Source organism: Chenopodium quinoa, unplaced genomic scaffold (assembly GCF_001683475.1).
Source record: "Chenopodium quinoa cultivar QQ74 unplaced genomic scaffold, ASM168347v1, whole genome shotgun sequence".
Lineage (NCBI taxonomy): Eukaryota > Viridiplantae > Streptophyta > Magnoliopsida > Caryophyllales > Amaranthaceae > Chenopodium > Chenopodium quinoa.
In genome coordinates this window covers 500,778-572,866 of record NW_018744113.1, presented here as the reverse complement: position 1 = coordinate 572,866, position 72,089 = coordinate 500,778, and the positions used below count along the sequence as shown (strand labels likewise).

At 35.8% G+C, this 72,089-nt stretch overlaps 3 protein-coding genes and 1 long non-coding RNA gene across 16 annotated transcripts; all 4 read right to left on the bottom strand.

Moving 5' to 3' along the window:
- Window positions 1–16,358: 16,358 nt before the first annotated feature.
- Window positions 16,359–20,879, bottom strand: LOC110692469 (receptor-like protein kinase 2). The gene is made up of 2 exons (XM_021869477.1): window positions 17,280–20,879; window positions 16,359–17,192 (listed from the first exon to the last, which is right to left on the bottom strand). The coding sequence occupies exons 1-2, from the start codon at window positions 20,191–20,193 to the stop codon at window positions 16,660–16,662; spliced, it is 3,447 nt and encodes a 1,148-aa protein (XP_021725169.1). The 5' UTR covers window positions 20,194–20,879; the 3' UTR covers window positions 16,359–16,659.
- A 5,691-nt stretch (window positions 20,880–26,570) lies between these two features.
- Window positions 26,571–30,994, bottom strand: LOC110692468 (histone-lysine N-methyltransferase, H3 lysine-9 specific SUVH4-like). Of its 13 annotated transcripts, XM_021869472.1 has the most exons (8): window positions 30,345–30,948; window positions 28,793–28,824; window positions 28,290–28,382; window positions 27,667–27,744; window positions 27,441–27,495; window positions 27,240–27,349; window positions 27,070–27,128; window positions 26,571–26,965 (listed from the first exon to the last, which is right to left on the bottom strand). In XM_021869472.1, exons 5-8 carry the CDS (start codon window positions 27,493–27,495, stop codon window positions 26,674–26,676), a joined length of 516 nt encoding a protein of 171 aa, XP_021725164.1. In that variant the 5' UTR covers window positions 27,667–27,744; window positions 28,290–28,382; window positions 28,793–28,824; window positions 30,345–30,948; the 3' UTR covers window positions 26,571–26,673. The 13 variants fall into 13 exon arrangements, 12 of the variants coding, with proteins under 12 accessions (XP_021725164.1, XP_021725163.1, XP_021725158.1 ...); XM_021869471.1 differs by having other exon boundaries at window positions 28,285–28,824; XM_021869466.1 differs by having other exon boundaries at window positions 27,667–28,382.
- Window positions 30,995–31,345: 351 nt separating this feature from the next.
- On the bottom strand, window positions 31,346–33,761 carry LOC110692465. The gene is made up of 6 exons (XM_021869463.1): window positions 33,575–33,761; window positions 33,245–33,459; window positions 32,695–32,787; window positions 32,508–32,609; window positions 31,979–32,419; window positions 31,346–31,643 (listed from the first exon to the last, which is right to left on the bottom strand). Exons 1-6 carry the CDS (start codon window positions 33,582–33,584, stop codon window positions 31,593–31,595), a joined length of 912 nt encoding a protein of 303 aa, XP_021725155.1. The 5' UTR covers window positions 33,585–33,761; the 3' UTR covers window positions 31,346–31,592.
- Window positions 33,762–34,811: 1,050 nt separating this feature from the next.
- LOC110692466 lies at window positions 34,812–40,576 on the bottom strand. Its single transcript, XR_002505470.1, has 4 exons — window positions 40,361–40,576; window positions 40,147–40,170; window positions 39,136–39,207; window positions 34,812–35,564 (listed from the first exon to the last, which is right to left on the bottom strand). It is a non-coding gene; the product is annotated as an uncharacterized LOC110692466 (long non-coding RNA).
- Between the last annotated feature and the right edge of the window lie 31,513 nt (window positions 40,577–72,089).

The window sequence follows — 72,089 nt, the reverse complement described above, 5'->3', positions numbered from 1 at the left end:
TTTAATTGTTTTATTAATACTATGATATAGAAATCATGCTTAGATTGTTATTTTGGTTCCTAATATCATGTTAGGATGTTTTATTGCTTCCTAGTATCATGTTTAGGGTAAAAAATAAGTTCCTTAAATCAAGTATGATTGTTATGATGCTTCCTATTTTCTTTCCTAATAGCATGTTAGTATCATGTTAGGGCTAAAGATTTTTAATGTTTAGTGACATGCTAGGGTTTGTTATTAATCTTGTTAGTATCATGCCTAGGATCTTGCTATTATTATGCTTTATTATTAACATGATTATTTTTATGATTATAATTATTATGTTTATTATGATTTATATTATGTTGCTTGATTATGTTTATTGTTATTGCTTGATCACGCCTTTTATGCATGTTTAAAGGGAATTTTGGTACTTGTAATCACGCTTAGTAAGATAATTAATAATTTTGTTTAGGGTTAATTTGATTATAATTCAAGTGATCGCCAATAATAGTTTTGTTTGTGCATTAATATGCAACCAACATAGATAAACAGGTTTAGGGTAAACCTATAATTCAATTGATCTCCAATAATAGGTTAGGTTTGTGCATTATACTTTAGTGTATGATCACAGTGGGGTTCAATCTAGGGATAACGCTTGAAATATTCCCTACACTATCGGTAGCTAAATGGGTAAGAGCGAGGTATGAAGAGCTTTTATTCCTTGATGAACGACGATTAAGAGTTTTGCATCATGTACAAGAAATTAAAATTGTCCGCAACACTAGACTTTCCACACTTTCGCTTCATTCGATTATGATTCGACGTGAAAGGTACTCATCACCGGGTTCGGTTTTGGGGAGACACAAATGGGTGTCTACGGGTATATTGGTATTCCATCCTCCGGCAAGAATTAAGATCTATAAATGAGTAGATAAATATTTCCTTATCCTTAAAAAAATGAGTAAATAAGTATATATTAGTGTGAAAAATAAAATTATCCAAGAGACCTGTTGTCTGTGACAACCGGTGTCTTTAGTAAGAAAAAGGATAGCAGAGCCGAGTAGATTTCGGCATTACTACTACTAGTCTACTACTAATATTACTACTACTTTTCGTTGGGCTCTAAAAGGTTTCTTCGTAACATCCGTTTTAAATCATTTAATTTTCTATTAGTCATCTATTTTATATTCTATAAAAATTAGGCACTAGGTAACATACTACAATTGACCTTTTTCTTTTCTTTTTTTTTCATTTTTATTTTTTGGTATTTAAAGAGTCATAAGGAAGGGGTTGAGAATCGACCCCAAGATCTCCTGCAAACCGGGAGGAATGCTCTTACTAGTTGAGTTATTCCTCATTCTCATTTTCTCGTAGTATATCATCTGAGTAACATCTATCAAAAGATGTTTGATTCATATGATATCCTTTGCATAAAATGATAAATTAAAGAAAGATATTAAAGTTGACCGGACATTCAAGAGCATAAGTTGTAGGTTGCTAAACTGTTTAATTTATTATTGACCGCGATTAGCAAGAGAATCATTTGAGTAATAGAGTACGATTAATTGTTACGTGATTAGGACTCAGACATTTAAGAGAATGAGTTGTAAGTTGACTAGACGGTTTATAATTGACCGTGTTTGCATGGAAATAACTTTTTGGATTTTTCTAAGCTATGCCCCAAGGTTATTTAGTTTCTAAGGTGTATCCTTAGTTTTTTGAAATTACAAGATATCCCCTCCAACTTAAAGTGTTTATTCAATCGTACCCTATAACATTAATCCAATTAAAGTAGTTGTGTTAACGGTTCATTACCACACTTTGGAGAGAAATTTCACGCCCAGATTGGATTAGAGTTATATAAGTAGGTTAACATTAACATTTTTTTTCCAAATTTTCTCATCTGCTTTTCCTTCTTTCTTCTAAAAGCAACCATTGATATGTCAAGCTCTCGGTGTATTTCTTATTCTTTTTTCTCATCCGCTTCTTATTACTTCCTATTTATTTACAATTCTAACACCGAGTTTACGTCAGAGGGTACGGTTGATTAAAAAACTTAAGTTGGAGGGCACAACTTGTAATTTTGAAAAAGCATGGACACACCTGAGAAACTCAACAACCTTGAGGGCATAGCTTAGAAAAACCCTAAATTTTTATTTCTTTTAATTATTATTATTATTATGAAACTTGCTAACGAACGCCTTTAGGACTTTGAAGAAATATTTGAAATATTTCTTAAATTGGTATTAATTTGTCGGTGTATATCAAAATCACCGTCGATCGGCGTAATTAATGATCATTTTAATCTGATAATTATATATTTATTTAATTTATCCAACACCCCTGGGATGTTCATTATCTTTTGTCATTTTCAATAACTATGTATATATATGTATAAATCACCAATCAATCAATAACTTATTATTAAAACAGACACCGGAAGTGGCACATAGATGTCACTATCTGGTGCTATTTTTTCCCTCCAAAATCACTATTTTGATTTTTTTTTTCTTTAATTTTTTTCATTTTACATGACATTTACTATTTCAACATTGATTACACAAGATTCAGAATATATTTAGCAAAAAATTGATTTTGGTAAATGTAAGTTAGTACGAGTAAAAAATAAAATGAACATTGTAAAATTTTCAATTTACATTTAGTCGACGCCTCTTGCATTTTTAAAAAATGGAAAGAATATAAAATTTTATATCATGTTAGCCATAATATACATATCTCCTATACAAGTTAAGATATTTTCATAAATAATAATTAAAAAAAATAGTTATATACTAAAATAAATATAGAAATTATGACAATTTAAAAATCCTAGCCTCCTCTCTTTGACTCTCGATTCTCTCTCATAAACTTTAGCCTCCATTGTCAATTTTGAAGAGGCTTCCATCGGATTTCGCCGGTGGCCTGGAAAGCCCCAATCTTTATTTCTTTTAAGCTTTTTGTTTCTTAGGTTACAATAATGTCTCCCTCGAAAGAAAGAGTTTATCTCCTTCAAAAGACAAGATTTTTCAGGCTCCTTTGAAAGACAAGGTTTTATTCATGTTTAATTTGTTCTCCGATTGTGCGGGGTTACGATTGATTATGACTCGAATTCAGGTTACGGAATCAGCACAAGAATTTACTTTCTCACAAAATTGCGAAGCGAAGACGAACCCACTCAAAAAGTTGTATGAGACAACGAATCAGAAATGTGCCGAATTGTTATATTTATGTATTTGGATTCTTAGCCCTTCCCCGATTAATTCTTGTTTGATTTTGTTAAATTCATTTTCATTATCGTTAATTGTCAATTGTAGATGTCATATGGCTATAATTAATGAAATTTAGTGTCCTTTAGGACTTTTTTCAAAAAAATTATAGAAATGATGACACGTGATTTATAAAAAGTAAAGGATGGTTCACATTAACTGAAATGAGCTGAAGTAAACTGAACTAATTGGAGCTGAATTAAACTGAACTAAACTAATTGAAACTGAACTGAACTGACTGATTGGAGCTTAATTGAATTGAACTACACTGAACTAAACTGAATACAGCTGAAATGAATATTTTATGAGAGAATGAAATTAGGAGCTAAACTGAATTGAATTGATTGGAGCTGAACTGAACTGATTGGAGCTGAAATGAACTGAACTGAACTTAACTGAGCTAAAATTAAGCTGAAGTGAACATGCCCTAAAAATTAAATTTTCATTCAAATCAATAACTATATAATAAAAGACACACCAAAAATGATACGTGTGTCCATATATATATATATATATATATATATATATATATATATATATATATATATATATATATTATCAAAAGTTATCTTTCTTATTATAAAATCCTTATATCTTAACTTTGAGTAATGTTTTTGTTAACTAAAATATACTTTGTATTAATTTTCACTTTAAATATATATATATTTGAAAAAAAAATTAGTTTAGATAGTATTTTCTTTTTCAAAAATAAAATAAAAATTACTCCTTTGTTATGACTCATGAGAGTTATGGCGCAAGATTAAATATCTTATATTTAAAAAAAATATATTAACAATATCATTTATTATTGAGCAAGTGTTACTTCAATTGTGATTTTGAATTGCCAAATTTTTGTTTCTAAATATAGTCAAAATAACATATAAATGTGATTATTATTATGTACATATGTTAATGGATTGGTCAATGTATATGTTCATAATAATTGCTTCAAAAAAAATGTTCATAATAATAATTTCTATGTTATTTACTTATGAATTTAACAGATATTAATGGTCAGAACTGTGTATTGCATATGTGGCAGTTCAAAGTGATCTGATATTCTGATGCACTTAAAGAATGAAGAGAGTTGTGTTTTTATATGTTATTTTAACTAATTAAAAAACCATGCATGGCACGGAACCTAAACTAGTAGTCTCATAAATAGCAACCGCTTTATGCTGAATAATAAAGACCTTGAATTAAATTAATTAATCTTCTTCCTCTGTACTTATATACCTATTACATGAAAATACAAACTATATACACCACATGTCCTCCTCTCCTTCACCATTTGAATTTATTTTATTATAGTTTTTTCATAAGAGAGCTTTCATAATTTATTCTGCCTTTACACCCTATCGTTCCCATTACAACATTATTGCTACGACTGTATTATTTATTTCTCTACTCAATATGCAAAAATTGCAACATTATTTAAAAATATTCATTGATTTTCCAATGGACAAAAATTAAATTTGCTACGACTTTTCTTTTTTAAGTTTCCTATACATAACCTGTGTATGGCAAGGGCCAAAAGGCTAGTCTACAATTATGGTTAAGTTAAGTAAAAATGGTGATTTTCTTCAACAAAAAAAAATAAAAAATAAATAAAAATGGCAATAATAGTCATTTTAGGCAAATTATAATTTAGACATAATAAAATATTGAAGTTGACATAAAAAAAAAAAAAAAAAAAAAAAAAAAAAAAAAAAAAAATTAAAAAAAAAACTCTTTGTCTAGAAATAAAAATCTCATTTCTCTCAAAAACTTTGTCTCACAATAAAATACTTATTTTATCCGTAGTAATTACCTAATATCCAATATACAAACAACAAAAAAAAAAATACTACTCATATAGTAAGCAAGCTGGTCAATTTTTCTCTCAATATTTTGAGTCGGTGCCTAGGGTTTCCCTTGTTCTTGAAGTTCATCAACTTCCTCCAACGGTTTTTCAACCAATTGTGTCCTTTTCTAGTGGATTCTTTAGTCCTTTGCTGCCTTCAAGCTGTTTTATCCCTCCAATTAGGTTTTTTTTAAGTTTTTTTAGTCTAAGGTGTTTTCTTAAGCAAGCCGTAGTGCCCAAGAACTGTTGTTTTACTCACTACTCCAGCTTGTGGCACTCTTTGCTCCCTTTAACTACACGTGGAGGGCATGCAAACTTGATTGGTGTCTCTTTCCTTTGAGGATTAATTCCTTTGGGTAATTTTCAATCCTGCGAATTACATTTATTGCTACCTTTCTCTAAATTCTTTGTTCTATACTCTGTTCTTATTCTCCCTTTAACTCTCCTCTCCTTTATTACTATCCTTGTTGTCATCTTAATTATGGCAAATTTCAATTATTGAACTGTTTATCGTATGGGGGTGTATCTCACGGAGCCTTTGGAGAATTATATTACCAACATCGAATGGAACAAAGCGGTAATTGGTCGGTTCTTTAGGCCCAATTATCCTAGCCGCACGATCGTTCAACAGATGGTAGATACTCAATGGCTCACTCGAGGTAATATCGTTGTTCATCGTACTGGTTGTTATTTTATTTTTTCATGCGAACACTCAACGGACGTAGAGGCTTTACTTGAGCAAAACACCTTCGTTTTAGATGGTAGAATTTGCAATGTTCGAAGGTGTAATCGTTACACTGTGCCTGCAAATGTTAATTTTGATTCTACTAGGTTGTGGATTAGAGTTTATGGGCTGCCTCTAGGGTTCCTCGATCCGGAGTGGGCTGTCAAAACACTTGAACTTGTAGGGTTGGCCTGGTGGAAACTCTAGATTATGATGGGGATGGTTTGCCGGAGGAGCCGGAGTTTCGTGGACAGTTTATGGTTAGGGATGGCAACGAGTTGGATATGGACCGGGTCCGGATGGACCCGGATCCAGATCCGTTTTTGTATATAGGATCCAAATCCGACCCGAATCCGTCGGCTCTAGAAAATGAAGACCCGAATCCGTCGGGTCTAGAAAATGAAGACCCGGATCCGGATCCGTCTGGTCCAATGGGTCCGGTTCCGGATCCGGGTCCAAAACGGGTCCAATATATTTTGCCTAATTTTTTGCAATAAATGTAATGTTCGGGTCAAAAAAATTTATTTCAAACTTACGTTGTTGGTTATTAAGTTCAACCCCAAATTAACCAACTTATACACTCATATTTTGAATTAAAATTATAAACAACAAAAAAAATACGATGTTACATATGAGCTAGTGAAAAAACAACGATGATGTATATAATATGAGCATCCAAAATTCATCTCTTAAAAGGGTTAATCTTTATCATTACTAACATTATCAACATTTTTAATTTAGAAACAAACAATTTTAGTTTTTTTTAATAGGAAAAATAAAAAAAACGGGTCCATGGATCTGGATCCGGGTCTAGGGCACAGACCCGGATCCAGATCCGTTTTTGTCAACAGGACCCGGATCCGACCCGGATCCGTCGGGTCCAAAATTTGAAGACCCGGATCCATGAAAAACGGATCTGGATCCACGGATCCGGGTCGGGTCCAGATCCATTGCCATCCCTAGTTATGGTGGACCTTTCTAAACCTCTCATTCCGGGGTGTTATATTCCTGGGGAATTTGGACCTATTTGGATTTTCTTTAGGTATGAAGGGGTGTTTAGGTTTTGCAAAAAGTGTGGTTGTGTTGGGCATCTCAGAGAATTTTGTAAATACTCGGATTATGTGGCTGCTCGTCGTATTCATGCTAGGATGGAGGCCTTGAGGCTCAAGGGAGGACGGTGCTTTATGATCCGAGTGATCGAACCTTTTATTCGAATATGGTGGAAGGGTCTCTAGAGAATTTCAATACTCGCAACACTAGGGTCAATTTGCTTGCATTAGCTCAGGACTTTGAGTTTTCTGATGAGAACTCGGGTGATTCGCGTAATAATGATGATGATGAGCCTAATAATAATGATGAAATGGATAATGACAATAATAATGATGGTGATGATCATGGAAATGATGAGGATGATGAGCCCCCTGATAATAATCAAGATGATGATGATAATTCAAATGGTGAGTCGGGTTCTTCTGACTTGGATTCATCGGGATCAGGGGTAACAATTTACCGAATGGTAATGTTCATGGTGCTGCTGCTAACAGGGATAATCATGATACAAATGATAATGTTGAGCCGGAATATATTCCTATCAATGGAGTGTATCAAAATGGGTTTATGGAGCACTCTAATGTGGTTGTTGTGTCTTCATCACCGACTCATTCTACTTCAAATCAGGGGCATGAAAGCAACTCCTCGTCTGAGACTGATCTTACCACACCAGATTCGTATCACAACCCGCACACAACAAGGTTTAGAGATGAAAATAGGGCTGAAATGATGGCTGGAGACCCTTATGCTCCCTTTACGGCTACTCAATGTGCTTCTTCTTCTTCTCTTGGTGGAATTCTGTTTGCTGCAGCAACACAGGAGCGCTACTTCGCTGATTCCTCACTCTCTAATTCGTCAGGTGCTGGGGAAACTGGGTCGAAGACAGGTGCTTCTCGTGCTGGGATTTATGAGGAAAAATCTTCTTCTTCGCATAGCTCTGCTTATCAGCCTCTGATCAGGGGAGTGACAAGTTTACTTTGTTCGAACTCAATTTGTTGCAGGTGGGGGTTTTTGAATTTCATCTTCCCTCGAAGAAATCTTTCTTACAGACGATAGCTCTGACTCGGAGGAGTTTAGGTTGCCTCCTGTAATTACTTCTAATGAGGTTGATGTTACACCTCAAATGCTTGCGAATCTGTCTCTAGAAGACAATTCGGGCGCTCACATTCTAGAAAATGGGCCACCTGAGTTTCCAAAGCGGCCTACTTGTTCGAACTCTGAAGCTAGGCCATGAGCTACACCAAAAAAAGGAGTTCCCAAAACCCTTTTACTAGGTGCAGATCGTATGAGTAGGAGCCTTTTTTTGGTTATCAAGGATCGACGTGGTCTCAAAAACATCGTAAAATAAGGTCTCTTCATGTGAAATCTAAGGGAGTGTTTACCTTGCCTGCTAATGACTCGAGGACGGTTGTTGCAAAGGCTTTCTCAGATGTATCCATTGCACACCACTTGGGGTTTGATGCTGCTGATCATGCTCACCATAGTGACACCTCTACGGGTTGTTCTTCTAACTCTTTCATGGGTTTATCAGGTGGTAAAAGAAAGGTTGAAGAGGCTGCCACCGCTTCTCCTTGCAAATCACAAAAATTGTCGGTTCATGGGTTTGCTTCAAAGGCCTTTTGTGATGGAACAAGTGCTTCTTCTGCTCACTTGTCTTCTGCTTTCTTGGACAACTTTGGTAAGGTAGCTGGCCCTTCACAGCTCCCCAAGGTTTTATGAAGATTACATCATGGAATTGTCGGGGACTAAACGACCTTAATTCGCCTAAGCTTCCTTATGTGTTTTGGTTGTTGCACTCTTTTGCTCCTACTTTTCTGTTTTTGTGTGAAACTAAAGTGTCAGTGTCTCATGTGAATAGCTTCCTTAGTTGTACTAGTCCTACGTCGGTGTTTGGGGTTGATTCCGTAGGTGCTAGCGGGGGTTTAGTGGTTTTTGGTTATGGTTCGGAGGAGGTTTCTTGTGTTTTTTGTTGTTCAAACGTTGTACTCTGTAATATAAAACTTACTAATGGAAATAGTAAATGTGTGATGTTTGTTTATGGTGCTCCTGTTCTTGAGGATAGACCCCAAGTTTGGGGTTTAATTTTGGATTTACTTGCTATAGCTCCTAATTGCTTGATTATTGGAGATATTAATCAAATTGAGCATCATTATGATAGGTTGGGTGGGTCTTTTGTCATTAAGGGTTGGGATTCCTTTATTGATTTTAGAATTCAGTCTAGTTTACTTGCAACTCCTTTCAAGGGTCCCCCCTATACGTGGACGAACAATAGGGATGAGGACCAACTCATTTTGCAGCGACTGGATCGAGCCTACATGACCTCTGGTTGGTTTCATAATTACCCTGATAGTCGAGTTCTTCATCAACCGATCCTAATCTCTGACCATGCTGCCATTTGTTTTGATGACTCCCAGTTCTAGAGGCACTCAAACCGTCCATATCAATTGGACAACTGGTGTCTAAACTTTCAGGAAATTCATGACATTGTTCTTACTACTTGGCAACGCCAGTTCTCTGGCTCACCTATGTTTATTCTCTCAAAGAATCTGGAACATGTTAAATCATTGGTCAGGAATAGGTGTCTCAATAATAAGAAATTCTGGGGTGTAGATTGGAAAAAATTCTCGACGGACCTTTCCGTTGAGGGAGAGTCTCTTCATTCGGTGACAGATGCCTCGCTTTACCTGACTAATATAGGTTCGTCAAAGGAAAATATCCTCGTCCAGCTACAATACTAGCGACAACGGTGCAAGAAAAACTGGATCCTGAAAGGCGATTGCTCGTCTAAACTTCTATTCTCAAAGGTTAAAGCTCGTCAGAAAAAAAATGAGATCTCATCGTTATTTGATGAGCTGGGAGTGCTCCAACATGGTCAGACTGATGTTCAGAGAGTTGTTGTGCAGTCGCTGAAAAAAACCTTTAAAGCAGAAAGTGTCCCTCCTTATGATCCTGAAATTGATGTTGTTATACGCGAATTAGATCTTCCTCGGTTTAATTCCTCTCAACTCGCAAATTTGGAACGGCCTTTCTCTTCATCTGAGATCAGAACTGCAATGTTTTCCTTAGGGAATTGTAAGTCTCCGGGGCCGGATGGAATCACTGTCGAATTCTTCAAAACTCTCTGGGACGTACTGGGCGATTTGGTTATTTCTGGTATTCAAAGTTTTTTCCAAACAGGTTACCTGCTCAAAGAGTGGAATCAATCTCTCCTTGTCATGATTCCTAAGATTGGTACCCCAACAGAGATGGGACATTTGCGACCAATTAGTCTTTGCAATACGGTGTACAAATGCGCCTCTAAGTGCTTAGTGGGAAGGCTTCGCCAGTATCTTCCCTTTATAATCTCAGATTCTCAGCATGCCTTTATTCAAGGACGGGTTATGACAGACAATATTTTGATGAGCCATGAATTAATAGAGAAAATCAATTGTTCTAAATCTGGATCTAATTGGCTTGCGTCAATCAAAATTGATATGAGTAAAGCTTATGATAGAGTTCACTGGAGTTTTCTTCTGCGGGTCTTAAAATCCTATGGGTTTCCGGCACGTTGGCTACAGATGATCCAACAATGCCTTGCCACGGTTTCCTACAAATCATTGATCAATGGTTCAACCTCAGATACCTTTAAACCACATTGTGGTCTTCGGCAGGGTGATCCCATCTCTCCTTATCTTTTTCTGTTCTGCATGGATATTTTCTCTCGTATGTTGCACCAGGGCCTGGATATGAAGCTTTTTCACGGAATTAAGCTTTCTAGATCGAGTCCTACCATCTCGGACTTATTCTTTACGGATGACGCGCTCATCTTTTTCCGGGCAACCTCTATTTCCTGTACTAATATCATGCAGATCATTCAGCGGTTTACGAAGATTTCGGGAGAAGAGCTAAATTTGTCCAAGTCCTTGATTAAATTTAGCCCGAATATCCCTTCCTCCGCTCAGGCCGGTTTCAAATCGATATTTCAAATGAAGCTTGTTAGGGTGTTTGATCATCATCTAGGGCTTCTATAGATTTCGTGGGAAAAAAGAAGGACCACTTCCAATTCATTATTGACAAAATCACCGGTCGGATTAATTGTTTAAACGCTATCCTGTTGTCACAATCGCAAAAGTTAATTTCTATTAACTCTATCCTTGTTGCTATGGCCTCCCATGTACTCTCTTGCTATGACTTGCCTGTCTCGGTGACCGGAAAAATTGATTCCTTGCTCATGCGATTCTTCTGGGCACATTCGGGAACTAAGGGAATGCACTAGGTTAATAAGGAGACTATGCATCTTCCTCGTGGCTTGGGTGGCCTAGGCATTCGTTGTATGTCTTCCTTGAACAAGGCGTTGCTTATGAAACAGGTTTGGAGACTTGTTTCTAACCCACAGTTGCTAGTTTCCAAAGTTTTCGGAGCGCAGACAACCTTTCTGTCCAACAATCCTCATACCCGGAGTTCCTTTTCTGGACGTCATTCGTATGGCCTACGGGGGTTACTTAAGGTGGAGACTCTTTTGAAGCAGGGTTGTAATTGGAAGATTGGTAATGGTCTCTTAACCCTGGCAGGTTCAGCCAGGTGGGTCAATGGCTGTGTTCCGGAGTTCAAACCAGGAATTCCTTTGTCTTCCTCTGCTGCGCAAACGGTTAGTTTTTTTATTCATCCTCAGACAAGGTTGTGGGACACTGCTAAAGTAGTTGACTGGTTTGTTCCACCTGCCGTCGCTACAATTCTCGCAATGGAGGAACCGGATACGACTCAGGCAGATTTTCGTTTCTGGGCTAGCACTCAATCTAGAACGTACTCGGTGAAAACAGGTTACGCAATACTTCAACAACAACTTTCTCCCGTTCCCACTCCTTCCAGTCTTGATTCATTCTGGAAAGTGTTGTGGTCTCTTCAGATACAACCAAAATGGAAGTTGTTCTTATGGAAAATGCTACACCAGGCTCTTGCAGTTAAGGTTCAGCTCCTTCACATAGGTGTTCCGATTCAAGATGTGTTATGTGACCTCTGTCGTTCAGAACCAGAGGATATGCAACATCTTTTCAGAATGTGCACTACGGCACGTTTAGTTTGGAGGGGTGGATGCCTTGGTATCCGCTCAGAATTTAATGGAGACCTTTCTCTCTCAGATTGGATCCTAGATTATATCCGACTTTTTATTAGTCAGGATGGGCCTTCAAGTACTCGCTTAGGTACCTTTGTCGGTAATCTTTGGAGTTTGTGGCTATGTCGGAATTCCAAAGTCTTTAAGGATTCGTCTGTGTTACGACCGTTTGACTCACAGTTCGCCGACGTCACGGAATCGCATTCAGTTTTTGTAGCTTCGGATGCCTTTGTTGTTTCCCTAAATGATGTGTCCCCTCTTCCGCCGGGGTTTTTTGTAGCTCAGCTTGGTCTGAATTCTCAGGGGACTGCTTTACTGTCTATGCAAATAGATGGGTCCTGGTTCAAAGATTCTCAACAAGCAGGTATGGGGTGGTGCTTGGATAATGAAGACCCGTTGGATGATCGTATCATTGGTGGTAGTAATTTCGGGGTCTGTTCATCAGCGCTACATGCGGAGGCTCTGTCTTGCTTGTATGGGTTACAGTGGGCTTTTGATAGTGGGTATCATTCACTCACAGTGTTTACTGACTCTTGTAATCTTGTGTCCCTCCTAAGGGGGGAAGGCCAGGGTAACATAGCATACCTTTGGCTCATCCGTAAGATTCAGCATCTTGGCTCAACCTTTCAGTTATGTAGTGTTCATAAGGCGGATCGCCAGCGCGTTCAACGAGCTCATCTTATTGCCGGAGAAGCAGCGATCAACTTTATAAGCTTTAGTATTAATATGTAACCTGTTTGTATCCTTTGTCAAAAAAAAAAAAAAAAGTAATTACCTTAATTATTTTTAATCTATTAAACTCTACTATTTTATCATTCACATATTTTGAATCAACAAAATTCACTATTTTTCTTTTTTTTTTAAACAAAATTTACTACTCCCTCCGTCCCCGATTGATAGTCACTTTTGCCATTTTTGGTGACTCAATATGTTAGTCACATTTGCTTTTTTCAAGTACTATTGATATTATTTTTTTTACCAAAATTCTCTAACATTTGCAAACATATTTGTGTAAATTTAAATTTTCCATGTAAATTTTACTTTCCTATATACTTTAATTACTTTCTCTCTCTACTTTTTGCATACCCAATGTAAATTTACTTTTTCAATGTACTTTCTTTAACTCTCCTTAGTTCCCGTGATTTTTCTTCAAAAGTGGCTATCAATCAGGGACGGAGGGTAGGGATGACAATTCTAAATGGATATCCGTAAATCCGATCCACCCGATATAAATAAATGGACGAAAATCCACGTTAAACGGATGAAGGGCGGGTGACGGATGAAGCGGGTAACGGATCGTATCGGATTCGGGTGGGGCTCCGTTTCATCCGTCACCCGATCCGTCATCCATTTATCACCCGAATCCACCCGAATATATATATAAATAAATTTTTTTCAGAAATTTTTAAAATCTTATATTCTATAATCTATACAATGTTTATATATTTCAGATTATTTTTAAGATTATCAATTTTTATTTTAAAAAAATATAAAGGTTCCCCCTAATTTTAAAAACCCTAACCCAAAATCCCAAATGCTCACTGTGTCTTAACGCCACCCTCTCCATCCCTCTTACTAAAACTCACTCTCATTCAGTCCCTCACAATCTCTCCTCTCTGAAACTCCACTGAAACTCACTGATACTCCATTAAAACCATATACCTCCACATTCCTCCGTCCTCACCGGTGAGTTTGGGACACTCCTCACTGGCAAGTGGCGCCACTCCTCATCACCTCCCTCTAATTTCTTTTACTTAAGATAATTTTGTAATAAACCCTGTCTTTGTTCAAATTTCTGAGTTTTCTTTATCCTATTTTAAATTCAAAAAAGGGAAAAGGTTAGGAACTTAGGATGTAAGTTTTGTTGGCTAAAGAATAATGTTAGGATTATATGATGAAATATGTTTTGTTCATGATTTTGTATTCTAATTATTGTTGTAATTATGATTTTTTTTAACCGGTTTAATTATGATTTTCAATTGTGATTATTAGTGCTATAATATTTGATAATTATGATTTTTATTAAACATTGTAATTATCACCCGTTAAGCATCCGATCCACCCGTTTCACCCGTGGTTGACGGATGAATCGGATGCGGGTGATGAGTTTTGCGGGTGACGGGTGGATCGGGTAGAGCGGATGGTAAATTCGGGTGGATGCGGGTGAAGCTCCATCCGACCCGAATTCGATCCGTTGCCATTCCTAACGGAGGGAGTATGTTTCTTACGAGTATTATATATTACTCCCTCCATTTCATAATATTAGTCTCATATGGAATCAATCGTATAAAATAAGAAAAGAAATATATTTGAAATCTAATATTAAAATACAACAAAATTCATAATTAGTTTACCTTATTTAACTTTTTAAATTTTTTATTAGAAAAGTACAAGTCATAATTGCATAATTTAAGGTAAAAAAAATTTCTTACTTAGAGTCATATCATTAATACACAACCAATAAATTAAAAAAAAATCAAGTTATAAATGAAATATATTCAATATGGATAAATCTTTTTGAAACGCCTAAAATAGTATATGGGACTAACATTATGAAGCGGTGGGAGTAACATTTCATCAATCAAACTCTACTATCTTACTTTATATATCTGGAAAATTTAACAGGAATAATCCAACCTTTTACCCATTCTCCCAAAATAATTCAACATTTTGATTAACCCTGAATAATCCCAACTTTGCATATTATTCTCCCACACTACCCCTAGCAAGTCACCCAACCCCTTACAACCGGTTGCCATGCCACGTGACACTTTTTTATTGTTTTATTTAAAAAAAAAAAAAACTTCATAAAAAAATATATTTTAAAAAACTTTTAAAAAATCCTTCAATTTATGACAGCCACCTCCCCTACCTTGACTTCCTCCATTATCACCATCATCCACCAATCACAAACCTCCGGCCACTAGCACAAACCTTAAGCCACCACGTAGCACTACCACCCACACCCGCCACATACCCACACCCATTTTATTTTCCTTTCCTTCTTCGCCTAGAAACAACAACCACCGCGGCTCCGCCGCCATAACCATTGTCTACCCAGCCGCCGATGCCATGTCCACCCAAGCCCCACCGCCCAGTCAACCCACCACATACCATGCTTTGTTTCTCCTCTTCCTCTTTCCCGTATTTCTTTCTCTCTCCCCCGCTTAGCCACCGTACCACCACCACCCCAGAATCACCACCCTTGCACCTGCCTCCTCTTCGAAACCCCAAACACACCACAGATCACCACCACCATAACTAATACCTCACCCATACCACCCTCACCCACCACGTACCCACACCACCCTAACCCATCACGAATCACCACCACCATCACTAAAACCCCCACCCATACCACTTTCACCCACCACACAATCAACCACTTTCCCGCCACCACCGCGAAAAATTTGAACCATGACCCACAAATTAAATTTTCAATTATGAATTTTTTGATCAAATTTAACCATAAAAACGATAAGAGAGATGGAGAATGAAGAAGGAAGGGGAAGAAGGAAGGAGGTAGGAAAGGGAAGAAGGGGGAAGGAGATTTGAAGTTTTTTATTTATTTATTATCTTTTTTATGTTAATTTAATATATATGTAATTATAAAAAAAAAAATTACCGGTTGAATAAGTTGCCGGTCAAATAGGTTCGGTATGGGAGAATAATATGCAAAGGTGAGATTATTCAGAGTTAATCAAAAGATTGGATTATTTTAGGAGAATGGATGAAAGGTCGGATTATTCATGTTAAATTTTCCTATAAATCTAGCTAGTTGCAAAATGTTTGTAAAAGATAGAGGATTGTAATCAATTAAATATATACAGTATAGTTCATTATGTTCATGTAATTTCTGGTTCATTTATTTTTTTGACAGAATCAAATTACAACCAGAAAGGTGTAATTAAACAAGTGAACAAATTTTCCTACTAAAAAAACAACTGAACAAATGAATTAAAAAATCCCATAAAATATGGAAAAGGGTAACAACTTGGGATCTTTCCGCGCTGCAAAACGGCCTCCTACTTGCTTTCATATTTTGACTTCAATTGAAAAGGTTTTGAATTATGCATGTCTATTTTTTGCCCCTTTTTTCAGGGATTCTGTGCAAGTCTGTTTCAAAGCATGACCAAATAATATGGATGTTTCCTAAATTAATGATTTTTGCTGTTACAATTGAAGGAATTGTATATAAGAATTTTAACTTGAAGTGAACAAGTTCTAAGATTGAAACGGGCGTGGGTTGTCCACACCTCCGTTCCAACCTGCTTCCTCGAGACAATACGTGTGCATAATGCACGCGTCACTAATCTCAAATGCACCATAAAATGGTAGAGATGTCATGGACTCGCTTGTTTTTCTGTTGGCCTTTTGTTGTTTTTTTTTAATGTTTCTGTTGGGGTTGGTTGTGTTACATTCCCGCTATATTTTGTACTAAAAGCTAACAATTGCACCTCAAAATCTGGAAACAAGAAGAAAGTAGAAGACAAATTGTAATCCACTTTGGTTTAAACTAACATCAACTTTTTCTTCTTTATACAGAAAATATGGCATGGCCCAGGAAATGAACAAGATTAAGAAAAATTAATAAATGAAAATTATTAACCCACTAAACGAGACACGTAATTAAGCTAAGTAGCTAATTAACAAATACAATGACCAAGTTCTAGTCGAAAATGTTGAATGTATAACCTTTTTTTACTTAACTCAAGTTGCTCAACCTAGGACTAGAGGATGAGTAAAGCAATGAGGATGCAGAAAAGCTTGTGTTATTGCTTTCTGGGTAGAAGTTTTCTACATCAGTTAACCTTGATGTTGATGTTCCGACTCTTAATTCGCTTGTTCGAGGGCTCTTATTTCCTTGATCATTTCTTGTTGTAGGTGATCCCTTAAGCAACATATCAACTTTAGCATGTTCTTCCTTTTCATCCTTTATCTCCTTGAGCATTGCAGCCACGTCTTTCATTGTCGGTCTCTCATCCGGTGAGGAGTTTACACATAGTAACGCGATACCTAATGCTTGCACCATCTCTTCAATCTCGGTTTCAGGTCTAGACAATAAGCTCGGATCAAGGACTTCAATCCCTCCCCTCTTCTGCCTCACCCAATCTACAACGTGCATCCCTCCGGGGATTGTGGGATCCACGGGCTGCTTTCCTGTTAGAACTTCCAACATTACTACTCCGTAGCTATACACATCACTCTTCTCCGTTATTTTCATCATGAAACCATATTCTGCAACAAGTAAAATCAGCATTTAGAATTCATCAACCTTTAAATAGAACAAATTGTAGGATATGAAAATGTCATAATTATACTTACCAGGAGCTATATATCCGTAAGAGCCAGCAACTGTGTTGGAGGAACGATTGAAATCGCCATCATCAACAAGTTTTGCTAAGCCAAAATCTGCAATATAAGGCTCAAACTCAAGGCCAATGAGGATATTGTTTGCCTTGATGTCTCGATGAAATATCGGTGGAGTACAATCATGATGTAAATACGCAAGACCTTGAGCACCACCAAGTAGGATTCGGTACCTAAGGCCCCATTCCAAGGCATTTCCTGAACTCTCATGCAAGAGACTCCCCAAGCTCCCATTCGGCATGTAATCATACATAAGCAACCTTGTATTTCGGTTCCAACAGCACCCTAGGAATCGGACAATGTTCTTGTGGCGAATTGACCCAAGGGTCTTAACCTCAGCAGAGAATGAGTCTCGTACACCACCCTTTTCCTCCTCACCCTTTGATGCAGGGCTTGCAGTTGGCCAAAGCTTTTTTACAGCAATGACCTCGCCATTAGCCATATCAGCTCGATAAACCATTCCTGAACAACCTTTACCAATGATATTTGAATCCACGAGACATTTAAGCACTTGATCAACTGAGAAATTAAGCTTCTGGAAAGGAGTGAAATGCCAAGGCCATGAATCACCCAACTCTGAATCCTGCTCATCTTTCACAGTTTTTCGTGCTCGAAGCATAGCGACAACCCCCATTATAACCATTGCAATTGTCAGGATAATAAGGAAAGCAATGGATATTTTGAGAATCCTAGCTTTTTTTACATCATCCTTGGAACCTGATGCATTGAGGTGGCTCGAGAAGCACGAGTCTTTTCCAACAGAACACAGCTCTTCATTTCCCTCCAAAGATTCTGAAGGAAGCTGCCGGAAGAGCTTGTTATCAGGGAGGAAACCACTGAAGTTGTTGTACGAAATATTAAGGGAAACAAGGTTATCGAGCCCAACAAGTGGACTTAAAACTCCACTGAGCTTGTTATGTGAAAGGTCTAATATTGAGAGCTTGTTTAATGATGATAGCTGAGATGGGATTGGACCAGAAAGCATGTTTTTACTCAGATTGAGAGCGATTCCAAGAGACTCAATATCGCACAATTCACTTGGAATCTCTCCATAAAGCTTATTGCTGCCAAGATCAAGCAACTGAAGACTCGAACATAGGCCTAAAGATGATGGAATTAATCCAGTGATCATATTTTTGTTCAAAACCAGCTTATTCAGTGACACAAGACGGCCAAAACTAGCTGGGATTTCACCCGTAAATCCATTGGATGAAACATCCAATACTTGGAGAGAAGAGAGGGATGACAATGTAGAAGGTAGCGAACCCCTCAAGTTGTTACCGCTAAGGTCTAGCATTTGCAACTCACTACAACTCCCAATCTCATCAGGAACAACTCCAGAAAAGTGGTTACTAGAGAAATCAAGGAAGTTTAACATTGTAAGACCCCCAATTTCTCGAGGGATTTCCCCAGCTATCCGGTTATGTCCAAGTCGAAGCCTAATTAATGAGGTGCAATTACCAATCTCCGGAGGGAGGGTACCAGATATCTCATTAGAAAGAAGCAGAAGTTTAGTGAGATTTTTTATCTGAAACAACCCTGGAGGAATGCTACCAGTGAGAGAGTTATGAGACAGATCAAGAGATTCGAGGTTACTACAACTAGCCAAACTCGAAGGAATGCTACCTTCAAGCTGGTTAGCCCAAGCAAAGAACACAGTCAGCTTCGAAAGTGAGCCGAGTTGTGGTGGGATCAGACCAGACATCTGATTAGTATCCAACTGTAACTGAACCAAATTACTACAGTTTGATAAAACAGCAGGAATTGAACCAGTCACATTGTTATTACTAAGCATTAATTCCTCAAGATTAGACAAACCCCCAATTGACAATGGAATCAAACCCGAAATCGAGTTCAAAGAAACATCAATACTCCTCAAACTAGTACAATTCCCAATCTCACTTGGGATAGAACCCACAAGAGAATTCTGCCAAAGTAGCAATTTCTCAAGCTTTTTCAACTTCCCAATTTCAGGTGGGACTGACCCAGATAAACTATTCTCATACAAATAAATATTAACAAGCTCAGAACAATTACCCAAATCAGCAGGAATTACACCAGAAATAGAAGTTGTATAAATAGAAAGTGTTTCAAGCTTTGAAAGCTTACCCAAATTAGAAGGTAATGACCCAGAAATTCCAGTATCAGCAAGACCAAGAACAGTAAGATTACTCAAATCACCAAAATTTTCAGGAATTTTACCTTCAATGTCTTTATTACCCCCAATTCTCATCACCTCAAGACTGCTAATTTCCCCTAATTCAGAGGGTAAAATACCTCCAATCTGATTATCAAACAACAACAAATTCTTCAAACTCGAGCAATTACCAAGTTGAGGTGGGATTGGCCCAGTAAGTTGATTTGAGTTCAAGATTAAATCTTGCAGATTTTCAAGCATTCCAACAGAATCTGGGATTGACCCAGATAATGAATTTGAACTAACATCAATGGAGATTAAAGAAGAAATCTTTCCAACCTCATTTGGAATAGACCCAGTTAAATTACACCCAGAAATAGTAAGTTTTTGCAAAGATTTAAAAGAGGAAAGATTAGAAGGAAAAGGAAGTTGAAGAGGAAGTGACTGAATATTAATTTCAGTAACAAAGTTTTGTGATGAACATTTTATTGAACTCCATTTGCACGGAGTGGGGTCAACAATATTCCAATGAGATAACTCCACTGGCAGCGGTTGGTCGCCACCGTGGAGCCATGAATATAATACGGCGGCTTCATTAGAAGCCGCCACGGCGGTGGCAATGGAAGGAGATATACATAGAAGATGTAAATGAAACAGGCAAAAGAGAAAATGAAATGAGAATGAAAAATGGAGGTGTTTTTGGCTTGAATTAAACATTATAGTTAAAAACATTTGCCTCAAATTCCAAACTTTTTCTTCATTGGGTTGTGTTTAGCTTAAAAAAATTTAATCTTTGGGTTTCTAATTTTCTTTCCTCTGTTTCTGTGTTTTGTGTGTCTTGCTTGGTATGAACTCAAAAACCTCAAAAACCCAACCAAAAACAGAGTAGAAACAAATTTTTGTAAGAAAGAATTGAAATTAAAATAAAAATTAACAAAAGGAAATAAAAAAGAAAAAGAAAAACAAGTGGGTGAAGGAAGGAATACCTAGAAATTAGCAAGGTTTGCACATTGAATGCCTCTGTTTCTGTGAAATGGGAGTGGGGAAGTGTATATTTTAAAGCAGAGGAAGTGAAGGCAGGGAAGAAGACAACTACATTTGTTTTTTCAGTTTTTTTAATTTTAAATTATTACAGTAATATTTTTTTATTTAATTTTGAATTTAATTAAATAATTATATCAGGACATAGAGATGACGTTAAAGTCATTAATAAATTTTATTAGTAGTAGTGTAGTTGGAATTGGCTCGTTATTCAATTCTATGGTTTTTTTTACGTCATCTTTCTTAAATTTTGAATTTTACACAAAATTTATATTTACAAAATTCTACAGTACGTAAATTCTGTCACAAAATTATATTTCTTGTTTTCCTTTTTTCATACTACCTGTTATAACAACTTGTCAGCTTAGCAAGAGAGCTTCCACAAAAAAAAAAAATAAAAAAAAAAAAATAAAAAAAAAACCTAGCAAGAGAACTTCCAATAAGAGGAAAAAAAACCTTGCAAGAGAGCTTAAATGACTTTTTGATTTTTTTTTTCTTATGAGTTTTTTTTTTTTTTTTTTTTTAAGCGAGCAAGCCTACTGCGTAATTGTGTAAATGTACGGAACATCAAATTATTGGTGTAAGTTCTTTTTCTTCTTAACCATTTGTTGATGTTATGTACTTATGTTTTAAGTTTGAGTGATAGAATTTGTCAATTTGAGGATTATAGTTTAGTATGATTTGGTCTTGAAGAAAATTTTGTGACCCAAATTTGAAAATTTTAGTACGGATTACATTTGTTTGATTAAATGATATTACGTGAAATTTAAAGTAAAATAAAACTTCAACTATAAAAACTGTTAATTTTACTCTGCAATAATGATTTTTTGCTGAATTTATTTATACATCATTTGAATGGTACTGTTTAAGAAATTTGGTTATGAATGACTATTTTTAAAAATTTTGTAATTTTCCAACATATGTTGCACTTGTATATATCTTGCTAACCTAATCCAACCTAATCACTTAGGAATAACTTCTTCTAAACAATTAAGTAAAATTAAACAATTATTTTCTCATGTTTTGATGATAAGATATAATGGGTTTGTGAATTTATTATTATAACTTACCGTCATGTAATTAAATTCTCATCAGGTCCGGCCCGAAGGGGTAGGCCTCGAGTGCGACCGCTAGGGCCCACGTCAGAAAGGGGCCCAAAATAAAAAAAAAATTCAATTTGCATAGTTGTAGAATTTTACTCTATAGTTTTAAAAAAAGCTACTTTTTAAAAAGATAATTACTGCATTTAGTTAGCAATTAACATTAAATTACTTAGATGTCAATTAGGTGGAGATAACAATGCAATTTAACCTCTTCACTTCTTCTAATCTTCCGGTTTTTATGAGCACCTGTTTCAAAATATTAATCTTTTCAATTACATCGTTTCATATTTATTCAATTAACGAAATATTATGCAAAGTTATTACTCCAGTATTGTGTATGGAGACTTATTATTCAAATAATATAAGCTATTTTCATTGTTTTATACTCCGTATTTAAAACTATTTTCATTGTCTTATATTTAAGGAAATTGCTATACATAGCCTTTAGGGATACATATAAGCATTAAAAATACTCTTGAAAACTGTTTAAATTTAGAAAATCATGACAAATTCACACTAATTACACTGATATACAAGTGTTTTTTTTTATCATGAATTCCTAATTTTATACAATTTTCAAGAGTGTTTTTAATGCTTATATATAGCCCTAAGGGCTATGTATAGCATTACCCTTATTTAAAACTATTGCGTGTAAAAATTTTTGTTTACGTAAGAGGCCCTTTTCTTACATTATGCCTAGGGCCTATTAATTTCCAGGAACGGGGCTGATTCTCATAGTTGGTTTTGGAGCTTAGGTTTCCTTTCTTCCTTCCCTTCCCTCCCCTCCCCATTGAGTATATGGGAGACTAGGATGATATCAAGCCACCATCAAAGTTATTATAACATTTGATTTCGAGTTGATCAATCTTTTTGAGCTCAAATATTATTATTTGATTTATTATTCAGTACACAAAAATAAATTTCACTCACAAGTGAGTAAGTTACGGCCTTAGTAAATTCGGACTTATGCAATTTAAATTTTTTTTAACAAAGCAAATAGGTTTAGATATAAAATTTACTTGTTTTATAGACTTATAGTATACATCTCAAAATTAAAACCGCCGCTTTATATCTGAGACCTGAAAGAGTTGTAAACCCTTATTATGGTACAACCAATGTAATACATACATATCGTACTTGTTATTAAACCATCGTAATACTCCATACATCTATTAATGCTTATACGCAACTTTGAAAATTTTTATATCTCATAAATAATATCCCAAAGTTGCAGATAACCATTAACGGAGTTATTACAATGGTTTAATAACAAGCATGGTATGTATTACATTGGTTGTATTCAGAGGATAATATTATCATAGTTATAATATCTATCAATACTGATGTATACTTGTATTATCAACTTATCAGGTAAAAAAATAATAAATAAAAAAAATATATAGGTAAACACTACTAATGATTGTGCATGTTGCATGTGTATGGCTTTCAAATTATACCAAAAATTTCTGTTCTTCAGACTACACTGAAGATTGAAGAAGATAATCTTTATAAGGCTACAAAAAAAATGATGAAGGATTGAAAAATCCGCTAACTTGTGTTAATCACAAAATACTTCATGCCTCCAACAAGCGTGATATACAAGTATATATATATACATAAACGTACATTAAGTATTAGTAAATATAGTAATGCTACATTATGTATTAATCGCGTGATATTCGATGCATAACTAAGGTTAATAGAGCATACATTATGTCCTAAAATGTTTTTCAACTGACAGAGCACAAGAGCATCCATTGAAGTTAGCAAATTTGTACGAGATCCAATGTTATTTCTGCATATACTTTTTCTTAACTCTAACTATTCTACTGCTACTGCTACTGCTACAACATTATTATTATAATTAAGTATTAATATAAGGTTTAAGTTAACTACTAGTTATGCTACACACCTACTTAAGAAAAAAAGGAAAAGAGAAAAGAAATAGAGAGTTGTAATGAGTTAGTCACACTACTTCTGAATACTTTGAAAAGGAATCAAAATGAGCTGCAAATTTCGTATTGTTTTTCATTTTCTATGCATAATACACCTTTTGTTCCTACCTAACCTCGTCTTAGTGTAATAGTCTATCGTGGCAAATATATATATTATGGTACAAAACCCTAAGTTAAGTTGAGTTTAAAAATAATTAAAACCAAAAAGAGAAAAATAAAAAGTAAAGTTTTTTTAATTAATATTTATCTCCATTTTTCTATTTTATCACATTAGTGAATTGTCAATATTGCCGTATATGTTCACATAGCACTATACTATGTGTTTGTGTTTATAGAGAAGGTAATAGAGTAGCAGACTATATTGCTTTGCTAGGCTATTTTATGCAAGCTCGCCAAGATAATATTTAAGCTATTTTATTTATTCTGATAAGTTAGGGTATAATATTGATAGGAGACTATCCTAACTTCTTGTTTTCCTTAAAAAAAAAAAATCCTTGTTTTCCTTTCCTTATAATAAAAATAAAATTTAAATTTTAAAAAAGGCTCTACTCTCTCCATTTTGTACCGATCATAACACATCACATTATAGGGTAAGGACCAAACAAAATTTTATAACATAAAGTACATAGTTAGACTCAGTTCTTTTGAGCTTCTGGGCAATCAGCGCATATTTCAATAGATTAGTGCAAGTTTTAGCAGAGCAAAGCAAATTGAATCAGCAGATTTCAGAAGAGTAAAGTAGAGCAGAACATAGCAAAGTAGAGCAGGACCTTTTTGAGGAATGAGGAATGAGGAATGAGGAATGAGGATGCATAATAATAATAATAATAATAATAATAATAATAATAATAATAATAGGTTGCTAAGCTCGATGATCCCCAGTGTGAGCTGTTGTTGCTTAGGGCAGTATCGGAGTTTTTAAACTCTACTTTGCTTTGCGTACTTGTCCTCCTAGTACTTTTGAGGTAGCTCAGCGCACTTTCGACGAGGCTCTTTGTTCTTCCTTCGAGCGTATCGTTACCGCTTCGAGGCCTGGGTTTGGCGATTGGCAGTGGCAGCTTGCCACCTTACCATTTGCGTTTGACGGACTTGGTGTTTATTCCGCAGGTGATGTTCGTCATTATGCTTTTCTTGCATCTCGGTTACAGTCTGCTGGTGTAGACACCCATTTGTGTCTCCCCAAAACCAAACTCAGTGATGAATATCTTTTGCGTCAAATCATAATCGAATGAAGTGAAAGTGTGAAAAGTCTAATGTTGCGTTTAGTTTTTATTACAAATCTTTCTTTCTGTTTTCAAAAACCTGCTTTATTTTATGAAAATATCCAGTCCAGTTTAGTTTGGTCCATGAAAAGAATGGTGTAGTTGGATAGGGCTCAAAAAGTGCTTTCTAACGATATATTATAAGCCCAATTCCGATGAATTATGAGGAAGTTATGACAAAAATACTAAACTGGGCTCGATTTGGTTCTTACATACGACCCAATGATCTAGAGGAGGGCCTATTATTAATTATCATACCTAAAGCTACTAGGATTGATTATAGTCTTCTAGAATACTCTAGAAGGTTCTCTTCATTCCTAATGGAGTTAGGATTAATAATTATGTTTCAAAGAGTTTAAAATTGAACAAAACTACTCCTTTTGAGAATCCTTGTTTTGTACGAAATGGAATATATTCAAATATTATTTTTGTGCCTCATAATCTTTATCCAAATTTTATATGGTTGGATAGATCTTGAAATTATTTTTCCGATGATATATTATAATATGAATTTCGAGCTATAAATAAAAAGATATGAAAGGAATACGAAACTCTATCCAAAACTGACATCCTTCCACTATTTCGACCATATCATTTTATCTACAAAATATTTTAATCGGATTCTAATTGGGTTGGAAATTAAACTTCAAGATCTTTCCAACGACATATTATATGACTTATTTGAACTTCTGGATCAAAAGATATGATAAAAACAAAATCCGTAAAAACTGTCTTAGCACCGCCTGACGACAAGTTCGTCGCCTGGGGCTGCAGTGCAGCGCCTGGCGATGCACTTCATCGCCTGGCGACAAGATCTGTCACAGGAGACAAGATGAGTTTTATTCCGACTCGAATTCTAACTCTTTTCTATTGGTTTTCGGACTATTTTCTTATAAATAGGGTCCCTGGACCTCCGTTTTCAATCATCAACTCTCATCAAGAATTTCTTGATTTTCTCTCTCTCTCTCTTTCTAAACCAACCCCTTTACAAACACAATTCTGCATTCGCAAGATCTAGACACACCTAGCCAAGTTTGAATATGCTTTCGCCCTAGACGTGAAAGGTTGATAATTTCTGAGGGTTTGGTCCCAAATCTCTTTTTCAATTATTTAATTTAATTGGTTTGTTTTGATATTTTCCTTGAAGTTACTAACGTGTGTATTTTGTTATTAAAAAGAGCTACGAGGCATCGAAGTAAGTAATTTAATTGTTTTATTGATATTTTGATATAGAAATCGTGTTTAGATTGTGTTATTAATTCCTAATATCATGTTAGGATATTATTTATTGCTTTCTAGTATCATGTTTAGGGTGCTTACTCTTTCTAATAGCATGTTAGTCGAGAAATTCGCAAAATTCTTTTTCGACGCTTCTAAAAAGCGTCGAAAAAACGTGAGTCGAAAATTTTGCTAGGTACAAAAAAGCGTCGCGAATTTTGACGCTTTATTGTGTCCAAATTTTTATACGAAGCATCGCAATATGCCCAATTGGTGCACTTTCTTAACTTTGGCGACGCTTTTTCACGTCAAGAATCTAAAAATTGGTGAATCTTTTCTATGTCCAAGTTTTCATACATTTGCTATTTAACATTTTGACAACGCTTTTTCCTGTCCATATTTTCTAATTTGGGACGCTTTTTCTTGTCCAATTTTTTTTTAATAAAATGTCTAGAATACCAAAATAAAATATTTTATTCACTAATAATTATTTCTAATATATTAATATTACAAACAAAAAAAAATACATATACAACAAATTTATGCCAAATTTTTTTATTACATATAAATATATTATAGCATATGTACAATATCTCATTGTAATGGGTTTTCTATTACAAGTACAATTCCAACTTATGCTTTATTCATGACTAGTTGTAGTGGAACAAATTCGGAATCACTAATTGAAATCTTTAAATAGCACAATTCTCTCATGTCCCAGCTGCTTTGCTGCTTTGCCATCTGCACACCCATTCTAGCCGCTGCCACCTCAGCTTGTTCAACACCCCACCGAGCCTTCAACCTTTTAACAGCCGCAGCCACAGCGCACCCTGCATCGTCCCTTAACACGACGCCCAACCCAATCTGGTTTCCTGCAGCCATATTAGCATCAGGATTTATTCTGATCGCACCTGAAGATGACAGCCTCCAATCACAAAAAACAAATTAAATACCAAAAACAAATTATTAGAGGTGGACCAACTTTGATAGCATCTACTTTAAGTGGAAAGAATTAAATAAGAGGCAAACCTTCCAACATGATGAGAATATATATGGTGCATTAACGATGTAATAAGTATCAGTGTTCTCTGGATAGTTCAAGTCATCGATAGTTGTTATTACAGTCAGCAGCTGCAAATGAACATAAGCAATAAAATTATGACCAATCTATCCATCAAATATCATCTTAACTAACTCACCTTTTTGCCTTTAGATTGTCTAATATAATCAATCCCATTAAGCCAATGACTATGAAATCCATCCGCAGTCATCTCAGCTCGAGAATAAAACTGATACCCCACATCAATTCCTGTACATTCCACAAACAACAGAATCCAGTTAGTTTCAGGATTGAGATAATAAGAAATTCATTTTGCTCGGGTTACAATGCAAGCACCAACCAGGAAGAGAACCAATTGTCTTCTCAGGACACAATATTTCATTCTTCCCCCTCATCTGTCACCAAAACATTATAAACAAGTCAACAGTGAATGTAAGTACAACTAGTAATGATTTCACAGCAGGAAGAGTCTAGAAAATGCATGGACAACAATCATATGTGCTTCACAACAACAGCACCACAATATATTTTGCAATGTATGAGTGATAAAGCAGAAGGTAGTTTACCTCTTTTGAGTAGCCTGAAAGTCCTACAAGCTGAGAGTCACGCACTTTTCAATACAGATCCGCAGGAACTATTGGTTTCTAGGCAAATGAAATTACTAGATTAGAATGTTAGATCATTCATACATACAGGCTCCTCATGATAATCCACCCCACATATAAAGACTCAAACCTCCTAAAAGACAGTATTGAATAGTGAATTAGTGATACAAAAGAGAAATTTTAAGAAATCACACAAAAAAAAAAAAAAAAATTGAAAGAAGAGAGAAGGAAGTCAAGAGACATGCAAATCCAATAGTAAATTCAGAGCAAGAGATCGATTTTAACCTTATTAATTAATATTTAAATTTAGATATCCATTTTCAAATACTAGATTTGAATAGTTGGACTTTGATTCAAAAAAAAAAATGAGTTTAGGGTTAATAACAAACCTAATTTCATGTAAAGAAAGCGAATACTGAAAGAGATGAAGCAAATCAAGAATAAAAAACTACCAATCTGCACCAACTCAGCCGATTAAACACTATCTAAACCCAAAATCATACAGATGTAAACAAGAATAAACAAAAAAATCTCTAATTTTAAAAAATATACGGAGTATAAATTGAATAATAAAATCACCTAACCTTCTCCAATACCCCAGACTTCTGAAAAATCGGCAATAGAAGGTCTCGCCATGGATCTCAACTTCGTAACTCCAAGGTTTTTCACTAATCCTTCTGCACAAAATAATCGAGCAATTTGGGGATCTAAGAGTTTATTAGTAAAATCCAAGTAATGAAAAGGAGTGATCTACTTCTTAGTAGTCAGCTCTCTAAGTAGTAATCTGTGATATATAGGAAAGGAGGGAAGTAGAGAAGGGTAGGCCTTTTGATGTTTAGATTTTGGGTGGAGTTTGGTAACCTCAAGTTACCCATGAGATTGATAGCCTAAAGCTATTCATTATCATTGTAATCCTTTGACTACTTTCAATCAAACACCTCAACCTTTCCTTTAAATATTGATTCAATTATCCAAATTAATATCCAAGTTAAAACAACACATAGGTTGTCGACACCATTTAGAGTATAGTTGTTGGCTTCAACCATTAAGAATCGAGTTTCAAATAGAATGTCTCCTCCATAATTACCCATTATCTGAGTCATCCACGATAGCTTGAACCTGAATACACACATAAAACACATCCCCTTACACGCATAAAATATACAATTACTAAATCAACAAACTTTCAAGCTTTCTCTACAAGCAATAATTGAATTGAATATGAACAAATCGAGTTGTATATCTATAAAGTAAATTTGTATTGAATTAAGAAAACCGAATCTAGTAATATTGAATAGATCAACAAAAAACCAAAAAAAGAGAATTATGGAGAAAACAAACAAGAGATAAATAATATACCCAAGAGAGAGATGGTAGAGAAGAGCCTAGACAGCAGCAAAAATAAAACACTCAAACCAGTCATATCAAAGTCAGAACTTTTTATACAAAATAAGAATTATGATCATGAACTGATTCACAAACGAGCCAAGATAGACAGATATCCTTCTTTATTATCCGTTATTATAATAAAGAATCTAAATTATCACAAAATAGACTGACATTCATGATATTTCATATAGACAAGCGCTAAGACAAGGCCCTCACAAAATTGTTTCAGCAAACACCTCTAGCAAAATATCTTACGATTCAGTTGAAAAGGGAAAATCTCAGAGTTAATAACTAAATGCCCACCAGATCGAGAAAATAAAAATGGAATATCTCCTATAGTAGTTAAGTTACAAAGAACACAAAAGCAAAGGATCAGACTAATCAGCTAAACCCAGAACAATTATGAGACAACTAAAATGATAAATTTAGAGTTCTGATCTCATTCATCATCTCTCAGCTGTACAAATTACAGTCATTTGGACTACACAAAATGAGTGCAAAAATGTAACAAGTATTAGGCTGAAACAAGATAGCTAGAAACCATAGACTAATGAGACTTCGTTTGTGAATACTAATGAACTAGCAGCAGTTATAATTAAATCAATCAAATTTGTAATGTGTTCCTTCATTAATGCCCATGTATTTAATTTTGACTGCTCATTAGGCAAAGAAAATTATATAAGATCAGAAAAAAAAAAAAAAAAAAAAAAATATTAGCAATTAACAACTTATATAAAACATAACTTTAGAAACATAGATATGTAATGGACCCTAATTTGGGGTTTCCATGTTGTACAAGAGAAGGGGGAAGGTGTAGGGGCAGAATAGGCCAAGCATATCAAGTCTCCAAAAGTCTCTAGGGGATAGTAGCAGTAGCCTAAAGTTATCAACGCACCTTGTAAGCAATCTGCTGTTATATATCAATCAAAATACTCAAGCTTTATCTCTCAAACCACTTTGTTCATTGATACAAAGTATTATTAACTAAAAATCCTAGTCTATTACAAGTACAAATATTGCATCAGCTTCTGCTTCCAGTAAATTTATATCGGAATGTATAGCAAATGCACAACACACACTTTCATAAAGCATTCAATTTCCTATGTTGCTAGATGTATCAGACATCCTAATTAAGTCATCCAAAGTTCTATAATTCGTTGCAACTAAAATTAAAAAGTTCATGAACAATTGAACAATAAAATTCTATAGAATGATCAAAACAGTAACAAAAAAAGAATAATAGAACTTACCTTGTTTAAGTCGACTATAGAAATTTCCCAAAACAGAGCCAAAATATCTTGAATTGAGGAGCATAAACCCTATTTTGCTTTGAGTTGTGCGACATAAATATTTAGCAATTAAGGAACCCTAAGTTCAAAAATGAAACACAAAAATCAGTAATTCTATCAATCGTGCAAAAATTAACAAGAAAAAAGTAAAATTCACCAGATCTAGAGACTAAATGCAAGAGAATCGAGTTTAAACCCTAACTACTATATAGGCCGACGAATTGAATCGAATTTTAGTGCTTATTGGTCGAATTTGCTAGAATTTTTTGTATAAATTTTGTTGGGTATCACTGTAAATTGAAGAAATTAACAGGGAGAAGAGAGGAGAGGAAGAAATTAACAAGGATACTAACAATTAGATTAAATTTCTTTGAAATGCTGAGATCTAAGAGAGAGAGAGAGAACGAGAGAAAGGGTTTCTTATGCGTGTCAGTGTGTGGGTACAAGGCTATTTCTGCTTTTTTTTTTTTTTAAATGATCCTTATAGACCGTTTTTGGGTTGCCTTGAGTCACGTGCTGAAATTGTCGACGCTTTTTCTTGTCAAGAAGATAATTCGACACATAAAAGCGTCGAAAAAATGCGAAAATATATTTTTCCACTGACGCCCCACTCACTATGTCGAACAAATAGCGTCCAAAAACCAAGGGATTTGTAGTAGTGATATTCAAGCGCCACCACCAAATTTCTATACGCGTTTTCCCGTCCATATTGTCGACGGTGTTTTTAGTCATAAAATCAATTGAGACGCCTTTTGTTGTCCACACAAAAATAATGGCGGAAAATTTTGAAACTGATTTAAGCAAAATTTCTTGACAAGAAAAAGCGTCTAGACATTTTTTGACTGTTTTTTTATATTAGTTTAAATAAATTTTTTTTTTCAAATATAATATATGTTTATATATATATATATATATATATATATATATATATATATATATATATATATATATATATATAAAACATACATAAAAGCAACGATAAAACATATATATTGCTATCAAAATTAACAAAGAGTTGAAAATTTGAAATCTAATCCCTACTACATACTTTCACCGATGGATGTTCAAAAAAACCTATTGATGTCCAAAATATCATCATTATTGTTACATATATCAACTGCATGCCAACTAAATTAAAAAGTTAGATTAAAACCTACATAAGCTAACTACTATCTAAGTAACTTTAAACAAATGAAGGTGCATAGTAGGCTAATTTCCAGCTTCAGTAGGTTTCCTTTGTCTTTCTGTTGCATCCATAACCTTCAAAAAAAAAAAAATTAAGTATATAATATTTAATTGCTAGAAGAAATAAAGGGGTAATTGTTTATCATGAACCAACCACATCATTTTCACGACTGTAAGTACAATTACACCTACATAGACAACTACCAACAAATATAAACACTATAGTAGCCTCATAGCACAATATACAAAACCCGTACACAACCCACACTCCCACACATATGTTAGATCCTTAATTAGTCCAAACAATAGTACAACATGATCTTCCATTATATGATATCTTTCTTTAATCACGCCATCACCTGTATGCTACTAAAAAAAAGTTCTTGAATTTTATTAGAATAGATAATTACCTGTTCGTTTGTCACTCCCAAGACTGATTTTGCACAGGTTAGAAGTTCTATTGAACTCTTTCCATCATGAACTCCACCAACAATGTGAGAAAACTGTCCGTTAAGGGTTTTAAGAAGAGTATTATTCTCTTGTACTTGGTCTTTTAGCTTTTCATTTTCCTTCTCAAGTACTTCATTTTTTTTGTGCAAAACAGACATTTCTTCTTTCACATTATTATCCATTACCACAGTCCTTTGATAATTTTTTCTAGGCCCTTCCTTCTTTAGCAAAGCATGCACCCCGTAAATGTTGCTCTTTCGAACCCCAAGTCCGTAACCTGTAGGACGATCAAGGATCTCTCCACCATGCATGGTCAGCTCAAAGGCTTCATCTTCAAGTTCCCGTTGGGACTTAGAAGGGTTTGTCAATCTCAACTCTTCAACTTTAGCTTTCGCATCATTCTGCAAAAGACTTCAAATAATAATATAATATAAGAATATCATTTCCACATTAAAAAAATAAGCTTTAAAACACATTTAAAACTTTTACCACAAAATCTTCGGTCACTGTGCCTGGTAGAAACCCATCCTTGCCAGTATGTGCTTTTATCCAGAGAGCTAATAAGCTCATCTTTTCTCCATGCTCATCTTCCTATATATTAGTAATGTAAGAAGTATATATAAATGAGAATTTGAACAAGATTCATATGATGGTCGTTTATACGAATTGTTCATACATGGTCAGCTTGTTTGTTTGCAAAACTGTTAGAACCGCATCTATGTAATTGATTTAGAGAGGCCCGTGCTGCTTTACCACATCCTGATAGTGACTGCACTCGTATTCAAAGTCATAATTAAAATAAATTAGTCGTACTAAATTAGATTAAAACTTATTCGATGTATTCCACAACAATAGACATGTAATAGTTAATCAAATAACAAGACAGAGAATTGAAAACTTGCACTATTCTGTTTTGTTATATAACTAATTAAAAGTATGACGTCTAATATCGCATATTTATTATCTAACAGATTTTAATGAAAATGGTCAGCATTTGATACATGACTGAAAATAATTAGCATTCTTCAATACAATTAAGGACATACATTTATGCCAAACAACCAGAGTTAATACTATATGAGTGCTATGTTAAATTACTATCAGAGTTGCAATCTGAGAAGTTAGGCGAGAATTTTAATTTTACTATGTAATTTTCATTAAGACCAAAATTAACTATAGTTAGAAAGCAAGATGTCTGATATCTCAATAGGAAGAAATGTACTTACTATTCCTTTCTCTGAATCCCAATACTTAAGTAGCTTTATCCAATTTTGACTACTAATCCCATGTGGCGGCGTCCCGCTACACATCTCTTCTAAACTTTTCTCTGTTGGTTTGTAGTAATCCTTCTTAATTTTAAACTTATATTGCCTCCAACTTTTATTAACACGCATGAGGGATGCTTTGTCATATAGCTCACCTTTGGAATCACAAAGCGATCCTTATACATGAATAACAAGTAATTTAAGTAAGAGTATTTATAGGTTAGTAAAAATAAATAAATTCTTGAATAAAAAAGTAGTTTCTCATGACAAGTAATAGAAAAAAGGTGATACCTACTCTCATCTCAAGAATTATCTTCTTTTTAAAATGCCCATCAACAGCATGCCAGTCCTCTTCTCCAAGTGGACAATATGTCTCTATCGTTGCAATGTTACCAAGAAAATGGATCAAAATATGTCCACCTTTTCGAATGGGCTGGTACAGGTCATTGAATTCAACATAGAATTTGACACCGTTATTACTCTAAACATCAATAGGCTGAATAGAACCACTCAAGTATACAATGTTACCATTAGCATCTGCACAAAAGCAAGAGACTTAAAAATTAAATAAAACTGCAAATTTAATTGAATGAAACATCAAAACTATCAACCAAAATTGAGGTCAATAATATATTCATTAATACGTCAAAACTATCAACCAAAAAAAGAAAATAGAATTAAGAATATGAAGAAAAAAACATCAAAAAGAAAACATACCCATGGTCAAAAACTCTTCTTTGTCATCAAAATCATCTACATTCATAGGCCAATCAGGTTGTGACTTTGTTCGTAGAGACTTCACTAGTTTTGAGCTTTTTTTTGTTTCATCACAATTCTTTTCCTCTGTTTGAATATTTTGAGAATCTTATGATTTTGTTTCATTATGAACATATTCTTTTCTTCTTTTCTCATTTGAATTGAGTATGTTTAAGGAGGGCTAATCAGAATTTGCAGAGGATGTAGAAGGATATTTGAGTGAATTTGATGTAATAGAAGGTAGGATGTTAGGTAAGCTCATGGATGAAATTGTAGGTGGGTTTTCTTTATCATAACCTGATTGTTTTTCAGCCACCTTTTGAGAACTTAAAGCTGGAGCCTTAAGATTGCCAGGTGCCTTAGGTAAGGTTGATGATGCTGGTACCTTAAGTGAAGGTGCTTTATTTGAGTTGTTAGTTGATGCTGGTGCTTTTGGTGAACTTGATGATGATCCAGTTGGTGGGTTTTTCCATATAGCTCCAGCTTTGTTATCTTTCATAGGATTTTGTGCATTTGTTAATGTGTAAGTTGGTGGTAAAACCTTTGTTATAATGGCAATTGGTGGAGAAAACGGTCCCCATTTAACAGTCGTTGTTGGGACTTGGGACGTTGTTCGCTCATTAGCTTGTTTTTTGGTTGGTTGTGATGCATCTCCACTCATATATGCACGGGGGGGGGGGGGGGGGGTGGGAGGCAATAGATGTAGCCCTTTCTCTTTTCACCCGATAAGTCATCACCTACATGACCACATTATAATAGTTAGTAAGTGCAGATTAAGTTGACCTCTTATGTGTCAGTAATATTTAAAAAAAGGTTGTCGATAGCAAGATCAAAGGCATATCAAGCGAGTATGGCAGCATTAATTTACAAGCTATAGATAAGAATTTGGCTTACGTAGAGACCATTAAATCCCTTATAAAAAAAACATTCACAAATCAAAATGAATAGATTTTTAGAGCACAAATTCAAAAGCAAATATCAAACTCATATGATCAATTGTATGATGTAAACTAAAGAATCAAATACAATGTTATTCTAAAATCTCTTCATCATTAGGTATATCAAACAAGTCCTTAGGCTTAGTCTTAATGACATGAAGCCATCCTTTTTTAATCTCATCTTCAATGTAAAAAACTTGCTTGGCTTGAGATGAGAAAATAAATGGATCATCATGTAAATTTCGACCAGTGTGCATCAACTTTGAAAAATTAACACACACACCACCATTTAGGTATGTTTTGACACCTCTATGTACATCAACCCATTCACAACAAAACATTATAGCCTTGAAAGAACCATAATAGTCAAATTCCAAAATTTCTTTGAGCTTTCCATAATACTCTTGGCCTTCAGCTTCTACCATGATTCCAGAATTTTGAGTCTTTCGAAATCTCTCACGATCCATAGTATCAAATTTGAAACCATTGATCACCACACTTTTCATCCATTTTACCCAGTTACTTAAACCACCAGCTAAGGACTTTCTCAATTTTCCTTCTGATGTGCTATCATCTAGATTATGGACCTATAATTAAAAAAAAAAAGTTACACATTGATTGGTTATAAAATAAATAAGACAAGTTTTCATCGTTTTAAAGCATAAAACTTGGCTTTGCAACCAATCAGCTAACTCATTGATTATCCACTGGCTTTCAATACTCTTATTCGATTGCCTTCTTCTGACTTGATTCTCTTGTTGCCATTTTTGTTCTATGAACTCACTTTTCAAAGTGAAAAATTGTGTTATTATGTCGTTAAAAGTGATTATACTCTAAAATTACTTATAATACTACTTACTTTAGTACTGGTTTAATCTCATCTGAATGAAGCAAAACATAACGATGCGCTTGCTTTAAACTTTTGACATCAATACGAACATTATCTTTCTTCCCAAGTACACGACCGCCATAATTGAATTAATAAGTATAAATGTTTAGAACACCATCCTCATTCCTTTTTGGTCTGCTAAATATCGTCTCAACACTTTCTAAATATCTTGAGCAAAATGTAATTGTCTCCCATAACAGGTACCCTTATGCTATAGATCCTTCAGGTTGTGCTTTATTGCTTACATGAGATTTCAAAAAGGCTAAATACCTTAAAAACAAAGATTATATATGTTAATGTATATTTAAAAACAAAATATGTGTTAAGTATGCTTATATAAGGAAAAATATTGAGATATTTAGATATAAACCTTTCAATGGGATACATCCATCTATAATGAACTGGTCCGCCGAGTTTTACCTCGTCCACCAGATGAATGAGCAAATGAACCATGATGGTGAAAAATGTTGATAGAAACTCTATCTCCATTCTACAAAGAGTTAACACAAGCTTTTTCTGAATGGAATCTAGTTCTTCTATATCAATAGCGGGTGAACATATCTTCTTGAAAAAGTATGACAACTCCTCAAGCAAGTCAATAACTTTTGTGGCATTTGATGCTCTTAAAGCAACTGGAAGAATATCTTGCATAAGGATATGGTTGTCATGACTTTTCAAATTAATAAGTTTTCGCTGCTTCAAATTGACACATCTTTGTAAATTAGACCCATATCCATCAGGAACTTTAAGTTTTTTTAACACTCTTAGAAATTGTTCCTTCTCTTCATTAGACATGGTGTATGCAGCTGGAGGCATATATTTTTGAGCCCGATTAGGATGAGGTTGAAGCCAAAGATGAGGTTTTATTTTTTCCGTCTCAAGAGACTTTCTAACTTCTGGATCATCTCTGCTTTTATCCACATCTAATAGAGTTCATAATAGATTGTCACACACATTCTTCTCAATGTGCATTACATCTAAACTATGTCTAAGAAGATTATGTTCCCAATATTCCAATTCAAAAAGTGCACTTTGCTTCCGCCATATAACATCATCAATATCAGCTTGATAATCATCAATATCTGTTGTACCTCTGTTTTTCCTTTTCTTAGAAGCTTTTTTCGAGGTTCCATAAACATACTTAACCTTTTCTTGCTGCTTCAAAACATGGGTCCCACTTAAAGGAATTGGAGCAAGACCGTACTCTTCTTTCCCATCAAATAATTGAGCTTCGCGTCCATAAGGATGATCAATTGGCAACCATTTTCGATGTCCAGAAAAGACAATTTTACCACCAAATCTATAAGAATAAGTAGAATCGGCACAAGAAGGTCAAGCTTTATAACATTTGGTACTCCAACCCGACAACATAGCATATGCTGGGAAGTCATTTATTGTGGAGTGTAAGGCCGCTCGCATGTTAAAGGATTTTCCACTGTAAACATCAAAAGCATTTACACCTTTCCACAACAATTTCAACTCATGGATTAATGGTTGCAAGTACACATCAATATCAATACCAGGACCATATTTACCTGGAATAATCAAGGATAAAATGAAAGATGATGACTTCATGCAGATCCATGATGGAAGATTATAAGGAATTAAAACCACTAGCCATGTACTATAATTAGTATTCATTAGACGATATGGATTAAAACCATCACTAGCTAATCCCAATCTAACACTACGAGGGTCGGCGGAAAATTCCTTATATTTTTCATCAAACTTTTTCCAAGCAACACCATCTGCAGAGTGCCTTAGGATCTTGTCATCCATGCGGTTAAAATGCCATCTCATGTCTTCTGCTGTTTTAGAAGACATGTAAAGCCTCTTTAGTCTAGGTATGAGAGGAAAATATCGCATAACTTTAGCTGGCTCACCTTTCTTAACTGATTCATTCCCTTTCTCAATTGTGTCACCCTCATTCCCTTTCATAGTTTTCCACCTTGATGTATGACAAATATGACACTCAATTTAATTGGCAAATTCCCCCCAATATAACATGCAATCATTTGGACATGCATGGATTTTTTCATATCCCAATCCCAAGTCTTTGATTATCTTCATCCCTTCATAGTAAGATGATGAAAACTCTTTGATGTGAGAGAATGCATCATTTATAAGTTCAATCAATTTATTAAATGACTCGGCAGCCAATGAAACATACACTTAAGGTGAAACAGATGTAAGAGAAATGATAACTTTGAGAAAGTAGTACAACCCTCATATAGACCCTTGTTAGAAGCTTCCATGAGACGTTTATACTTTTCCACTTCTTCATTAGTGTTAGTTGAAGGAATTTCTTCCTCTACCTCACAATGAAAGTCAAACTCTTCATGCATGTCATATGAACCTTCCTCGTCAAAATTCATTTCATTTGATGATAGGGCTTGGAATTCATTAGTGGATTGTGGACTGTGAACCCCAAAAGCCGCTCTTAGTAGCCCATCCATATCATCTTGATATACTTCCTTCCCATGATCACTAGGGGTCTTTAAGGTGTTACTCCCTTCTCCCTCACAATGGAAAATCCAGTTTCTATAATTCTTATAAAAACCGTAAAATAAAATGTGACCTCCTACTTCTTCTAAAAGATTCCATTTATTTAACTTGCACTTATTACATGGGCATTTAGTTTTTCCATCTTTAAGAGTCTCCTTAGCAATCTTTAAGAATTTCATGCAACCCTCATAATAGGCAGATTTGCCTTTTGGTAAATCAATCCAACTAGTATCCATATCTACAATGAAATGTATAATAAAATTTAATATTTAATAATTATTAATGAGTATCAATAATGCCATCAACAGTTTGGTATCAAATAATATAAACGTTACAATTAAGAAGAGTATAACAATATATTCCATCACTTCGTTGATTTTTAGCCCGGTTAGTAACTACTTTACCAAAGTTTCCCCTTTTATATGATATGATGTTATCAATGAGGTTGAGACAAAAGGAAAATAATGATCAAACATAATAATACATGGCAGCATTCACAAAAAAATAGATACAAACATGTGATAATGTAATATAATCAATAAGCATAGAGATAAGACATAATAAATTATATAAATATACTACCTCACTACAAATCTACACATTAATTACTTACATTTTTCATATATGATCAATAACATAAATTATGTACAACTATTTTGGGGGGGGGGGGGGGGGGGGGGGGGGCTATGTACCCTACATATGACACGAAATTATAATATGCAATTATCTGACATATTAAATAATTTGAGAATTTGGATAGTTACCTCGGCCAACTCACTAAGTGCTGCAACTATCACAACCTAGAAAATTTTTGAGACAAGCTCCTCCTGTGTCACCTATTAAGCACAAAAACACAAATTCAAATTTTAAGATATATCCTAAATATTAGCCTATTGGCTTGAGATTTATGTATACATTATACATAAGTCAAAATTGTACAACTTTTAGTAATCTACTTGTACACATTTGGCCAGCATTCTCAACATAAACATGTTTGATTAGGAACTTCAATGTTAACGAGCTAAGAAGACCAAGAGTATATGTTTCTCAAGAGTCCAGACAACATGTTTAAATAAAGAGTCGTTTTTTGTGCTATATAAAATTTGATTGCATAAGAATATATGTCCTTTTTATTCATAATATGATGCTTTGTTTTTAATATATTATATCATACTTTACCATATAGAATTTCCACAAGGAGCAATCAACAAAAACAAAAAATTGTAGATATATTATAACCTGATGCCTTTTTTTTAACATATTTTGCTTCAGATTAGAAAATCATTTATAGTTGTTAGGATTATAAGTAGGTATATATATACAATAGTGGCTTAATTTCATTTTCATATTTTAAAAGTTAAACAAAGACAATGTACATTTAAGGATTTAAAAACAGAAAACTAGAAGACTAATTTGTTTTGCAAACTCATTTTTTTTATCACAAATTATAACAGTTCATATTCAACTGCCTATTCATGAGCTACAAACTTAGCTCTGAAACTGAAACATCTTTTGGGAGAATTGTATGATGATCAGGTTAAAATTAAAGAATATCAACAAAAATGTAAACCTTGTCATATGATAAACAGAGTGGTAATTTATCTCTCCATAAAAAAAATTAAAATTTTAACCCACAAACCCCAAAAAAAAAAAATCAAAATTTCACAAAATTATCACAAAAACTCAACAATTCAATAAACATAATCAAGTAAAACAAATACCAATCAAAAATAAAAAGTATTATAAAAGAAGTATCTAATTAATTAGACCCTAACCTGTGATATATATTCTTGACTTCTCTGCATCCACCGTTTCGAAATTCCGTTATCAAGATGAATTCCCAGAACATGCAATGAATAAACAAAGAAAATTTTGATAAAATATCAGCATAAGCAACCTAATTTGAGTGATATATCAACCAAAAACTACGAAATTGATGCCTATAACAAAAAGATTAGGGAAAATTGATGACAAGAGCAAGGGGATTACCGAAAATTGAAGATAATACTGAAGAGAGGAACAAAAATTCAACAATTGCAAGTGTTTTAGCAGATCATATGAGAGCGTATAAGCATAGAAAGAGTTAGGGTTTAGCTGTGTGAGGATTGCTGATGAGAACAAAAGGCTTTTTTTTTTTTTTTTTTTTTTTTTATTTCTTCAGTTTATCATTTTGGTATACTGTAGAATTGTGGGCTGTTTTCCTTTCTTTTCTTTTTTTTAATTTTTTTATGTAGCCCGCTTACTTTTTCCCTAAAAATTTTGAAGTTCCGTGATGGATTATAGTCACGTGCAGTACGACATGTTAATTTGTGATGCTTTTCTGTGTCAAGACCCTATTGTGACGTAGAAAAGCGTCCAAAAAGCACGGAAACTAAATTTTATGCTAACGCTTGTTACCTAGCGTCGAGTAAACAGCTTCTAGAAACTAAGGGGTTTGTAGTAGTGAATTAATAATCTTGTTTAGGGTTAATTTGATTATAATTCAAGTGATCGCCAATAATAGATTTGTTTGTGCATTAATATTCAACCAACATAGATTAAACGAGGTTAGGGTTAACCTATTGATTGCATGTTAGTCATAAAGCGCATATGTATACGAGTAGAATAAAGTAGAGGCCTATTTTATAGGGCGAGTTCTTTCTCTTTTAGATTGGATTCGTACCCTCATCCTCGAACACCAGTCATGGTTCCAGACCTATTGGAGTTGACGATCTCATTGATCGTTAAGGTGTGTAACCTTCACCTTGTGAACGGTTTACAAGTTCCTAAAACTTGTTGGCGACTCTTTTGCTCTAGCTTCCTTCCCTTTGGACGCCACCATGCTTAAGTGTATAATCACAGTGGGGTTTAAGTTTGGGGTAATTCTTGAAATATTCCCTACAACTGGGTTGTAGACAAAACTTCTACGGGATGCTGGCGTTGTTGACCTTTGTCGAGCCTTTGCGGATGCGTTGAGTCTGTTTCATGGAACGGTTGGGTCTGAAATTTTGAGTAATCCTAGTGAGGTCACTACTCCTAAACTAATGAAGAAATTGGCTCATATATACTTCACGAAGGTTACTGCTTCTGCGGAATTCACCTTCTCTTTATCTCCTCGACAATCAGCATTATGGAAATCGCAACTGGGATATTACACCTCCGCTTGGTTTTAAGTGGTTCTTATTTTAGGGTTAGGTCAAACTATGAATGCAAAGACTTACCAATGTGTGTTATTGTAGACACCTAAAAATGTCTCCCCAAAACCAAACCCGATGATGAATTACCTTTCACCGCCATTATTGGTCGGGCTGAGTATTTAATCTTGGAGTGCTTAAATCCATATTTCCATTTCATAAACCAATCCAATTCCTATCCCATTTCCCCAAACCATAACTTATTTTCCTCTTTTCGTGCCTTTAAACCCAAAATAATTCATTTCGTATCCTTTAAAATCATTCATTTTGTGTCCTTTTTATAAAAATGTTTAGTTAGTTTATTTTGGTCCATTATCTGGGTTCAATGATTAAATATTTGGATGGGGATTTAAAAGATCTTTCCAACGATACATTATAAGCCAAAATCGGAGTTATAAAAAATAAGTTATGGCCAAAATATTAAATTGAGCCCAAACCAAACCTAAGCCTACCTTACCTACGACCCAATGATCATGTGGAGGGTCCAAATTATTTAATCCCATTCCTAAATCAATTAGGATTAATTAGAAGCTTCTATAAGTTTCTAAAAGATCTTGATTATCCTTTTTGAAAAGATAAGATTAAATAGTTTGAACTTGAATAAAACTCCTCCTTTTGAAAGTCCTAATTCTATTCGAATTGAAAGACATTCAAAGATAGTCAGATATTATTTTCTTGCCTCATATTATTTATATAAATTTTATATGGTTGGATAACCCTTGAAATTATCTTTCCAATGATATATTATGATATCAATTCTGAGCTATAACGAAAAAGATATGAATAAAATGTCAAACTCTATCCAAAACTGACACCGTCTCACTATTTCGGCCATATCTTTTATTTTACAAAGTATTTTAATCTGATTTTGATTGGTTTAGAAATTAGACTTCAAGAGATTTCTAAAGATATCTTATTTATCTTATTCCGATTTTTGGATCAAAAGATATGATAAAAACAAAAACCGCAATCCGATTTAATTCGGATCTTATCTTGTTTTTCAACCCTTCTTTTTTTTCTCTATAAATAGAGGTCATATCTCCCCTTTTTTCAATCATTAACAAGCTTGATCATCAAATAATTCTCTTCTCCCTTTTTAGCCTAAATACTAGCCATCCTATACTCTCAAAATACTTCCCTTAAGCACTCCAAGGAGTTCATACTTAACCCGAAGTTCCGTCCTTAAACCAAGGTGTGAAAGGTATAATTGACTGAGGGTTTGGACCAAATTAACCATACGTTTATTTATTTTAATTGTTTCAATTTGATTTATATTTTTATTGAAGTTACAAACAGTTTATTCATGATATAGCAATTCAAGGAAACGCGAAAAGTGATTAATTCACTTAAATACTCTTATTTTTATACTGCTAGTATCATGATTAGGGTTATTATTATTATTTGATTTGAATAATGATATTATTGTTGAATTGCTTCCAAAATTAATCTTTATTCTATTATTATTTATTGATCACCATATTGCATGTTTAAAGGGAATATGTAATTGAAAATCACGCCTAATAAGATAATTTGGAGAACCGGTTTAGGTTCCTTTTTGATCTTGTTATTTAATTCAAGTGATCACAAATATTTTAGAATTATATGGTGCATTAATATTCAACCAATTTAGCTTAATAATAGTTTGGAGCAAATTGAATCTTTGTTTGTATGCCTTGGAGATCGCAGGAATCACTTTTCACTATAAGATTCGAGTAGAGGCCAATACGGGCGGATGTGACTCCATGGCTCACTTCGTATCATCATCCCCGATCCTCCTTTCGTGGTTCCGAACCATATGGAGTTAGTAATCTCATGGATTATGAATGAGGTGTAACCTTCACAGGTCAATCGTTGTTGCCTTTCGTTGTCCCCTAATCGTGGTTGGCTTTTATGATCCGTGAACGGTTTACAAGTTCCTTAAAAACTTGTTGGCGGCTCCCTACTTTCCTTGTCCCTAATCGTATATGTCAATTCCCACTTCCTATGAGTGTCAAGCATATTCACACATGCTTAAAGTAGGCGCACTTCGAACGACGCCTACAATTTGGCGACACCACTGGGGAGGATTCTTGATTATTTATCGATTTGAGTGATCGATAATTAATTAAGATGAGTGGATGAGACTTGAAAGATTCTTGAATTGTATTCCTGCAATTTAATTGGCATTGTCACATGCATATGCATTTTAGATTACCTATTTTGCCACAATAGTACGTGTTCTACGTATGTGGCTAGCCCGGGGGATTTAAGCTCTATCAACCCAAAAACGCTCATGGCAATAAGGGTTCACCCGAGTTCTTAAATCCACCCAAACCATGGAGTCGAGTTCGATTTCATCACGAACTCGCGGAGCCGCCTGTTGGCATACACCCTCAAGGGAGGCTGTCTTGTTAACGCATCCAAACTCTTAACCATGGTACTCTTTGACACCCTTTTAAGCTTGACCATAGTAAAACATAGATTTTGACTTTAGGTTGCGAACTTCATTGCATCATTCGTGACAATGTGCTTATATGTGCGTTTTTTGACTTTATATTTATTTATTTATTTGTTTTCTCTTATCAAACCCTTTTTTTATTATTAGAGTCGAGCCATAGATTTTTTTTTAATTTTTGAGTCACCCGGATTTTTATTCCCGTATACAGCACAAGAGTCAACTTATTTTGGTCATATATAGAGTTCTAGAAAGAGTTACTTGTCGTGCATGGATCTGTAGCCCCGAGTTTTATCTTTCATTTGGTATTGGTTTCGTCCCAATCAGAGTCACAGATCAAAAGTTATAACCGATATACTACAGCTTGTCCAGTTTAGGTGTCTTTTTAGCTAGCATTACCTTTTTTTTTAAAAAAAAAATAATAAAAATTTGTGTCAAGCTAGTCTTAGCCAAGTCCTTTAATCTGTGTCAACTCAAATAACATAGGATTATAGATTTTTATTTATTTATTTTTTATACCCATGAGTCATAACTCTTCTAGAATTCTAGTCATCTTCCTAGTTTCTTGTGATCAATTTTTGTGCTAACCTTAACATGTGTTCTTTGTCTTTGATTATGGTTGATCATATTTATGACAAACGATTTCCAATGGACCATTTTCACCTAGTTAATAGCATAAACATTAAAATTTGACAAAATTAATCAAGTTAGTTTGTCTTTTAGTCTTCTGTGCTATTTGGTCATCATTGGGTCCTTTGTTTTTCACAACATCCTCATGTCTAGCCATGCGATCATACCACGAATCTTAATAAACTCACCTAATCACACATGTTGAGTCGTTACACACACTTTTTCTTCGAGTAATGCACTATATTGTTCATGATCGTATACTAGGACCATGCATGCGTCGTTTTCCATCGTAATAGGAATGGGTGGAGTATTCCCCATTGGTTTTCAAAATTATTTCATACACTCTTCCTTTCTAATCCGAGTATTGAGTCAATGCATTAAGTGAGCTCATTTTGTTCCATAGTACTCGAGTTCAAGAATCACTAGGAAAGAGTTGGAAGAATAAGGGGAACGTCATTCCTTCCTTCTTTTCTTCCAATCAAAGCATCAGCAATAACAAACTTCTTATTCCTCTTGGCGGTAACCAGTAATTCATAAGCAACCATGAAGACGAAGTACAAGACAAGTTTCCATACATGATTTCATGCCTTTTTTTCTTTCGTTTTAACCATTTTCCCCTAATAAGTCTAGCATAGGCTCTCCTTATCCTTATGTCTATATGCCATGTTCCATCAATGATCATTTCTTTCCTTTGCATTCGATCATGTCATTCGCCAAAAAAAAAAAATCAATTACCGAACTAAGCACAAGGTACACCAATGACTTGAGGCACCTTTGCAACCCTATCATTTCCTGTTAACCGTTCAATCACATTCCATTTCTTCATCAACCACTTTGAGCCCCGTCTAACGTTTGGCCTTCATTTCTTCAACCCACATTCACTTAACCCTAGGATGGGAAGGTGTGTAATTTGTAAGCAAGTTCAAAAAAAAAAAAAAAAAAAAAGTCTAAAGGCAAGTGTTCCAATGTCTTCGATATGAATATGTCTCAAATTGCGTCTTTCATCGAGTGCTTGGTACCGTGCCTGAGAAACATGAATGCTAAGTGAGTGATGGACCGCATGATCTAAGATTTCCTACATTGATTTAAAAGAATGTAAAAAAAGAAAAGAAATTCAAAACAAAAAAATATATGAAAAATAAAACTTGCAAAGTCCAATACATAATTGCATATCTTGGGGGGCTTCTCTCGGGTCTTGAGCCTTTCACCCCTTTCTTCCTTAAAACATCAACTTAACCACATTAACACCCTTGAAAGACCTCTTTGAGGTGTACACACACTTGTGCAAAGTTCAGCTAGAGCTATGTTGGCCTGATTCCTAATACGGATACGTAGGCAACCTCACATCGAGGTGCGGCCACATTCATATCCACGTTCATATTAACATTCATATGCTTGATCGAGTCAAAGAATATCCAATGTTTACCCCTACCCATTTAGAGCTAGACTTGGGGGCTTGAACCGACATCATTTAGCCTACCCAGCCTAAAGAGTCATCATCTTTGACTCTTCTCACATATATTTCCATCACCATAACCCTTGCAGCCAGCCTTAGTATCACTTTCACACACGTCTTTCACACGTACATAGCCATATCAGCTTTCCCTTAGGAACCTTTTATCATGAAATCTTGTTTCCCTACCGCGCATGCTTCATCATTTTCAAGACAACATTCATTAGAAGAAACGTTGTATACTTGCTTAGCTTCCTCACCTGAGCAATGTTCATTGTTTCATGCATCGCATAATGTGCTGAGAAACATTTATATATCAATGATTTGTAATCATACAAAGCATATCGTTCTTAGCTCCTTGACCTAAGCAATTTTCATTATGCAATAATCACTTCTTAGCTTCAAGACCTAAGTGACGTTCAAGATCGTTTCTTTACACCATATATGATGCTTTGCTCCATACCCAAGTTCATCTATCGTGTCACATGATGTAATTGTCCTTAGCCTCCTGGCCTAAGAACATGCATCCTGCATAAATTATTTTCAAGACAAGCAATTCAATCCATACGATTCATTTCGTCTTGCTTAAAGAGGAAGTTCAAAACTTCTTCCCTTTTTCATTATTTTCTTTTAGGGAAGTTCAAAAACTTTTTCAAAATTTTTATCGAGGGAAGTTCGAAAACAAAACATTTTTCACGTCTTTCTTTTTTGGGAGAAATTCAGTACCTTCCACTCGTTTCATGACAAAAATGATAGAAAATTTTTGCTTTTGCATTTTCTGCTGCTTATGTGTGTACACACACTCAAACTATACACACACACTACAAGCTATACACATGTCATGTCGTGTCAAGTCAAAGCTTGGTCAAGTCAGTTGGTTAAGTCAATCATAGTCTATACGAGTCCCTTGGCAAATTTCATTTTGCAGGTCTCAATTACAGCCCACGTCCGGGGACAAGCGGACCATCTATAACCCACGTCCGGGGACAAGTGGACCATTTACAGCCCACATTCGGGGACAAGCGGACCATCTACAACCCACGTTCGAGGACAAGCGAACCATTTGCAGCCCACGTCCGGGGACAAGCGAACCAAATACATCCCACGTCCGGGGACAAGCGGACCATCTACAGCCCACGTCCGGGGACAAGCGGACCATCTACAACCCACGTCCAGGGATAAGCGGACAGTCTACAGCCAACGTTCAAGGACAAGCGAACCAACTACAGCCCACGTTCGGGGACAATCGAACCACCACCATTTCACGACGCAAGGTTCTCGATACACAGAGACTTGCAATCTCATCATCTGTCGACTTTCCTCAAGTATGGAAAGTATTATCCCGTGGATTTCTTCAAGCATAGAAAACCGTCAAATTCCTTTGTCAGCTATCCTCAAGCATGGAAAGCATTATCGGTGGATATCTTCAAGCATAGAAAAACGCCAAAACCATATGTTGACTTTCCTCTAGCATGGAAAGTATCATCCACTAGGTTTCTTCAGGCTTAGAAAGCTACCAAAATCATCCGTCGGCTTTCCTCAAGCATGGAAAGAATTTCAACAAACGTCATCCGGTGGATTATTTCAAGCATAGGAAGCTACCAAAGCTCATTTTCCACTGATACACTGGTGTTAGATACGCATTCTATCCCTTTACTCATTATCTGTAGAACTAACATTTTTCTGCAGGTATCGGCGTATAAAGAGTGATTTAAGATCCCAGAATGTCTTAAATCATTCTTCGTCCCTATCAACTACTTTGACTATCGTTTTCAAAACTGACGTTTCTACAAACTCAGTCAAAGTAGGGGCTTCTGTAGACACCTAAAAATGTCTCCCCTAAACCAAACCCGATGATGAACAACATTTCACCGCCATTATTGGTCGGGTTGAGTATTTAATCTTGGAGTTCTTAAATCCATATTTCTATTTCATAAAACCAACCCAACTCCTATCCCGTTTCCCCAAATCATAACTTATTTTCCTCTTTTCGTGTCTTGAAACCCAAAATAATTCATTTCGTGTCCTTTTTATAAAAACGTTTATTTCAGTATATTTTGGTCCATTATCTGGGTTTAATGATTGAATATTTGGATGGGGCTTTAAAATAGCTTTCCAATGATATATTATAAGCCCAAATCTGAGTTATAACGAATAAGTTATGGCCAAAATATTAAATTGAGCCCAAACCGAACCTAAGCCCACCTTACCTACGACCCAATGATCATGTGGAGGGTCCAAATTATTTAATCCCATTCCTAAATCAATTAGGATTAGTTAGAAGCTTCTATAAGTTTCTAAAAGATCTTAATTATCCTTTTTGAAAAGATAAGATTAAATAGTTTGAAATTGAATAAAACTCCTCTTTTTGAAAGTCCTAATTCTATTCGAATTGAAAGACGTTCAAAGATAGTGACAAGCGCACTTTAGGGTGCGCTTTAGAACATATTTTAGGATGATTTTGGATGTATTTGGGGCCGTTTTGGCCGATTATTGCCTTGTTATGCTTACGTCCCCCATATTACGTGCTTCACGGGTTTTCGGTTTGTTTTTGATGTGTTTTCAGGTAATATCAACCGAGTTTAGTTGGATCCCGAGCCCTTGATGCGTAACCGAGCTAGCCTTGACCGAAGTCCGAGGAGCTAGGGAAGTTCAAGTGCCGTGCATTGATTACATAGCACAGGCAGCACGGCCGTGTTACCATAGGCACACCCGTGTTGGCCTATGAGCAAGCAGCCCCAGGCTAGGCAGCACGGTCGTGCAAGCCAATAGCACGACCGTGTCAGTATCCATGCACCAGCACGGCCGTGCAGACCATTAACACGACCGTGTCATTTTCAGCTCGGCCGTGCCAAATTGAAGAAGAAATCCGGTTTAGCTACTGACAAGCTAGCACGGCCGTGCCAAATATAGCACGGTCGTGCTGATCCAGGGTTAACCGCGCACTTGACTTCTCCGAATTAGAAGGCATATATATATAACCCAATTATAAGGGTTGTTTCTAGACAGTTTTAAGAGATAGTTTTTGAGAGCCTTTGTAGAGAGCTATTGGAGAACGTTCTTAGTATTAGAGATTCATTAGTTTTCTTAAATATTATTCTAGTGATTTTAGTTTTCTTGGAATGATTTGAAGCAAGATTTGTGAAGATTCTTTGTATTATTCATTGACGACGGATATCAAAGTTCTGAACTTTTCCATTGATTCGCATCAATACAATTGGTATTATTCATTCTTGTTTATTAATCAAGCTTTATTATTCCTTAATCAGAATTCATGTTTATATCTATTATGCTTTTGGAATTCATTATTGCTTTGATTATGAATATGTGTGAGTAGTCTCCTAGCTAGGGTTTCGGGATGAAACCCGGCCTAGGTAACCTATGTAATTGAGGATTGATTTTGATAAACGGATTGTGATTAAATTGATTATATGCGATTGCATGTTAATTCATTATAATAGGAGTATCTAACCTAGAATCTTGAATTTGATTGCATGATATCCTTGATTTGAACAAGAGATTGTGAATTGAGTATTTCATGGTTGAATGTGGTTTGATTATGTATCGAGTAATGTTAAGTGCATGAGAAATCCAAGCTTAATATTGCCCGTTGTCTTCCAACCTCATGATATTGATCAGACATATAGTCTTTGCATATCCCGTTTGTCTCTGTGATTCCTTGTTGCGTAGTTACCGATGGTTTGGTGAATTCCCGTCTTCCCTAGTGTCTTAGTTTATTATGTTTATCCCATCTTATTAGTAGTATTTTAGAACACCATTTTCCATTGATTTCGAACTAGCTTAGGTTTAAGATTGATTTGCAATTACTCTCGTTCCTCGTGGACCGAACCTTTATTTGCCATTGTACTTGGTTATAGGGTGTTCGTATAAGTATTGTTTGATTGAGAGTTAGATTGTAGTGACCGATTTAACCCTTGTCAGATAGTTAGATATTATTTTTGTGCCTCATATTTTTTATCCAAATTTTATATGTTTGTATAACCCTTGAAATTATATTTCCAGTGATATATTATGATATCAATTCCGAGCTATAACGAAAAAGATATGAATAAAATGTCAAACTCTATCCAAAACTGATACCGTCTCACTATTTCGGCAATATCTTTTATTTTACAAAGTATTTTAATATGATTTTAATTGATTTATAAAGTAGACTTCAATAGCTTTGCAACAATATCTTATTTATCTTATTCCAATTTCTAGATCAAAAGATATGATAAAAACAAAAACCGCAATCCGATTTAATTCGGATCTTATCTTGTTTTCTCAACCCTTCTTTTTTCTCTATAAATAGAGGTCATATCTCCCCTTTTTTCAATCATTAACAAGCTTGATCATCAAATAATTCTCTTCTCCCTCTTTAGCCTAAATACTATCCCCCCTATTCTCTCAAAATACTTCCCTTAAGCACTCCAAGGAGTTCATACTTAACCCGAGGTTTCGTCCTTAAACCAAGGCGTGAAAGGTATAATTGAATGAGGGTTTGGACCAAATTAACTCTAATTTTATTTATTTTAATTGTTTCAATTTGATTTATATTTTTATTAAAGTTACTAACAATTTATTCATGATGTAGCAATTCAAGGAAACGCGGAAAGTGATTAATTAAGTCACTTAATTACTCTTATTTTTGTATTGCTAGTATCATGATTATGGTTATTATTATTATTTAATTTGAATAATGATATTATTGTTGAATTGCTTCCAAAATTAATCTTTATTCTATTATTATTTATTGATCACCATATTGCATGTTTAAAGGGAATATGTAATTGAAAATCACGCCTAATAAGATAACTTGGACAACCGGTTTAGGTTCCTTTTTGATCTTGTTATTTAATTCAAGTAATCACAATTATTTTATAATTATATGGTGCATTAATATTCAACCAATTTAGCTTAATAATAGTTTGGAGCAAATTGAATCTTTGTTTGTATGCCTTGGAGATCGCAGGATTCACTTTTCACTATAAGATTCGAGTAGAGGCCAATACGGGCGGATGTGATTCCATGACTCACTTCGTACCATCATCCCCGATCAACCTTTCGTGGTTCCGAACCATATGGAGTTAGTAATCTCATGGATTATGAATGGGGTGTAACCTTCACGGGTTAATCGTTTTTGCCTTTCGTTGTCCCATAATCGTGGTTGCCTTTTATGATCTGCAAACGGTTTACAAGTTCCTTAAAAACTTGTTGGCGGCTCCCTACTTTCCTTGTCCCTAATCTTATATGTCAATTCCCACTTCCTATAAGTGCCAAGCATATTCACACATGCTTAATTTAGGCGCACTTCGAACGACGCCTACAACACCTCAAGGACTCATAGCCCCTACGTATAGTTTTAAGAAATTGGTAGGACTTCCTGTACCATAAAATCTTGTGAGATTAGGTATCTTAAACCCAGGTGGCAGTCTTGCTTTCAGAAATAAGGTGAGACCGTGAATATCCAACCAAGGTTCCGCTTTGGTCATGCCCTTCAGTACTTCCTTGAGCTTGAGAATATCTTCCTCAATTTTTGTAGGAGTTTCTCTATCACCATTTCCATCATCTAAATGCAATGGTGAAGTTACCTCTGACTCATGGTGAGGAGGAGGAGCACTTGCACTTTGTCTTAACAAACTCTATATTGATAGTTGTTGAAGCTTATAGGTTTTGATGATGATGAACTTAAACTAAACCAAACTCAACTAAAGGTTTACAAGTGTTTGATTAGTACAGGAGAAGTTGACCATGGTGGTGGAAGAGTATCTTGCACTACGAAGACTTGAAGAAACCTTAGTAAAAAGTTAATCAATAGAAGAAGAGTTCTCTAACAAGAACTAAACTCCTTAACAGGAATGTTCCCTAACAGGAACTTGAAGGTTGTAAGGTGAACACAGTAAGTTCCATAAGGAACTTAGGCTGCGAAGTTCCAGTTGAGGACTGGAGATCAAGTGACAGCAGGAACTTGTTTATGGTCTGCGTGAAGCCCAAGTAATTCGAGTTTACAGAAGCGCGGCATTGCAATAGTAATTTAGTTAAGATTTTATTTTCTAGATTTATTGTGAAATATGTTAAAAAGATATGCATGAAATTGACGAGGGTTAAATCGGTCGCTACAATCTAACTCTCAATCAAACAATACATATACGAACACCCTATAACCAAGTACAATGGCAAATAAAGGTTCGGTCCACGAGGAACGAGAGTAATTGCAAATCAATCTTAAACCTAAGCTAGTTCGAAATCAATGGAAAATGGTGTTCTAAAATACTACTAATAAGATGGAATAAATCAATAAACTAAGACACTAGGGAGAACGGGAATTCACCAAACCATCGGTAACTACGCAACAAGGAATCACAGAGACAAACGGGATATGCAAAGACTATATGTCTGATCAATATCATGTGATAGGAAGACAACGGGCAATACTAAGCTTGGATTTCTCATGCACTTAACATTACTCGATACATAATCAAACCACATTCAATAATGAAATACTCAATTCACAATCTCTTGTTCAAATCAAGGATATCATGCAATCAAATTCAAGATTCTAGGTTAGCTACTCCTATTATAATGAATTAACATGCAATCGCATATAATCAATTTAATCACAATCCGTTTATCAAAATCATTCCTCAATTACATAGATTACCTAGGCTGGGTTTCATCCCGAAACCCTAGCTAGGAGACTACTCACACATATTCATAATCAAAGCAATAATGAATTCCAAAAGCATAATAGATATAAACATGAATTCTGATTAAGGAATAATAAAGCTTGATTAATAAACAAGAATGAATAATACCAATTGTATTGATGCGAATCAATGGAAAAGTTCATAACTTTGATATCCGTCGTCAATGAATAATACAAAGAATCTTCACAAATCTTGCTTCAAATCAATCCAAGAAAACTAAAATCGCTAGAATAATCTCTAAGAAAACTAATGAATATCTAAAACTAAGAACGTTCTCCAATAACTCTCTACAAAGGCTCTCAAAAACTATCTCTAAAACTGTCTTTTAATCCTCTTAAAGTCGAGCCTTATATACGTCTTCTAATTCGGAGAAGTCAAGCGCGCAGTTAACCCTGGATCAGCACGGCCGTGCTGTATTTGGCACGGCCGTGCTAGCTTGTCAGTAAGTAAACCGGGTTTCTTCTTCAAGTTGGCACGGTCGTGCTATATATGGCACGGCCGTGCAGCTTCCTGGCACGGCCGTGCTAAAAATGACACGGCCGTGCTGAATATGCTCTAGCACGGGGCTCATACTAAAGCTGACACGGGCACGGGCAACATCTGGCACGGCCGTGCTAATGGCCTGCACGGCCGTGCGGGTGCGTGGATACTGACACGACCGCGCTATTGGCTTGCACGGCCGTGCTGCCTTGCCTGGGGTTGCTTGCTTATAGGCCAGCACGGGTGTGCCTATGGTAACACGGCCGTGCTGCCTGTGCTATGTAATAAATGCACGGCACTTGAACTTCCTTAACTCCTCGGACTCCGGTCAAGGCTAGCTCGGTTACGCATCAAGGGCTCGGGATCGATTAAACTCGGTTGATATTACCTGAAAACACATCAAAAACAAACCGAAAACCCGTGAAGCACGTAATATGGGGAACGTAAGCATAACAAGGTAATAATCGGCCAAAGCGGCCCCAAATACATCCAAAATCATCCTAAAATATGCTCTAAAGCGCGCCCTAAAGTGCGCTTGTCAAAACCTCCCAAGCTACACTTTTGCTAGTCCTCGAGCAAAAACCAAGGGATACACACACACACAGGATCAAATAAACTATTGCCATTACATATAAATCCAATTTAGCACGGAATGAAGTCAATGGATCCTACTTAGAACAACCATGCACGGAATGAAAACTCACTCAAACAAGCAACGAGACACACAATCCAAGGTATCTTTGATCAAAATGCAAACAAAACCTAAACCAAGCATAGAGAACAAAGAAGTCATGCTTCCCTCTAAACCCAACCAAACCGGCCACGTCCTCCCCTTTTGCTTCAAATCACCACCCTAATTGGCCCCTCGTGATTCCTCGAAGGAACCGGAAAAAGTGATATTTTGAGGAAATAACAAAGGTATCCCGACATCTCGATTACGCATAATCTTTCCATAGGGTTGAAAGGTATCTCCCTCCACCGTTTGAGAACCGAACACCTCTAAAGTCTGAGGGTCTTAAAAGGGTTGTAATGTATTGGCAATGGGTAAGGTAGGTGAAAACAATTTAAATAAGTGGGGTTAATTCCTAAATGAAGCGCAAGAATCACAATTCTCAAAAACAATAGTTCAAAAGATGTAATTCACTTTCCACAATCTCATTGATTCACATTCTTACACATCCCGAATTATCCATATAATACACACTCAAATGACCTCTTTCAAACTTCAAAACTTTATTTATGTGTCCTTGCCTTTTTTCACAATTCGGACGGCTTTTCTCCTTTTTTTTTATTTTGATTTTCTTTTCCTTTTTTTTTCAAAAACAAATTTTCATATTACATCTTTACAATTAAGCTCACTTTCAAACTTGCTCAAACCAACTATCGATCATTATTCTTGATTTATACACAATAAGCTCAAACAAACCTTGCGAGGTAAACGCTTCACAACTAAGGGTTGGTAAAACATTGGCCATCGGGTTTGTAACATGGGTAACCAAGAATGGAATTAAAGGCTCAACATGGTTAGCAAGTAAGATGATGTAAAAAGAAAATTAATTTGTAACAAAACAAAAGGAACAAGAATAAGAAAAATGAAAAAGGTGCCCTCTTCCTCCCTTAAAAGTGTCAAGTCGGTCTTGGGAGCTACAAGTCAACACAAAGATCGAAACATGCGTAATCAAGGATCCAAATATGTCACTCAAGAAGAATGATGAAGGCTAGAACAATAAAACCTCACGGGATTCAAAAACAAAGCAGCTACCAATTAAGGGGATCAAATCCACAAATGGGAAGCGACTCCATCTTACCACAGCCCAAAGGCATAGAGTTTCACAAGAAAAAAGTGTTCTAACCAACTACCTTCGCCTAGACTCGTCTACATTGATCAACAATAGACTCAAACTATGTATTCATCACTGGCTTAAGTACAAATAGATATTCCACACACATTCATTCACGTTTCGAATCCAAATATGAGCATTATTCCAAAAGTTTATGCAATTAGACAAGTTTATCACGATCCAAAAATATAGGAAAAGACTATGAGGCAAATCATATAAACTAGACTACACATTCTCATAACAGAAGCTTTTCCTATATTGCACACATATATAAACAACTAAGTAATCTAAACAAGCTAAATGGCTCATAAAGAGGCATGAAAATCACATAATAATCCCAATCGATAAACAAGTGATCAATTGATATCAACATCAATGATCCCATGTTCTTTAGAACCGATCAAACATCCTTTAACCATTCAACTTCTTCCTAAACTAAACTATCCTAAGCACACAAAAACAAAAAAAACTAAAGGAAAAAGGGAAAGATTTCACCAGATGCTTCTTGAAAACACACTAAGACAACATGAGATGCGGCGAAGCTCCTAATGCTACCTCCATGAGTCTTCATATCTGCACAGGTTAGATAGGAACAAACCAAAACGAAACAAAAAGAAACTCGTTTTTTTTTTTTTTTATAGGAATATGAAGAAAAACAAGGGAAAATCAATAAGGAAACCATTCACCCCCCAAGCTAGTATAGACATTGTCCTCAATGTCAGACATCGAGAGACTACCTGGAAGACAAAAAGGGGAAGAGAAAAGTACCTCATTGACTGGGTCTCGGGTTGCCTCCCGGAAGCGCTTCTTTAACGTCATTAGCTTGACGCAACACATGGATTACAGGTTACCCATAATCAATACTTTCCATTGCAGTGGAGATAAGCTCACCATTCTTATTCTTGACAATAGTCACCGCCCCTTTCTTAGGTACAACAAACACAGGGGAAACCCTTCCTTGATGTGTTGGAAGGGGTTTAAGCTTTACCTTTGGTGCTTCATTAGCCTCCTTTGCAATGGCCACATCTAATGCATCTAGAAATTGCTCCTCCATGTCCCTGTTTTCCTTGTTCTCATTCAACTCAAAATCATGATTAGTATAGAATAATTCTTTACGCATATCAGAGACAATGGAATTAACAGTGTCAACCATCATGCAATTATCAGAATTAGAACAAGGATATTTCATAGTTTTATTTAAATCAAAATCTAAAACCTCCTTTCCTACTTTCAATGAAATCTTGGCACCCTTTACATCAATAAGGGCACCCGAAGTAGCTAGGAAAGGACGTCCTAGAACTATAGGTATATGAACATCCTCATCCATATCTAGGACCACAAAGTCAACAGGTATGACAAACTTCCCCACCCTTAGGGGAACATCTTCCACCTTACCCTTTGGAAATTTGATCGATCGATCGACTAATTGAAGGGATATGTTAGTGGGAAGAAGTTCTCCTATATTTAATCGTTGATAAACAGAATATGGCATGAGACTAACACTGGCTCCAAGATCACACAAAGCATTATCAATATTCATTTTGTTTATAGCACAAGGGATTGAAAAGCTACCCGGATCTCCTAACTTAGGAGGCATTTTGTTCATTATTATAGCACTACAGTGTTCAGTGAGGTTAACAGTTTCTACCCCTTCACAGTTTCTTCTACCACTCAATATATCTTTTAAAAACCTAGCATAGTTAGGCATTTGCTTAATAGCATCAGTGAGTGGTATAGAAAGGTGGACTTCTCTCAAAGTCTCCAAAAACTTCCCGAATTGGGCATCTAGCTTATGTCTCACATGTTTTTGGGGGTAGGGGAGTCTATGTAATAGGTCGGGTTCATTGGTCTGTGCTCCCACCTGTTCCTTTGGGACCTCAATAATTTTATCTTTTTCTCTGGTCCTCTCATCCTCACTTTCTACAACATTATCAGTGATAGGTGGAGTCACAGGTTGACTCTTTGGTGGTATTACATTATCGCTCCCTATCAAAGTCTTTCCACTCCTAGTGGTGATAGCATTCACAGAATTTTTAGGGTCAATACCTTGAGGCGGTAGTTTTGAAACTCCAACCCCATATTTTATAGAACTAGCCAACTGAGAAATCTGGGTTTCAAGCATCTTATTATGTGTCATCACTTCACTAAACTTTTTATCAGTGGTGGACATAAAAGTGTTGAACATTTTGGCCTGGGACTCCATCATTTCCTCCAAGCTAGATCTCTGTGGTGGTCCTTGAGCATAATAATTATCATTTGTAGCTCGGGAACCACGCACATTAGATTGTTGGGGATTTTGATTAGAGTACCCCTTATTATTATTCCAGTTTCCCCTGTTATTAATGTCGTTTCCCCCTTGATTGAATTGCCCTTGGGAATTATGATTCATTTGATTACCCTGTTGGTATTGGTTTTGATTTCCAAAACCACCATGTTGATTATAGGGTCCTTGGGAATTTTGGTCCCTTTGGCCCCTATTTCCCCACTTGTTTTGATAATCAAAATCATTACCTCCCTGATTATAATTGTTCCCTCTTTGATTAGGTGGCAGATATCTATTATTGTCATTCCTAGGTCCGTTATCATAAGACATAGCATTGACCTGTTCATTATTATATCTATTACCATCATTATTATTAGGATCATATGAGGGATCAAAATTACAAGCATTAGTATAATGATCATAAGACCCACAGTTTTCACAGAAAATACATCCTACAAGCATATTAGAAACGGAAGGATTAGGATTCATACCTCTCCCCTTAGATTGGGAGGGAAGATCTTGCAATGGCACGGAATCGAGCTTGGCTTTAATCACTGACATCTCCTTCCCGAGGTTCGTAATTTGTGATGTCAGGTTGCTAATGGCATTGAGGTGGTCCACTGAATAGACCGCTCCTCCACTCTTGTTCACAGCATCTCGCTCGCCGTCTTGCCAATCCATGTGGTGTCGTACCACATCTTTGATAATATCTATGACTTGCTCTTCAGTTTTGTTCATTATTGGGCCACCTGCTCCCGCATCCAAACTGGTCTTCCCTTGAGGACTCAATCCTCCATAGAAAATCTGTAAAACTTGATATGTTGGGATTCCGTGGTGTGGGCACTCTCTTTGGTACTCCTTGTACCTTTCCCATGCTTCATAGATCGACTCCCCACTCCTTTGCCGAAACCCTTGAATCAAGGCTCTAGCATCGGCCGTCTTCTTTTGAGAATAGAATCTTCCCAAAAATGCTGTCGTGACATCATCCCAAGTGTGTAGAGAGTTCGGCTTCACCTCCTTCTCTAACCATTCGAGAGCTCTCCCAATAAGTGAAAAGGGGAAAAGCTTCAATCTCATGAACTCTTGATTCACCCCATTAACCTTGATGGTATTGCAGTACTTCTCAAATTCGTTCAAATGAGCCAAAGGGCTCTCATGCTTGGCACCACTAAACTGCCTTCTCTCGATGAGGGTGATCATAGCTGGTCGGATCTCGAAATCATTGGCCTCAGTAGTGGGTGGCGCAATCCCACTTGAAGCTCTATACGCCCCAGGAGTTCCCAACTCCTTAAGGGGTCGTGGTGCTGGCCGATTAGGTTGGCGCGGTATGTCTTCCATTGGAACCTGTTGTGTGTTGTGTTCCTTTCCTTGAGAGTTTGATGACGTCAATCGAGATTTACGATTGCTCTTCAAAGTTCTTTCGATTTCTGGATCGAAGGGTATTAATTCTCTCTGTTTAGACCTGCGCATACACACTAACCAAACCAATTAAATAGCAGGGCTACAAGTGTAGCCAAAAGGGAAAAATCTTTTTGTGCTTTTTTTTTTATGATGAACTAGACTCAAGAAATCAAAAAGCAATTAAAAAACACCGCTCCCCGGCAACGGCGCCATTTTGACGAGGGTTAAATCGGTCGCTACAATCTGACTCTCAATCAAACAATACATATACGAACACCCTATAACCAAGTACAATGGCAAATAAAGGTTCGGTCCACGAGGAACGAGAGTAATTGCAAATCAATCTTAAACCTAAGCTAGTTCGAAATCAATGGAAAATGGTGTTCTAAAATACTACTAATAAGATGGAATAAATCAATAAACTAAGACACTAGGGAGAACGGGAATTCACCAAACCATCGGTAACTACGCAACAAGGAATCACAGAGACAAACGGGATATGCAAAGACTATATGTCTGATCAATATCATGTGATAGGAAGACAACGGGCAATACTAAGCTTGGATTTCTCATGCACTTAACATTACTCGATACATAATCAAACCACATTCAATAATGAAATACTCAATTCACAATCTCTTGTTCAAATCAAGGATATCATGCAATCAAATTCAAGATTCTAGGTTAGCTACTCCTATTATAATGAATTAACATGCAATCGCATATAATCAATTTAATCACAATCCGTTTATCAAAATCATTCCTCAATTACATAGATTACCTAGGCTGGGTTTCATCCCGAAACCCTAGCTAGGAGACTACTCACACATATTCATAATCAAAGCAATAATGAATTCCAAAAGCATAATAGATATAAACATGAATTCTGATTAAGGAATAATAAAGCTTGATTAATAAACAAGAATGAATAATACCAATTTTATTGATGCGAATCAATGGAAAAGTTCATAACTTTGATATCCGTCGTCAATGAATAATACAAAGAATCTTCACAAATCTTGCTTCAAATCAATCCAAGAAAACTAAAATCGCTAGAATAATCTCTAAGAAAACTAATGAATATCTAAAACTAAGAACGTTCTCCAATAACTCTCTACAAAGGCTCTCAAAAACTATCTCTAAAACTGTCTTTTAATCCTCTTAAAGTCGGGCCTTATATACGTCTTCTAATTCGGAGAAGTCAAGTGCGCAGTTAACCCTGGATCAGCACGGCCGTGCTGTATTTGGCACGGCCGTGCTAGCTTGTCAGTAAGTAAACCGGGTTTCTTCTTCAAGTTGGCACGGTCGTGCTATATATGGAACGGCCGTGCAGCTTCCTGGCACGGCCGTGCTAAAAATGACACGGCCGTGCTGAATATGCTCTAGCACGGGGCTCATACTGAAGCTGACACGGGCACGGGCAACATCTGGCACGGCCGTGCTAATGGCCTGCACGGCCGTGCGGGTGCGTGGATACTGACACGGCCGTGCTATTGGCTTGCACGGTCGTGCTGCCTTGCCTGGGGTTGCTTGCTTATAGGCCAGCACGGGTGTGCCTATGGTAACACGGCTGTGCTGCCTGTGCTATGTAATCAATGCACGACACTTGAACTTCCTTAACTCCTCGGACTCCGGTCAAGGCTAGCTTGGTTACGCATCAAGGGCTCGGGATCCGATTAAACTCAGTTGATATTACCTGAAAACACATCAAAAACAAACCGAAAACCCGTGAAGCACGTAATATGGGGAACGTAAGCATAACAAGGTAATAATCGGCCAAAGCGGCCCCAAATACATCCAAAATCATCCTAAAATATGCTCTAAAGCGCGCCATAAAGTGCGCTTGTCAGAAATCTATTAGAGACGTGACAAGATAAATTGGCAAATTTGATAAAATCGGAAAATATAAAAAGACAGAATTTGGAAAAAGATTTTGTTTTAATTTGTTTCTTAAAATTAGTTTTGTTAAAAAGATATTATTCTTTTTAATTATATCTTTTTTCATTTTCCAGAAAGGATTTTCTTCAATAAAAAGATTTACCTAAACCGTGTTTTGAGATAAGGCAAGTTAACCTCTTTATCTTTTAGAAAACCTACTTGCTATACGAGTTGCACTTGTATAAATAGTAGAGATCAAATTGCTTTAGGTTTTTGTAAGTTTATGCGTGAAGAAATCTTCAGAGCTTAATTAGTGTAAGTTTGCCAAGCTTTATCTTGTCATATTAGTTTCGGATTTTATGCATTGCTTGCCTAACATATTCTAAGTGTTGAGTTTTCTGCAATTGGTTGGTTATTGGGTGTGAGTGTATGAAATTTACAATTGCATATAGGTGAGACATCTTTGTGTGTAAAGGCTGTGTTTGTACTGTGAGAGTACGAGTGAGTTCAAGTCAGGGGACTTGAATTAGGTAGGATAGAGTCCTACTGTGCAGCAAGTTCTAGTTGGAACTTGTGAGCAAAGGTCTGTGTTATACTTGGTCTGTAACTTTGCGTTTGCCCTATTATAGTGGATTGGTTTTGTGTTGAAATCCCTTAGAAGGATTGAGGTTTTACTTCCAGTTGGGCCCTGGAAGGTTTCCTCGTAAAATCTTGTGTGCACTGCTAAGATCCTTTTATGTTCCGTTTATAATTTGCAAAAGTAGTCACTAGGAACTTAACTACAATTCACCCCCTCTTGTAGTGTTCGTTTCAACTAACAATTGGTATCAGAGCAAGGTTCTCTCGTATAAGCAGATAATTTTGCTGAGTAAGTTCCTGAGGAAAAATGAACTACAAGGAGAAACTTGAAGAAGGGTATTCCACCCATCGTCCACCTATGTTTAATGGTAAGTTTTACACCTACTGGGAGAACCAAATGGAGATCTACATTAAGGCTGAAAATTACCAGGTTTGGCGTGTTATTGAAGCTGGTGATTTTGAGGTAATTGCAACCAATGACAAAAACGAGGTAATTCCTAAACTTATTTCTTATTATGATAAAGAGGACTATTAGAAGCCCGAATTGAATGCTTTAGCAATAAAGTATTTACATTGTGGTCTTGGACCTCATGAACATAATCGCATCATGGGGTGCAAGACTGCTAAACAGATTTGGGATCTATTGAGGTTACCCATGAAGGTACAAACGAGGTAAAACTTTCTAAAATTGATCTGTTAATGTCTAGATATGAAAGGTTCGAAATGCAGTCTAAAGAAACAATAGAAGAAATGTTTACTAGATTTAATGACATAATTAATGAGCTGAGTTCCCTTGGCAGGCATATTCCTATTGATGAACAGGCTAGAAAGATCTTGAGAAGTCTCCCACAAGATGATCGATGGAGATCCAACCTTACTGCCATGCAGGAAGCGAAGGACTTCACTAAGTTCAATATGGAACAACTAGCAGGATCATTGATGACTCATGAACTACACCTGAGTTCTAATACCGAAAGTTCCAAAAACAAGAGTCTTGAACTAAAAGCATAAGACTCAGAGGACTCAGAAGTTGATGAAGTGGAAATGGCCATGTTAGTCAAACGATTTAAAAAGATGATGAATAACAGAAAGTTTGACAGGAACAAGAAGTAAACTGGTTCTAGAGACACTACTTGTTTCAAGTGTGGAGCAAAAGATCACTTCATTAAAGACTGTCCACTCAAGGAAGATAAGAACAAAACTAAGGAGTAATCTAAGGAATCCAGAGTTTATAAGCCCTACTTCACAAAAGAAAATGTGAAGAAGGCAATGCTAGCTGCTTGGGAAGATACAGACACAGAAGATGAAGAAGACCAACCTCTTGAAGAAACAGCTCATTTATGCCTAATGGCTAAAACTGATGAAAAGGCCAAGCTAAAAGAACTTGAGGCTGAGGTATGGCTCTCTAAAAAAGATTTAAAACATTTCTCTAAAAAGAATTTAATATGTGTTGTTTTAGATATTCAAGAAGAGCTCAAAGAATTGCATAAAGCTAAACAACAAAGTGATATAACTTTAACTACTTACAAAGAAAATAGTGAGTGGGTCGACAACATGAAATTTGACATTCAATACAGATTCTTTAGTCTTTTTTATGACAATATTGTTTTAAAAGAGACTATAGAAAGCTTAAAACATGATAACATACTCTTAAATGTCGAACTTTCTTTATTAAAACTAGGAATAGACTCTCCTAATTATGAAGTTCCTTCTCTAGCTCATTTCACCAAATTTGAAAGGTTGAAATATGAATTGGATAAAGCCAAGATGGAGAAAGCTAGACTTGAGGAGGAACTTGAGAAGGCTAGGAAAGGAAAGCAACATGTTGAGTATAGAGTTCCTGACTAGATCACTAATGCTGAGACCAAAAGAATAGAGGGACTAGGTTTTAAGAAGAAGTTCCAAAAGGAAAAGAAGTATGTTAATTTGCCTAGTAGTATTGTTTGTCAATTATGTGGAAAGACAGGACATAAGCAGGTAATTTGTCCAAAGAAAGAAATTAGTACACAGAAAAATAAAAAATATGTTGAACAAATTTGGGTTATGAAAAATAATCCCACTCTTATTACACAGGAACCAAATTAAGATACTAATGTTTAATTCTTCATGCAGGTTCCAGTGAGGGGGAACAACACTTGGTACCTCGACAGTAGTTGTTCTAAGCACATGACTGGAGACAAATCTAGATTTCTCTCACTGGATGCCTATTATGGTGGAACTGTGACCTTTGGTGATAATATTAAAGGAGATATAATTGCTATTGGAAGAGGTGGAAGGTAAAATTCCCATGCTATTGAAAATGTATTTTTAGTCGAGGGTCTCAAACAGAACTTGTTAAGTATTTCACAATTTTGTGACAAAGGTAACCCTGTTAGCTTTACTTCTAATAAGTGCCGAATCATACACAATGACACGGGGAATATAATTGTTGAAGGAACTCGTAAAGGGAACACATATGTTGTGGATCTCAATGAAGTTCCTAATAGCAGTTTAACATGTCTAAGCGTTATTGAGGATGATCCTCTCTTATGGCACAAAAGATTTGGTCATGCAAGCTTCACTTTACTTGATAAACTAAGATCTAAGGAATTAGTGGAAGGACTTCCTTGCATTAAGTTTCTATATGACAAAGTGTGTGACGCTTGTGTTAGAGGAAAACAGACTCAAATTTCTTTCAAATCCAAGAAAGTGGTAAGCACCAAAAGTCCTTTGGAACTTATTCAATGGATCTTTGTGGTCCAATGAGAATCCAAAGTAAAAGTGGTAAGAGATATGTACTGGTTATTGTAGATGACTTTTCAAGGTTTACTTGGGTTTTCTTTCTAGTAAGCAAAGATGAAACTTTTGATGAGTTTGTTGCAATTGTTAAGAAAGAACAGAGAAGAACAGGAAATCAATTGATACATCTCAGATCAGATCATGGAACATAATTTGAAAATTCCAAATTTAATGAATTTTGCACTGAGCATGGTATGGATCACAACGTCTCTTCCCCAAGAACTCCATAACAAAATGGAGTGGTGGAACGCAAGAACAGGAGCCTTGAAGACATGGCTAGAACAATGTTTATCTCAAGCGGACTGCCTAGGAACTTCTGGGCAGAAGCAGTCAACACAACTTGCTATATTCTAAACAAAGTATCTGTAGAGCCATCACTAACAAGACTCCTTATGAACTCATCAAAGGGAGAAAACCTGACATCTATTACTTTAGATATTTTGGGTGTAAATGTTTTGTTCATAATAATGGCAAAAGGAACTTGGGAAAGTTTGATGAAAGAAGTGATGAAGTTGTTTTCTTAGGATATGCCTCCAATAGTAAAGCTTATAGAGTCTATAATAAGAGAACAATGTGTGTTGAGGAATCAATACATATTATATTTGATGAAACTGAACAATTGATTGATGTATAGGATTGTGATGATGATTTTGAAATTGGACTTGTACGCAAGCAGGATCCAGATGAAGAATTAATATCATTGTAGAAGCAGCAGGAGGAAAATGAAGCAAATCCAGAAGCAAATAAAGAACCTACATTGGAGAATGCAACAGGAACTCCACAAGTTCCAGAACAGAATGAAGTTGATCTGGAAGTTCCAGAAGAAGTTCAAACTGAGAATCAAGATGAAGTTCCTACAGTTGAACCAGTCATCAACAATGAAGAAAGATTATATCCAATTAAAGACTTTACTCCAAAGCCTTGGAAACATCAGAAATCTCATCCAGTAGATGCAATCATGAGCGATATCACAAAAGGAACTGAGGACTAGATCTCAGCTTAGGAACTTATGTGCATTCTATGCTTTTCTATCTTCAATGGAACCTAAGAGCTATGTTGAAGCTTTGACTGATGCTGACTGGATTAATGCAATGCAAGCTGAACTTAATGAGTTTGAAAGAAACAAAGTTTTGCATCTGGAACCTAGACCCAAACAAAAGAAGACAATCGGATTAAAATGGGTGTTTAGGAACAAGCTAGATGAGCATGGCATTATAGTCAGGAACAAAGCTAGACTTGTTGTACAAGTTTTCAATCAACAAGAAGGAATTAACTGTGAAGAAACATTTGCTCCTGTAGCCAGGTTAGAAGCTATACGCTTACTCATTGCTTTTGCTACTTATATGGGATTTAGGTTGTACCAGATGGACATTAAATGTGCATTTTATGAATGGATTTCTTGATGAAGAAGTCTATGTGGAACAACCTCCTGGATTTGAAAATCCAAAATTCTCAAACCATGTCTATAAGCTTGACAAATCTCTTTATGGGTTGAAGCAAGCTCCTAGAGCATGGTATGAAAGATTGTCAAAGTTCCTATTAAAAAATGGTTTTAAACGTGGTAAAATTGATAAAAATTTATTTTTAAAATCAAATGGAACTGATATACTAGTTATACAGATTTATGTTGATGATATTTATTTGGTGCAACTAATGATTCTTCGGATTTTTCACCAAATACCACTGAGTTTAAGCTTAATTCACCATATACCATTGAAAACTTTCTAATAAACCATATACCATTCAGTTTAACAATAATGTCACAACATGTCCTTTCCGTTAACTCAGTTAGTCCTTAAGATTTAATTGTGCCACATGGCTGTTTGTAATTGGTTCTTATTAATATTATTTAGTTAATTAATTAATTTTGGAAAAATTATAAAAAAAAATTAAAAAATAAAAACAAAACACCACCAACTCAGCCACTACCCGGCTGGCAACCAGGTCCACTTCCCGGCCGACCGGCATCCCTTCGTCCCGCCGGCGAAAATTTTGAGCCAAACCACCTCTCCTTCTCGAATTCCCATCTATCACCTTAGGTGAATTCCCCTCTCCCTCCCGATTGCAACCACCAACCCACCACTTTATCCTAATTGCCCAGCCACCACCGTAGCAGAATTCTCCAAACACCACCTTCGCCGGCAGCCTAAACCCTCTCTCACATGTCGTCGCCGCCAAACTTGCCCTAAAACCACCACCCCCAAAACCCTTAAACACCAAAATCGAAAACCTAGATTTTGGTTTTGGGGTTTCGGCGTGTACGTGGTGGTTTTGTGAGGTGAAGATGGCATCGGGAGACGCAAATTCAGTTAGCTAACGCGTAGAAGAAGGGTTTGGGTGTCGGCCGGTGGTTAGGGGAGTGTTTTCGAGAGAAATAGGGGTTTTGGTCGAGGGAGGCAGTGAGACATGGTGGTTCAAGGGAAGAGGAGCAGCACCATCTAGGGTTCTGGTCGGATTTGGGCCGGCGTGTGGGGTTTTGGTCAGAGTTCAGGCTGGCATGAGGTTCTGGTCGGATTCCGCCGACGGGCGGTGGCAGGCTGGGAGGACGTGGGTGGCTTGGTGTTGGTTTTAAATTTTTTAATAATTAATTAAATAATTATTCTAAAATTAAATATTTTAAAAGGGGAAATAATTATATGTTGCCACGTGGCATTATTAGCCTTAATGACTAACGGTGTTAACGTCCGTTAGTCATTAATGGCATGTTGTGACATTATTGTTAAACTGAGTGGTATATGGTGTATTAGAAAGTTTTTGATGGTATATGGTGAATTAAGCTTAAACTCAGTGGTATTTGGTGAAAAATCCGATGATTCTTTGTGTAAGTATTTTGTTGTCCTAATGAGTGGAGAATTTGAAATGAGTATGATGGGAGAGTTAAATTTCTTTCTCGGTTTGAAAATCAAACAAATTGAAGAAGGAATCATGATCCATCAACAAAAATATATCAAGGAACTGATCAAGAAATACAAGATGGACAATGCAAAAACCAATAAGACTCCTATGGGTATTGGAACTAGGTTGGATGAAGATCCAACTGGAACTATCAAACTATGTATCGAGGTATGATAGGCTCCCTACTTTACTTAACAGCAAGTAGACCTGACATATCTTTTAGTGTAGGTCTGTGTGCCAGGTTTCAAGAAAATCCAAAGGAATCTCACCTGGTAGCAGTAAAGAGAATTCTTCGTTACTTAAAAGGAACTGATGACTTGAGTCTCTTCTATCCTAGAAGTGACTCATTTGAATTAAATAGCTTTACTGATGTTGACTATGTAGGTGACTTGGTTAATAGAAAAATTACTTCAGGTATGGTACAGTTTTTAGGACTTTGTTTGGTTTCTTGGGGTTCCAAGAAGGAAAACACTGTTGCATTATCCACAGCTGAAGCTAAGTATGTGGCAGCAGTAGCTAGTTGCTCACAAGTTTTATGGATAAAACAACAGTTTAGAGATTTTGGTATTATTTTTGAATGTGTTCCTATTTACTGTGATAATACAAGTGCTATTTGTATTTCTAAAGATCCAGTTTAACACTCAAAGGTAAAGCACATCCACATTAGGCATCACTTCCTAAAAGATAATGTGGAGCAAGGGAATATTAAGTTAGAATTTTGTCAAACTGAAAGTCAAATTGCTGATATTCTAACCAAACCCTTGAACAGAGAAAGATTTGAGAAATTGAGATTGGAACTTGGGATGATCAAGCTAACTTGATTGCTTTTGAAGTTCCAAGATATGGCTAATTCAAAAATAATGTAAATAAAGTGAAAAGAGTTTTTGGCGCAATTTTGGTGTGATAAACATAGATGAAGTGTCACCGTTGTTAATTACTAAAGGTAAGTTAACTAAACACTTAAATATGTAAGTAATTAATAATGTACTGTACATATGTGTTAAAATCGTGTTCCATTATGTGTATTTTAAGAAAGAAAACACGTTTTGAAAATTAAATGAATTCGGAAAGAAAATGAATTTTGGAAAATACATCCTGCCAAATTATTTTACAAATTAATTGAACTTGTTCCAATTAATGAATGAACAGTTAAACCATTCAATTCCTTTGCACCGCTTCAATTATTATAAAAAGCATCTTTCACCTACATTTTCACTCCACTGTCAAACTAGAATTCACCCACTTCAGTAAAAACTTCAAGATCAAAACCACCATCAAACACCATGGTCATCATTGCAGAAATTGTATCTTCCGAAAACTCTCAAAATTCTGAAAACGCCATTCAAGAAGAGACCTCACCTTTAGCAATGGTGAATTACAAACCCTCTCCTAAAACAATTAAAAGCACTTCTGATTCTCTTAAGCCTACTGAAAACCCTAAGCCTCTAACTTCAAACCCTAAAGAAGTGGAGAGCAAGAATGATAAGGAAGAATTTAGCTCTTCAAGTGTACTCGACAAATTGCGTGAATGGAAATAAAAGAAGGAGAAAGAAAAATCACTTGAGAAGCAAATGCAGGAAGTTAATGAGTTCGAAAAGGGGATTCATCAAGGAGAAGAAGAAAATCAAGGAGAAAAGAGAATCCAGGAGAAGAAGAAGATCAAGTGGAAAGTGAAGAAAATATGTCAGAAAAGAAAGAGGAAGAAGAGGAAGAAGAGGATGATGAAGATGATGATCAATTGGAACTTCTTGCAAGTTTGGAAGGTATGTTGTTGGTCATAGACTCGATATCTCTTGGTGCAAGAAATCTAGATTTTTAGAATTTCTTGATTTAATAAAATTTTAAGGGTGGGAGCACTTGTTGACAATTGCCTCAAAAAATGTGCTATATCCTGTTGCAATGGATGAATTTTGTGGAAATTTCAAGTTAAGCAAGGGAAGATCATTAGCTTAGTGAATAAAAAGTAAATTGAGTTTGATGTTGAAAAATTAGGAAAAATCTTAAAAGTACCTACTGTTGGGTTTGAACTATATGTGAAGGGTAAGACTTCTGTGAAGTTTGGGAATTATCTTAGTGGTGATATAGTTGAGTTTCTGGGAGGAGTAAGGGGGAAGAGTGTTATGAGTCACAATGATCTTAATCCCCTAAAAAGTTGTTGTTTAATTTGGTGAGAAAAACTATTCTGCCTAGGACTCAGAAGAGAAGTCAGACATGTTTGATGGACTTGGCTGTCGTATTTTGTCTTTCCAAGAAAATAAAAATCAATTTTCCTTCTCTAATGTATCAACATCTAGCACACTGTGTTCCAAGGAAGAACAAAGTGGGCTATGGGGAAGTGTTGTCTACTGTGTTTGAGTTTCTAGGAGTGAAGCTCAAAGGAGTTTATGAGGGATTGGAGGAAAAACCAGAGAATGTAATGAATGATGAGACGCTACAAGGTATAAGACTTGAAGTAGTGAATGGGAAGGTCAGAAGAGTGGAAGAGAAAAAGACCGTGGGAGGAAAGAGAAAAGGGAAGGAAGTCCCTAAAAAGGCTATAAGGAAGAGCAGTAGGATCTCAGCTAGTAAGGCTCCTAAAACTAGTATGGAGAAGCCTCTTGAGTTGAATGAGGACGAGGACAAAGTTACTGCAGGGCAGGTGGCTGAGCTTGTCGACAGAGCTGACATTGCTGAGAAACAGCTGAAGGCAGCCACTGAACAGTTGCAAAAACTTGAAAGAAAGGTTCAAGGTCTTGAGGGCAGTCTCAAACTGCAGAAGCTGGTGTTCCAGAGGGATCTCAAGAGTCTTCAAGACAAGTTGGAGGAGTATGTGAAGCAAAACGTTGAAGATAACAAGAAAATTCTTAAACTCCTTGAACCTTAATCAAGACCAGCCTCACCTACCTTAATTTTCTTAGCCTACCTATAGCCTTGCTCTTTATGTTTTGCTAATTAAGTCATGAACTTGTTTAATTTCGGTTTTAGTTTCAGAATAATTTTGTTTTGGTGCTATAAAATTTTTAATGGTTCAGCAGGATGTTAATCTTTGTTTTTAATGAAAACTTTTGGAACTTGGTACAAACATGTGTGTATATGTATGTTATGAAATCTTATGCAGGCAAGTGGAACTCACTGGAGGGAAATTAGCAGCGCTGCTTTCAGTTTCCCACACTCGATGAATTGCTTGTGGGGCTGTAGCCAAGGGCTTAATAAACTTGAAAAAGTAGGACTTTTTGAAGATGCCAAAAGGGGGAAAAGAGAAAGCAAACTTGAAGGCGATAGTTGTTCTGGGTTCCAGTTGAGAAAGTATCAGAACTTTCTTCTAATATAGATGCAAGTAGCTTAGTTAATTTCTTATTTTATTTCCTTGTTTAATTCATGTTCTGTTTTCCGTTTTTCTTATTTTTGTCCTTTGAATTTCAGTTACGTGATTATTTTTTGTCAATAAATCAAAAATACAAAAATACGTCATTCTATTTGTTTTAACTTTTCTCAAGAGTTTGTTTAAGTTTGTCATCATCAACAAGGGGGAAATTGTTGAAGCTTATAGGTTTTGATGATGATGAACTTAAACTAAAGCAAACTCAACTAAAGGTTTACAAGTGTTTGATTAGTACAGGAGAAGTTGACCTTGGTGGTGGAAGAGTATCTTGCACTATGAAGACTTGAAGAAACCTTAGTAAAAAGTTAATCAATAGAAGAAGAGTTCTCTAACAAGAACTAAACTCCTTAACAGGAATGTTCCCTAACAGGAACTTGAAGGTTGTAAGCTGAAGATAGTAAGTTCCATAAGGAACTTAGGCTGCGAAGTTCCAGTTGAGGACTGGAGATCAAGTGACAGCAGGAACTTGTTTATGGTCTGCGTGAAGCCCAAGTAATCCGAGTTTACAGAAGCGCGGCATTGCAATAGTAATTTAGTTAAGATTTTATTTTCTAGATTTATTGTGAAATATGTTAAAAAGATATGCATGAAATCTATTAGAGACGTGACAAGATAAATTGGCAAATTTGATAAAATCGAAAAATATAAAAAGATAGAATTTGGAAAAAGATTTTGTTTTAATTTGTTTCTTAAAATCAGTTTTGTTAAAAAGATATTATTCTTTTTTATTATATCTTTTTTCGTTAAGGATTTTCTTCAATAAAAAGATTTACCTAAACCGTGTTTTGAGATAAGGCAAGTTAACCTCTTTATCTTTTTGAAAACCTACTTGCTATACGAGTTGCACTTATATAAATAGTAGAGATCAAATTGCTTTAGGTTTTTGTAAGTTTATGCGTGAAGAAATCTTGAGAGCTTAATTAGTGTAAGTTTGCCAAGCTTTATCTTGTCATATTAGGTTCGGATTTTATGCAGTGCTTGCCTAACATATTCTAGGTGTTGAGTTTTCTGTAATTGGTTGGGTTATTGGGTGTGAGTGTATGAAATTTACAATTGCATACAGGTGAGACATCTTTGTGTGTAAAGGCTGTGTTTGTAATGTGAGAGTACGAGTGAGTTCAAGTCAGGGGACTTGAATTGGGTAGAATAGAGTCCTACTGTGCAGCAAGTTCAAGTTGGAACTTGTGAGCAAAGGTTTGTGTTATAATAGGTCTGTAACTTTTCGTTTGCCCTATTATAGTGGATTGGTTTTGTGTTGAAATCCCTTAGAAGGGTCGAGGTTTTACTTCCAGTTGGGCCCTAGAAGGTTTCCTCGTAAAATCTTTTGTGCACTGCTAAGTTCCTTTTATGTTCCGTTTATAATTTGCAAAAGTAGTCACTAGGAACTTAACTACAATTCACCCCCCTCTTGTAGTGTTAGTTTCAACTAACAATAGCTCACATCATTCTTCAAAGATCATTAGATGGATCAAGGTTTAGCGAACTTTCATAGCCAGGAATCTCAGACATTTCGCTTGGTGGTGGAGAATGAATTTCCCTTGGCGTCGAATGATCTGGTGAGAAGGCTACTGAATAAGATTGTAAACTGTGAGAAGAGGTTTGCCAGAAAAGCCTAGATCCTGTGTGGGTCCAGGTAGATTTCCTAGGGTAAAAAGGAAACATTACAAAAAAATTCTTCGACAAGCTAAAAAAGTAAATAAAAGGTTTTTTAAAAGAAATGAACACCCCTTTTTTAAAAAAAATGACTTGGACCCTTTTACGAAGATTCCTTATGTATTGAACACACCATTGGTTCTCGGCTTATAAAAAACTAAAACTTGAACAAGGATTATTCACCCAAAC

Coding starts and splice junctions, on each gene's coding strand:
- LOC110692469 (XM_021869477.1), bottom strand. CDS start 20,193: ATGTTTTTAACTATAATGTTTAATTCAAGCCAAAAACACCTCCATTTT. Junction 17,193..17,279: donor TTACGGATATATAGCTCCTG/GTAAGTATAATT, acceptor TACTTGTTGCAG/AATATGGTTTCATGATGAAA.
- LOC110692468 (XM_021869471.1), bottom strand. CDS start 27,495: ATGAGGGGGAAGAATGAAATATTGTGTCCTGAGAAGACAATTGGTTCT. Junction 27,350..27,440: donor GACAATTGGTTCTCTTCCTG/GTTGGTGCTTGC, acceptor TGGAATGTACAG/GAATTGATGTGGGGTATCAG. Junction 27,129..27,239: donor GACAATCTAAAGGCAAAAAG/GTGAGTTAGTTA, acceptor TGAACTATCCAG/AGAACACTGATACTTATTAC.
- LOC110692465 (XM_021869463.1), bottom strand. Junction 32,788..33,244: donor GGGATTCAGAGAAAGGAATA/GTAAGTACATTT, acceptor ATACGAGTGCAG/TCACTATCAGGATGTGGTAA. Junction 31,644..31,978: donor TGGGAGTGACAAACGAACAG/GTAATTATCTAT, acceptor TTTTTTTTGAAG/GTTATGGATGCAACAGAAAG.